The sequence below is a fragment of the Nicotiana sylvestris genome, chromosome 6 (genome assembly GCF_000393655.2).
Source record: "Nicotiana sylvestris chromosome 6, ASM39365v2, whole genome shotgun sequence".
NCBI lineage: Eukaryota > Viridiplantae > Streptophyta > Magnoliopsida > Solanales > Solanaceae > Nicotiana > Nicotiana sylvestris.
Window position 1 is genome coordinate 57,004,010 of NC_091062.1, and position 72,089 is coordinate 57,076,098.

Consider the following 72,089-nt stretch of genomic DNA (forward strand, 5'->3'; position numbering starts at 1 on the left):
TTTGGATCGGGTTGCACGCCGCAACAATATTATATGATTGGGATCGGGTTGCACACCGCAACAAGAAAAAATAAAAGTGAATATTGATTCATTACTGTTTTCCTTGTTCTTGCTGACATGAAATTATGGTGTTCTTTATGCTTCTCTACTGAAATTCTGTTAGTACTTGATATTCCCCACAACATGTTTCCCCTTCCCATCTTTAACTGCTAGTTTATGTTATCATTATTCGCCGTATATGATTTAACTGCACAGGTTTAGGTCGACACTTATCAGCACATGGGGTCGGTTGTGCTGATACTACACTCTGAACTGTGTGCAGATCCTGGTGCTGGAGCATTTGGACCATAGTGAGGTTGCTGCCTTCAGTCTAGCGGAGACCCGAGGTAGTCCTGCAGACGTCCGCAGGCCTTGACGTCCCCTTCTATCCTATTTTCTTTATGTTCCTACTTATTTTAGAGACAAACATGTATTTTCTTTGTTCAGACCTTATTTGTAGTTATCTTAGATAGTCCGTGAGATTGTGACACCAGTTCTGGGTAGATTATTTCTATGGAATCGTATTTGTATTAAGTTAAATTATTAGATTTCGCCTTCCACATTTCTTTCTATTATTATTATTCCGTTGTTGATCATACGTTAATTTGAAATTGTTAAAAGGGTAAGGAAAAAGGGTAACAAAATCTGTAATACTCAGCATGCCTAGCTTTCATGAGTAGGCGCCATCACGACTCCCGATGGTAGGAAATCTGGGTCGTGACAAGTTGGTATCAGAGCTCTAGGTTGCTTAGGTCTCACAATTCACGGACAAGCTTAGTAGAGTCTGAGGGATCGGTACAAAGACGTCTGTGTTTATCCCCCAGAGGCTATAGAGTTAGGAAAACTTCGCATCTATTCTTTCATGTCGTGCGACTTGATTTCTCAATGCTAATTGAACTTCCACTCTGTTCTCTCACAGATGGTGAGAACACGTACCGCTTCATCAGCTAACTAGCAGCCCGAGCCCCCAGTAGCATCTCCTGCGAGGGGCAGAGGTCGAGGCCGTGCTAGGGCCCAAGGTAGAGGCAAAGTTCAGCCCAGAGCTTGAGCAGCAGCACCTGCGGCGGAGCCTCAGCTTGACTTTGACGATGAGGTTCTAGCCCAGTTAGTTCCAGCAAGACCAGCTCAGGTCCCATATGGGTTCATCGCCACTCCGGTACTTCAGGATGCTCTGGTCCGTCTAGTGGGCCTTATGGAGAGTGTCGCCCAGGCAGGCTTACTTCCTATAGCACCAGTCGTCTCTCAAGCTGGGGGAGGAGTACAAACTCCACCTACTCGCACTCCGAAGCAGATGGCTTCCCAGTTTCAGACTCCAGCAGCTCAGCCAGTTGGGATAGTTCAGCCAGGAGTTGTGGCTTAGACCGGTGATGGAGCAGCTATGTCTGCTGATGCTTTGTGGAGGTTGGACAGGTTCACCAAGCTCTTCACTACTACTTTTAGCGGTACATCTTCTGAGGATCCCCAGGATTATTTGGATAGTTGTCATGAGGTTCTACGGAACATGGGGATAGTGGAGACCAATGGGGTCGACTTTGCTGCTTTTTTTCTGTCAGGATCTGCCAAGACTTAGTGGAGGGATTATTGTTTGGCTAAACCAGCTGGGTCACCTGCTTTGACTTGGGATCAATTTTCTTAGCTATTTCTGGAGAAGTTTCTTCCGGTCACTTAGAGGGAGAACTATCGGAGGCAGTTTGAGCATCTCCAGTAGGGTTCTATGACCGTCACTCAGTATGAGACTAGATTCATTGTCTTAGCCCGTCATACTCTTCTGATACTTCTTACCGAGAGAGAGATTAAGGAGGTTCATTGAGGGACTCGTTTAGCCTATTCGATTGCATATGCGGCCAATGTGGCCAGGAGAATCGAGGTGGTTTTATCACAGGGGAGTGGTCAGGGGTCTGACAAGAGGCCCCATCATTCTGGCAGGTTCAGTGGTGCCTCGTCTGAAGACAGGGATTCTTTTGGTAGGGGCCATCCTTCCAGGCTATTTCATTTAGCATTACAGGCATCTCATGAAGCTTCAGGGGCGTGGTTATTATGTACCTCCTTTAGGACAGCCAGCTCCTATCAGAGCACCTCCTCTTCAGAGCTATCATCATGGTCAGCCGGCCCGTCAGAGTTAATCTCAGTTTCCTCAACCGCAGCACTCAGGTGGATGCTTTGAGTGCGGTGAGTATAGTCATATCAGGAGGTCTTGTCCGAGATTAGTGGGTTCTCAGTCGCAGCATCAGGGTTCCCGTGCCATAGTTTAGGCACCGGGTGTTTCACCGCCCGCTCAGCCAGCTAGAGATGGGGGTAGAGGTTCTAGAGATGGAGGTAGAGGTATTAGATGTGGAGGTCAAGCCGCTAGAGGTGGAGGCCAGCCAGCAGGAGGCCATCCCAGAAACGTAGTTCAGAGTAGTGGGACCCAACCTCGATATTATGCTCTTCCAACTAGGCCAGAGGATGAGGCCTCCGATGTAGTTATCACAGGTACGGTTCTGGTTTGTAGTAGAGATGCTTTAGTTCTATTTGATCCAAGGTCTACATACTCCTATGTGTCATCTTATTTTACCCCGCATTTGGTCATGCCTAGTGATTCTTTGAGTGCTCCTGTATATGTGTCTACACCGGTGGGTGATTCTATTGTGGTGGATCGTGTCCATCGTATGTGTATAGTTGTGATTGGGGGTCTTGAGACCCGAGTAGATCTGTTACTTTTGGATATGGTTGATTTTGATGTCATATTGGGGATGGACTGGTTAACACCTTACCACGCTATCTTGGACTGTCATGCCAAGCCTGTGACTTTAGCCATGCCGGGTTTACCTCGTTTAGAGTGAAGAGGGACTCCTGGTCATTCCACCCGCAGGGTTATCTAATATATGAAGGCTCCGTGTATTGTTGAGAAGGGATGTTTGGACTATTTAGCGTATGTTCGTGATTTTAGTGCCGAGGTTCCTTCTATGGATTCTGTGCCTGTTGTTCGTGAGTTTCTAGAGGTATTTCCTTCAGACCTGCCGGGTATACCACCCAATAGGGATATTGACTTTTGCATTGATTTGGCTCTGGGCACCCAGCCCATTTTTGTCCTGCCATATCGTATGGCCTCGCAAGAGTTGAAAAAATTGAAAGAACAGTTGCAAGACCTGCTTGATAAAGGCTTTATTAGACCTAGTATCTCGCCTTCGGGTGCGCTGTGTTGTTTGTTAAGAAAAAGAACGGATCGATGAGGGCGTGTATAGATTATCGGCAGTTGAACAAGGTCACAATCAATAATAAATATCCATTGCCGAGGATTGATGATTTTTTCTATCAGCTTCAGGGTGCCAAAATGTTTTCAAAGATTGATTTGAGATCTGACTACCATCAGTTGAGGATTATGGCATCCGATGTCCCTAAGACAACTTTTCGCACTCGGTACGGGCATGATGAGTTCTTAGTGATGTCATTTGGGTTGACAAATGCCCCAACAACTTTCATGGACTTGATGAACCGAGTGTTCAAGCCTTATTTGGATTCCTTCGAGATAGTCTTCATTGATGATATTTTGATCTATTCCTGCAGCCGAGAGGAGCATGAGAAGCATCTTCGAGTCGTTCTCCAAACCTTGAGGGACAGTCAGTTATATGCTAAGTTTTCAAAATATGAGTTCTGGTTGAGTTCAGTTGCATTCTTGGGTCACGTTGTATCAGCAGAGGGTATCCAGGTGGATCCAAAGAAGATAGAGGCAATCAAGGACTGGCCTAGACCCACATCAGCTACAGAGATCTAGAGTTTCTTGGGTTTGGTGGGCTATTACCATCAGTTTGTGGAGGGGTTTTCATCTATTGCAGCCTCGATGACCAGGTTGACCTAAAAGGGTGCCTAGTTTAGGTGGTCGGACGAGTGTGAGGCAAGCTTTTAGAAGCTCAAGACAGCTTTGACTACGGCGCCGGTGTTGGTATTGCCTACAAGTTCAGGGCCATATACAATATATTGTGATGCATCTCCTATTGGACTTGGTGCGGTAGTTATACAGGATGGCAAGGTCATTGTTTATGTTTCGCGACAGTTGAAGATCCATGAGAAGAATTATCTAGTTCATGATTTGGAGTTAGCAGCTATTGTTCACGCGCTGAAGATTTGGAGGCACTATTTATATGGCGTGTCATGTGAGGTGTTCACGGATCACAAGAGTCTGCATTATTTGTTTAAGCAGAAGGAGCTAAATTTGAGGCAGAGAAGGTGGTTGGAGCTATTGAAAGACTATGATATCACCGTTTTATATCATCTGGGGAAGGCCAATTTAGTGGTCGATGCTTTGAGTAGAAAGTCAGTCAGCAGGGGCGGTCTTGCGTATATTCTGGTCAGTGAGAGACCACTTGCTTTGGATGTTCAGGCTTTAGACAATCAGTTTGTGAGGTTGGATGTTTCTGACCCAGCCGTGTGTTAGCTTGTACAGTCACTCGTTCTTCATTATTTGAGCGTATCAGAGATCTACAGTATGATGACCCTCATTTGTGGGTCCTTAGGGACACAATGTGGCATGGAGGTGCCAAGCAGGTTACAGTTGGAGATGATAGAGTTTTGAGGATACAGGGTCAAGTTTGTGTGCCTAATATGGATGAACTTCATGAGTTGACTCTAGAGGAGGCTAATAGTTCCCGGTATTCTATTCATCCGGGCGCCGCTAAGATGTATCAGGACTTGTGATAGCATTATTGGTAGAGGAGAATGAAGAAGGACATAGTTTCATATGTAGCTCGGTGTTTGAATTGTCAGCAGGTAAAGTATGAGCATCAGAGACCTGGTGTCTGTTTTAGAGGATTGAGATTCCTGAGTGGAAGTGGGAGCGTATCACTATGGACTTTGTTGTTGGACTCCCACGGACTCAGAGGAAGTTTGACGCAGTATGGGTTATTGTGGATAGGCTGACTAAGTCAATGCATTTCATTCCTGTGGCAGTTTCCTATTCTTCTAAGTGGTTGGCTGAGATTTATATCCGGGAGATTTTTCGTCTTCATGGCGTGCCCGTGTCTATTATTTCTGACTGAGGTATGCAGTTTACCTCACATTTTTGGAGAGCGATTCAGCGTGAGTGGGGCATACGGGTCGAGTTGAGCACAACATTTCATCCTTAGACGGACGGACAGTCTTAGCGTACTATTCAGATTTTGGAGGATATGCTTTGAGCATGTGTTATTAACTTTGGAGATTCGTGCGATCAGTTCTTGCCATTAGTAGATTTTGCCTACAACAACAGTTACCAGTCGAGCATCCAGATGGCTCCTTATGAGGCATTATATGTTAGGCGGTGTCGGTCGCCGGTTGGGTGGTTTGAGCCGGGAGAGGCTCGGTTGTTAGGTACGAATCTAGTACATTATGCCTTGGACAAGGTTAAGATCATTCAGGATAGGCTTCGTATAGCTCAGTCCAGTTAAAAGAGTTATGTCGACCGTAAGGTTCGTGATATGGCATTCATGGTCGGAGAGCGGGTGTTGCTTCGGGTGTCACCCATGAAGGGCGTGATGAGATTTGGGAAGAAGGGCAAGCTAAGCCCTAGGGCTTACAGACTTGAGTTGCCACCGAGTTTATCAGCTGTGCACCCAGTGTTTCATGTGTCCATGCTTCGAAAGTATCACGGCGATCCATCCCACGTGTTAGACTTTAGCACTATCCAGTTGGACAAGGACTTGGCCTATGAGGAGGAGCCGGTAGCTATTCTAGACCGGCAGGTTCGTCAGTTGAGATTGAAGTATTTCCCTTCAGTTCGTGTGCAGTGGAGAGGTCAGCCTATTGAGGCAACGACCTGGAAGTCCGAGTTCGATATGTGGAGCCGTTATCCTCACCTTTTTACCGACTCAAGTACTTTTCTTATGTCCGTTCGAGGACGAACGGTTGTTTTAGAGGTGGAGAATATGATGACTCAAAAGGTCATCACTCATTTTGAAAGTAAATTTTGTGTTCCGAGGCCTTGAAAACCTCTTTTTGTCTCATCTCGTTTTACGTGCACAGTCCAGGCGCATTTCCGGAAAGCTTGATGTGAAAATTTGAGGAAAATGTTAATTTTGCCTTTAAAATTGAATTTATGTTGACTTCGGTCAATATTTTTAGGTAAAAGGACCCGGACCCGTGATTTAATAGTCTTGGAGGGTCCGTAGAAAAATATGGGACTTGGGTGTATGCCCGGAATTGAATACCGAAGTCCCAAGCCCGAGAAATGAATTTTTAAAAAAATTGTTTAACTGAAATTATAAGAGTTTTTGGAAATTTAGAGATGTTTGAATTTGATTGTATCGGGCCCGTATTTTGGCTCGGGAGCCCGGTACATGTTTAAAATAATAATTAAGTTGTATCTGTGGAATTTAGTAAGAATCGGAGTTCGTTTGGTATAAATCGGACCTTTAGTTGAGAAAATGAGAATTTCAATGTTCTTGAGTAATTTCATGAATTTGAGGCTTAATTCGTAGTTGTTGATGTTATTTTGATGATTTGATCGCACGAGCAAGTCCATATGATATTTTTAGACTTGCGTGCAAGATTGGTTTGGAGCCCCGAGGGCTCGGGTGAGTTTTGGATAGGCCACGAAGTGAATTTTGACTTAGGAAAATTGCTGGTATGTTGCAGCTATGTAACAGGCCTCTTGCGAGATCAGGCTTCGCAAATGCGAAGATCTCAGCTTGGGAAGTACGTCCCAGGCGTCGCAATTGCGAACCAAGTCTGGGCAGGCCATTCTCGCAAATGCGACATTTTGGTCGCAAATACGACTATTCCTTCGCAAATGCGAAGCTAACAGGATTTCAAAGTTGCGACAACTGAGACCTATTAGGTGGGATTTTGACGGGATTCTTCTCATTTTTCAAACTTTTTCAAACCCTAAAACATCTTGGGCTATTTTCCAAAGAAAGGTTCTTCTCCAAATCATTTGTTAGACATTTCTAACTCATTTCTTTCAATCTAATCCATCTTTTTACATGATTTCATTTCAAAATCAAGGGTTTTTCATCGGAAATTGGGTGATTTTGGGTAAAACTTAGGATCTCTAAATTTTGGGGATTTGGACCTCGATTTGAGGTCCGATTTCAAAACAAATTATATATTTGAGTTCGTGGGTGAGTGGGTGATCGGGTTTTGGTTCGAACTTTGGGTTTTGACTAAGCGGGCCCGGGGTCGATTTTTGACTTTTTGGGGAAAACATTGGAAAACCTATTTTCATGCATTAGAATTAGTTTATTTAGCATTTATTAATGTTATTAAGTAAATTGTGGCTAGATACAAGTGGGTTGGTGGTGGGATCGAGAGGTAAAGCGGGAGTTGAGGCTTGATTGTGTTCGTGGCATTGAGGTAAGTGTTTGGTCTAACCTTAGCTTGAGGGAATAAGAGTTGTGGTCTTATTTTCTATGTACTAAGTGTTGAGCACGACGTATAGGTGTGGTGACGAGTATCTATACGTTGGTGTCAAGCATGCATGTGAGTCTTATACTATGATTGTTGTGACTCCATTATGTTGTGTCCATGCTTAATATGATGATTGTAAATGCTGGGATGATATTGCTTATGATATTGTTTCCCTTGCCGGGATATTGCTCTTATACTATTATTCCCTAACCGGGATTCTTTGTGATTGGTATTGATTTGTATATTGGGATCGGGTTGCACGCCGCAATAATATTATATGGGATCGGGTTGTACGCCGCAACAAGGAGTAATAAGGGTGGACAGGTGGGGTCGGGTTGCATGCCGCAACAGTAATATATGATTTGGATTGGGTTGCATGCCGCAACAGTGATATATGATTTGGATCGGGATGCACGCCGCAACAGTAATATATGATTTGGATCGGGTTGCACGTCGCAACAGTATTATATGATTGAGATGGGGTTGCACGCTGTAACAAGAAAGAATAAAAGTGAATATTGATTCGTTACTTTTTTCCTTGTTCTTGCTGACATGAAATTATGGTGTTCTTTATGCTTCTCTACTGAAATTCTGTTAGTACTTGATATTCCCTGCAACATGTTTCCCCTTCCCATCTTTAACTGCTAGTTTCTGTTATCATTATTTACCGTATATGATTTAACTGCACAGGTTTATTTGGTAGTCTTGTCCTAGCCTCTTCACTACTTCGCCGAGGTTAGGTTCGACACTTACCAGCACATGGGGTCGGTTGTGCTGATACTACATTCTGCACTGTGTGCAGATCCTGGTGCTGGAGCATTTTGACCACAGTGAGGTTGCTGCCTTCAGTCCAATGGAGACCCGAGGTAGTCCTGCAGATGTTCGCAGGTCTTGGTGTCCCCTTCTATCCTATTTTCTTTCTATTCCTACTTATTTCAGAGACAGACATGTATTTTCTTTGTTCAGACCTTATTTGTAGTAATCTTAGATAGTCCGTGAGATTGTGACACCAGTTCTGGGTGGATTATTTCTATGGAATCGTATTTGTATTAAGTTAAATTATTAGATTTCGTCTTTCGCATTTCTTTCTATTATTATTATTATTTCGCTGTTGATCATATGTTAATTTGAAATTGTTAAAAGGGTAAGGAAAAAGGGTAATAAAATATGTAACACTCTATTTGCCTATCTTTCATGAGTAGACTCCATCACGACTCCCGATGGTGAGAAATCTGGGTCGTGACAATCATCCATAATCTTAATGATTTAACTCTGCTCACACTGTCAATCTTGGGGGAAACCTCTTTTTGATAACTCTTAAAGGCTATTCTTCAGTAGTTTGCTCTCTTACTGCCTAGCTGATTATTTTCTTCCACTATCACTATATTCTGGGTTTAACTTAAACTCTTTTGGTTCTAACACGCGTTTGGTGTTTCAAACTTGTATCCACTCACTAGTGTTAACCTAGCTAAGTAAATCAAATTGTACCTCTATTAGCTCTGCTGAAGTTGCTAATTCACTATATATACTCAAAACTTACTTACTATACTGCTAGCATCATGCTTTCTTGTTCTGCTTTAAATAACAAAAGTGAACCATACGGTTATTTCTAACTTCCCTCACCATCTGACCATATTATATGGTTGCATACTATTTTTTTTTTGTACATGGATCACACTTAGGGAAATTTCATTTGTCTTAAACGAAATTGGAAAATCTAACCCCAAATTTTCTATACACTTCAAAATTATATCAGACTATAAACATTCGGGGTAAACACTTAGTCACATAACCTAAGGGGGAAATTATCATATCTTTTAACTCACAATAATAGCTGCTTCTTATAGTAACTTACTAACTTGGTACTTTTTAATTCTGATTTGAATATATTTAACAACTTAAAATCATTCCCTGAAATTCAATTTCGACTGCTCTTGATTCTCATTTCGTACATCATGTCTTCTTAGTCATATGCATGAGTCGTATGAAAAATACATCTCTGGTAATATCACATATTTCTGACTCCTAGGTATTTTTGCCCTTAGGTTATTTTGTGTCCAAAACTATAATGATCAATCTATGCCTGCTACGATTAAATTCTTAACCTGTTAAACCGTGGAGTCTAACATCTGAACTATCATCATCCAACCTGTGGCTCCATTTTCAAGAATTAAAATAAAATTGTTCCGTAAGGTAAAACACATACAGATACACTACCATACATAAACGTGTCTCTCAGAATATACTATTATTTGATAAATCACTTTTTGCACCATTCGGCGAGTCTTGAGTTTTAATCTGGACCTAAAGAAACATGCAAAGATTTTGATATATCTGTTACTTACATTTTCTTTTATCACCCATAGGCATCACTGTATACTCAAAAGTCAAATTTAGATACACTGAAAATTGGAGATCTGGTAATTGAATAACTGAATACTGGCATATTGAATAACCATAAACCTACTAATTGAAAGACTATATAACTGGTAACTGAGGTAAACTGCCATATAACATGATAACTCTTTTTGTTTTACTTTTTGATTAGGTAATACTATAATCTGTACTATTATCCATTGCATCCAATTTTTAACATCCTCTCAAATCTCATTTGTTACCAACCTGTACTCCATAATTATACCCCTAATGGGCAATCATCATCTCTAGGACCTTGGGTTTTTCCTGCCCGTCGCTTGGGCATTTGATACGTCTAGAATTCGATAAGAAGAGAAGGTTACCTATTGCTCTAAGCTTCATGGCACGATCTAGAGTAGAAAGAAATGAGACAATCCTGAATGTCTTGAAGGTTAGCCATTTATATATGTGGCCGGCACACACATATAAAGGAAACTCCACTAGACACGGCTTCATAGACTCCATAGGACACTTGAACCTAATGCTATGATACCAAGCTTTGTTAGGCCCCGAACCTGGGCCTGGACGTAGCACGATACTCGGTGCCTTAATACATGTAACCGAGTGAACCAACTGGCTGGCTGAATCAACATATGATATCATAATATACTGAACGTGCAAGATAAACTAACACATGCTGATATACTGAAAGTTTGAATGATATAAATAAACGTGTTGAAACATTAATACAAGTCTAAAACATCTCTGTAGTCAACATTACTTAACATGAAAAGCATGTGACTTTGTCTAACTGTTACTCTAGTCTATGAAGCCTCTAATGAAGTACTGAAAATACTAACTATCTATAAATATAGAAAGACTGTAAAGTAATGATAATGCCCCGAAAGAACTGGGGGATCACCAATTAGCTGGTACGAGAATCCTAGCGCTTTGAATTGTCAACCTGTAAATCATTACCTGCATCGTGAGATGCAGGCCCCACACAAAAAGGGACGTCAGTACATTTGAATTGCACTGGTATGTAAAATAACTAGAAGAAAGAACTGTAAATGCTGAAAGTAAAACTGAGCTGATAATTGATAACTAATAATTGATAACTGAAATGATAACTTTTGAAATTGAAATTGAAATGATAACTGATAGCTGATAACTGATAACTAATAACTAATAACTAATAACTGAAATGATAACTGATAACTGAAATGAACAAAGGAAGTAAGGATATGAATACTCCCTCTTCCAGATGAACAACCTGTTTATCTGAATAAACTACGGCCTCGGACCAAATATATATGTTCACAAACTACGGCCTTAGGCCCAAGTATACGTATACATAACTACTGCCTCAGGCCCAAAAATACATAATGCATTAACTACGGCCTCAGGCCCAAACATGCATAAAGCATAAACTGCAGCCTCTTGCCCAAGTATGCATAAAACATATAAACTACGGAGTCAGGCCCAAATACATGTGTTCAATATTGAGGGATTTAAATTCAGGACCTGAATATTATACTGCATTATGTGATGCTGAAATACTGAATCATATTGAATTACATGATACTGGAATACTGAATATGACTAGACTGAGACATGTATAAAGTGATTATGAAAATTGAAACTTCAACTATTTATGACATGCTGAGTAATCTAGACTGAGACTCATGGGCATCAAACCTAAGTCTATATTGATTACGCACTGAGCTCACAACGTTCAGAATGAAAGTCATTAACGAGTTACGAAGCTAGAGAATAGAAGTTTTGCAACTTTCAAGGAACTAGGCTTGACTATATTCCTGAGACAATTAGTAACATTTTAAAAGAAACATAGTGTAGGGAGAATCATTAACATTCCCAAACATAGAGAGTTAGCTTCACATACCTTGACTCTAGCCTTTTTAAGCGTATCACATGTTCGTTGCCTCTTTCAACAATAATCTATGTCAATATATATCAAGAGGAACCAATATTAGCACTAAGGCTCATGTTTTAGTCACTTAGGCAGTTTACCAAACACCTTATGGGAGTAAAGCCTCATATCCTTAATTAATGATGCTTTCTTCACCCAATTTTCATTCTACTACCTCTAGGTGATTCTACAATCCCAAATAGATGTAACTAACACCATTTCTCCTCACGCAAATAATTATAACAATCTTAAGTCAACAACTCAAAACTCTAGCATAGTTCATATGGTTCTCTTTATCCAACCCATTTACTATTCTCCCAAAAACTCATCAATTCATAGCTATAATTAGGGACTAGAAGAATTACCTTTTTGAAGTTCAATCCTCTTGAATTCGAGTTCTAAGGTTTCTTTTCTCAACAATGATGTCTCGATCGAATATCTAATGATTTGAAGCATTTACCCATGTTAATGAAGTGTTGGAGAATTGAAATTAACTTAGAATCATCGTTAGAACTTACCTTGGATGATGGAGGGACCTTGGTGAAGTTAGGTTCTTGAGAGCTTCTCTTTCTAGAGCAAATGTACGTGTTTAGAGTTGTAGGGAACAAATGTAGGGTTTAAATAAGTATGCATCCCAAAAATTTAGGAGGAAATAAAATTAGCTCGGATAAACATCATCGGCGCGGGGCATCGTCAGGGGCGCCAAAATAACTGTGCAAAGTGCCATCAGAGGCGCCAAAACTACAGTGCCTTGCACTGTCTTGGGCACTGAGGTTGATGCCCTGGACAGTGCCTTGCACTGTCAGGGGCATTGAAGTTAGTGAGTTTTCAAGGCCTTGCACTGTCTAAGGCTATAAGACGGACCTCCTATAAACTTAATCGATTCTAATGAATTTTGTGCACCTCACTCTCGGTCTTGATTCTAAAACAATTATTTTCACCCATACTCATCCCGATAAGACTTCACATATCTAAAAGGTTACACTAATACTCATTTACTGCATCGACAACTAATCCGAATTTACAGAGTGTTACACTTATCACCTACTTCTTGGAAGTGCAGAACACTTTCCATTTAGATGGCTAAAATGGTGGTATTAATACCAATTTGAAGTTTAAAGTAGTTGAAGGGTAGTAGGTGTCACATGGGTGATCTTCCTAAGACCTAGATTCACTTTGTGCGACAGTCAAGTCCCAACTTAACTCAGCTTTTTCCAATACCTAGCCAAATTTTAGCGTCTTCGGCTTTACCTTAGTTTTAGACATCGTATTTAAAGAACATAAAGTAAATATAAAAAAATTATAATATTTACAATAATATTAAATATACAAAGGAATTCTTGTCTGCTTATGACCACAAGTTGATCATAGCCTGCTCTACTTGGCAAAGAACGCAAGCCGTTCTAGGCCAACATTAAGACTTGCCTAAGCCGAGCCCTAGCTCTTTAGGAACACTCATTAGAAACCCTCACGTTTCTTTCTAGCTCCCCTTTTAGGTCATATTTAAATTATAACGATAGTGCAGGAGCTCACAAGCCATGTAACTAATGATATCTCCCTTTCTTTAGAGTAAGAAACTATTTTAACATAACTTTGCTTTATTAAACATATAACTTAATTTCTCTCACTGTAACTAACTTAACTTAAATTTAATTGTAGCACTTGATGGCACACATATTAAAGCAAGATTACCGCAAGGTCAAGTGATACTATATATTGGACATAAGGGTTATCCAACTCAAAATATCCTTGTTGTTGTAGACTTCAATATGTGTTTTACATTTGCATGAGTTGGGTGAGGGAACAACTCATGATTCTCGTATATTTGGTGAGGCCATTCGTAAATCAGAGCTCAATTTTCCACGTCCATTTGGAAACAAATACTATCTAGTTGATGCATGATATCCGCACATGAAGGGATATATGACTCCATATAAATAGGATAATGTGAGATACCACCTAGCAGAATTTCGCCGCAGTGCAAGACAACAACTGCGAGAACCAAGAGGACGAATTGAAAATTTTAGCTATTTGCATTCTTCTTATATAAAAATTGTGGAGCGCATATTTGGTGTTTGGAAAGCAAAGTGATCTATTATGTAAGGCATGCATTTATATCACATTGACACTCAAAGAGACATCGTACTTGCTACTATAGCCATTCACAACTATATTAGAAAAAATGCAATGTCGATGATGCATTTTGAGCAATGAGAATGACAAATATGTTCAATCTATTGATCCTGATATCGGTACATCTTCAAGAGCTAATAACAATATAAATGTGGGAAATATAGAAGAACAAAGTGATCTCTTTTGGATGGGTCTTCGTGATTTGATTGCTAATAGAATTTGTGAAGTTTGATACTTGTAATTATATGAATATTATATTTGACTGAATTTAGAGATATATTTGAAGTTTTAGCTTTATGTTTTAGTTTAACTAATGGAGGTTGTATTGAAATTGAAAAGGTTGAAATTCATGAGGTTGCATGGAAAAACCTGGACGCCTGCAATGTTAATGCACAAAGAATATTTCCTATTGAAGTACCAATATGAGATGCTTCAGAACAATTAGTTAGAATGCATCATTTTTGTTATTTTTTCTTCTTATTTATGGAGGATAATGAGCTCGATTCATTTGATTTATTGTATCGGAAGGGAAATTTACTCATTGGAAGTTTATAATTAATTTATCTCTATTTATAAGCAAAGGAGATTTAGGATTTGAAGGTTGCGGGTGCCACAATTACCTTTGATTTACACCTATAACTAATATAGAGCTTGTTCAGAACATTTGTTCGATTCATTTTTTAAGTTTATTCGGACAATTTAATAGGCATTTTTTATTTGCAAATATGAAAATTATATCTCTTTCCCAGATCATACTTGTAGGATTTCACTGGGTATGTTACTGTTGTTGTATGAAAATTACATTCCAGACATCAAGAAGTAAATGTAATTTGCATTTTAAAGAAGGATACATATTTATTAATAATAATACAAGTAAAATTAATATTTTCATTGGGGAAGTACATCTTTTTTGTATGCTAAAAATAAATTTGCATAAGTAAAATTACATCTTCAATAAGGGAATTTCACCAATCAAAATAAAAAAATAAAAAAATATCTTCGATAGATAAATTATACCCCATAAGTAAATTCAAAATTAGATAAATTACAAGATCCCAAAAATTAAAAGCATAAATCTCATATTTATTTAGGCAATGCTTGCGAAATATTCATCATAATTTAATAGTAAAAAGATTTAAGATATTTTACAATCATAAAATAGCATAAATTTTTATGTTATAGTAAAAAAATAAATTATAAAAATTAAATTTGATCTCAATCCAAAATTCCTATCAAGCCAAGTTTTTTTATTTTGAAAGAAAAAACTAAAAGATTTGAGATAAAAAGAAATGCTTATTTTATGAAATTTTTAAATTTTGGATACTCTTTTTTGAGTTTTCTTGCTAAAATTCACAGACAAAATAATGGAATTGAGGGGAAAAAATATAAAAAGTAAAAAACGACAAATAAGAAATTGGAAAGTAGACAAAAAGGAAAATGACATGGACAAAAAAATAAAAAGCACAACAAAAAGGGAAAGTCAGAAAAGGTTCAAGATAAATTCGAATTTAAATTTTACACACGAGAAAAGCTTTCAAAAAGGTGTACCAACCATGACATCTTTGTCTAGTTTGCAATTAGGGTGGCGAGATTAAATATTTAACCTAGTTTAAAAAAAGATTTTACATAAATATATAATAATTTTACCAACGTAGCGAGTGTCATACCACCCCACCCTAAAGGGTGGATCCGCCCTTGTTTATAAGTAAACAAATGTGATATTCATCCAATATGTTTCACAGCACGCTTGGAATTTCATAAGAAGTAAAAAGTTTACTTGATTGAAAGTGGTGGAAAATAGTTGTTCAAGAATTATATTAATAAAAATTATCAGCATTTGTTTACCAAACTATTCAATAGTTTTTTTAAGCTTTAGCAGTTTTATCCAGCTAACTGTTTCGTTATAAAATAAGTTTCAACACTTAAAAGTCGCTTTTAAGCACTTTTGTTTAAAAGCTATTTTTTTCGGCTAATCCAAACAGGCTTAGTTAAACTTAAAAAACTAATTCAAGCGGCTATTATTACTGCTCCCTCTTTTTCAATTTATGTGAACTCATTTGATTGGGTACGGAATTTAAGAAAAGAGATAAGACTTTTGAACTTGTGGTGTAAAATGAGTTACATATATTTTGTGTGGTTATAAATCGTTGCATTAAGATAAATTGTTTCTAAATATGGAAATGAGTAATTCTTTTTGGTACGGATTAAAAAAATAGGTTTGCATAGCATCTCGAAATAAGAAATCTTTGATAAAGATATATCTGCTCATGGGGGTAGGGGGGAGCCTGGGAGGGGTGGTTTGGTAAGACGTAAACCAACCATGAAAATGAAAATATTGGAAATGAGAGAGTACTACAATTATGATTTACGTGACTCTTTATATTCTCCACCTCCCTGAAAACCAGAGGTGGCAGGTTTTCCGAATCCAAAAAGGAAGAAAACTGGTGCTTTTCTTCCATACCCATCTCTCTCTCTCTTTTCAATCTGTAAAACCTCAATTGAAATTAAGGAACAGAGGGAGACCCTATAAGGAGTTTCTCTTTGTTCCCAAAATGGCTGAAGTGAGGGGTCACAAGAAGAAGAAAATATCGATCTATCTTTCCGTTTTTGCCCTCACTGATAACAACACTAACTCGCCCAAATCTTCTCCTAACAAGTTTGAAGACCCTAATGGTAATGGTGTTGGGCTTGGAATTGTTGCAGCTATGTCCAATAATAATAATAATAATAAAACTGCAATTCTGGCTATTTCCCCTAGAGTAACTTCAAACCCAATCCCAATTTTGGCTAATAATTTTATTCCTAAGAAGAATAAGGAGGACATGGAGATGTGTGAAGAGTACACTTGTGTGATTTCTCATAAGGCTAACAATTTGTTTAAGAAAAGGGAATACTTTGATGACCAATTCATAGGGAATGGCTATCAGAAAAAATCAACTGCTGCTGCTGCTGCCGCCTCTGCTCCGCATGAAGCTTTTAGGACGGCGGATTTTCTCAATACTTGCTCTTTTTGTCAGAAGCAGCTTCAGGGGTTGGACATTTTCATTTACAGGTTCACTTTGCAACTCTTCATTTTGCTTTTGAGCTTGTATTAATTTTGGTCATACAATTTGTGCTGCTTTTCTTGAATCTATGATTTAAAGGATTTAACTGAAAATTATGTTAAGAAGCTCTATATTCAAGTCAACCTTAGAGCATCTAATAGCTTTTATTTCCTTTTCGATCGTTTCAATTGTAATGGAAATTCATTTGATAATTTTTTTGTCGATGAATATGATAGCTAGACCACGGGGAAGTAGTTTGCATAACCCAACCGGAGTATCCTCAAGTCCTATCGGTAATGATGTTGATCTTATTTGGCTTTTTACCTTATGTGGATAGTATTTCACCTGCTTTCAGAATGTAATTCATATTCTTTTATCCTTTGGTGTCAAATTGCAGTTAAAATAATATCTGAATGATCTTGTATTGGTGTATTGGTGTATTGGTGGTCGAGAATTATGGTCTGAGACTGATCATTCAATTCATATTGCTGAAGCTTAAAACATAACTGTTTCTTTGAATGTGGCCTCTCTACCTTTATATTCGTTGGCTAAGTTCTGGGTTAGAATCATGAATATCCTATGCCATTTACTCTTTTTTTTCAATCTACTTATCATGAAGCATATACTGCAAAGGGGCACGTGAATCTGATTGGATATTTGTGGATGTCCAAATTTTCCATCTGCTCGGTATTGGTTGAGGAAACTGTTATGCCCTTTTGGGTTTAGAGAGTTTGAAACAGAGATGCTCTACATTTGGTTGGAGTACGGGAATAACTAATCCCAGCATAAAAACTCTCATAAGACAGTACATTATTTGGTTGGAGTGTAGGAATAAATAATATCAGTAAAAATCGTCATAAGATAACACGGTGTTTTGTTGGCGTACTAAATAATATCTCCATTAAATTATGTGGGAATCTATTTCTTATTTAATACAGGATAAAATGTGGAATAAAAATACGTGTATTAGCAATGCAGAAATTAGACTATTTAAAGACAAAAATGCCTTTTTAGAATAATTAATTCATCTATAACAATCGCATCATTAGTAATCACAGCGTAACAATACCTTTGCTATCAATCACCGCATAAAAATCTCTCATTGTTAATCACCACATATACAATTGTTGCATTACTAATCCCCGCAGAACTTACTATTGAACCAAATGACCCTAACTTTGTCAGGTAGTATATGCTCTATCTTTATTTTATTGCAAACCTATCGATACTTTTATAGGCTTGAACATTAAGATTGTTCTTATACAAGGGGAGCCTTTGAAGAGCTCAGGTTGTTGTCACAGAATGCTTGGCAAGTTAAAAGTATCTTAAGATCACGCGATTTGACATTTTGCTTACCGTCAATTTGGGAAGACAGTTTCTCCAAACTTGGCGTAATACTCATTTGAATGTAGTGACTCACATTCTAAGGTATATCAAAGCTTCATATGGACAATGTTTATTGTATGAAGATAGAAGACATGCAAGTATTTTTGGGTATCCTGATGTAGACTGGTGAGATCATCTTCAGATGTTCACTTCAAGGCAATTGTGTTCTAATTGGAGGAAATCTAATATCATAGAATAGCAAAAAGCATGGTGTAGTACTTAGACCAACTACAAATACAGTTTACCAAATGATGAGTTTGGCAACACATGAGCTTATATTGGCTAAAGCGAATTATCCAAGAGTTGAGGTGTGGGGAGATGCATAATAAAATTGATTTGTTACAATCAAAGCTACAATACACATTGCTTTGAATCAATGCTTCACGAAAGAATACTCATTTTATTCAACTAAAGACTGAATTGGGGTGCCTTGTGACATCAGTTAGCAGATGTTCTTACAAAATCACTTTGTTACTCTAGAGTTGAGTATATGTCATGACCCCCTCCCCTAGTAGGAATATGATAGGCACTCGGAGGTTCTAAGCCAGCCCGACCGAACCATTCATAAGTCCTCTCACACTTAATTTAAACTTATCATGACTACCTGAATTCTTGGTTTACTAATGTTGGGTTCACATTTTACGTTGTCCAAGTTCTAGATGTCCAGTCCTTTATGTGCTGGCGGTTTAAGTATTCCACCACACTAGTTGAGGGAATGAGATGTTGTCTTCTTATATGGTATTTGGCAATCCCCACCTGGTGACCAAACTTTTTTGGCTTGAGTTGTCCCATGTTCCATTTTCTTTACCTAGAAGATGGCAGGGAAAGATCATATGCATGATATAAACATTTCAACTGAAGATCATAGGCAAGAAAATAATATCAAAACTTGAGGTGATTTTGGAGAACTTGGAAGTTTTAATGGATACACTATAGAACCTTTGTAGGCACGACTTTATATTGTAGGATTATCTTTAAAAATGTTTTATTGCCAATTGCAACTTTAAGGTGATCCAAATATCATCAGCGTGCATGTTGGATGCAAATGAAGATATCTTTCTATTACGGGGATATACTTGGTGCCTACCTGTTTGTCAGAACACCAGTGCTGAAGATCTTAGTTGCTATTACCTATATTTGAACATCTTGCGACAGTTAAGGTTAACAGAGATTTCTGAGCTTCTACTCATAGCTTCTTTTGAGCCTTTCTGTCTATGGTTTATATAATTATCATCATTCTTGGGCCATTGGTATCTTCTTCCAAGTAGAAAATAATTCTGGACATATACTTCTCATATTTTACTAGTTTATACGTGTATATCCAGAAGAAGGGGAATAAATTCTGACTAGATTTAGGTTAAAAAATGTGCTTAATTTACACAGTTATTTCTCTCTGGCTGCCAGTCACTCAGAATCTACCCAAGTAAATTGTTGATGCCGTGCTTGTATCACTTTGTTATATTTATAGCTTAAACTAAGCAAGTGCTTCGGAGCTTTTAGTATAAACATGATTTTATTTTAATTTGCTTTCTTGGAAACATTTGCAGAGTTATTACCTAAGTCTCTGTGGTAAATATTAATTATGTGTTTTGAGACCCATGAAGGTTGTATTCCTTTATTTTAGAACTCATCACTAAATTTCTAAGTTGCTCGGACTCTTCACTTTTGGTACCGCACCCACGTCGACACGACGTGGGTGTGGGACCCGTACCGGATCTAGTCAACCGATTTTGGGTACTTTGACCAAAATCAACGAAGAAATTCGGGACAAATACAATAATTTTTTAAATCAAAACAAAAGCTAGGCACCCAAGGGTGTGGCCTAGTGGTCATTGAAGTGGGTTGAGAATATGAGGTCTCAGGTTCAAATACCAGCGGAGTCGAATACACTGGTGATTTCTTTCCATCTGTCCAATAGACAGAGTTACATGGTATATCTGGTGCTGGTGGGAGGTAGCAGGTATCCGTAGAATTAGTCGAGGTGCGCACAAGCTGCCTCAAGCACCACAAATAAAAAAAAACTAGGGTGAAGTTGACGAAAATGGAAACTTGTATATAAAAATTTCTATGTTAGTCCTTTTCCTTTTATCTCTTTCTCGAATTATCCTCTTGATGTCACGACCCAAATTCCACTAAGGGTCGTGATGGCGCCGGACACCACTGTCAGGCAAGCCAACCACAATTTACTAGCAATTTCTCATTTTAATTATTTTGAAATCATTTCCTTTAAACAAATAAATAATAAATGATAAACTCCGCTGGATAAATGAGGGTGTCTTTACAAAATTTAACTACTGAAAAATCCCGTGATTATCCCAGAACCCGGTGTCACAAGTGCATGAGCATTTACTAGGAATGAAATAAAATACAGTAACTGTCTGAAATACAAGTGGACAGAAATGAAAATACAGTACAATACTCTGAAGGAGACTCTGCTGGCTACGGTCGTCTCGATAAATGCAACTCACCTGAGTCTCCATATCAACCATGCCGTTATGCCACTAGCCACACATAAACCTGTGCAACAAAAATGCACAGCACGTGTAGTATGAGTACGAAACAACGTGTACCCAATGAGTATCCTGTCTAATCTCGAAGAAGTAGAGACGAGAGGTCGACTTCGACATTTACTAGTGGTCCAATAGTAATATATTTTTAATGCGAGTATTCATGGATTTATTAAGAACGACAATAATTTCAAATAAGTCGCGAACAGATAAAAGTTCCTTTTTATTAAAAAGTCTCCGGATTCATAATCCATTAATTAACAATTATCTCAACTCACAAAATCCGACAATCCATTCCGATACGAGTTCAACCATACCAATTTTATCAAATTCCGATAACGAATCGACCTCCAAATCTAGAATTTTCGTTTTTGAAAAGTTTACAAATTTTCTCCAATTTCTTCCATTTGATTCACTAATACTTGATGAAAATAACCATGAAATCATTAAATATAATCACTTTTGGATATAGAACACTTACCCCAATCAATATGGTGAAAATCGCCTAAAAAATCGCTTTAATCCGAGCTCCATAGCTCCAAAAATGAGTAAAAATCTCGGACTGCTCGATTTATACACTGTCCAGAATTTTCGCACCTGCGGTTACTGTTCACGCAGGTGCGGTACTGTTCACGCACCTGCGAAAAACACAGCAGCTGCCCAGAAATTTCAGCAGCTTTTAATTTCACTAAAAATGCTCTAACTCCATCATACGAACTCGGAATTCGACGATTCTTGTTCCTATGAGTCACAAATAATAATACGAACTTATTCCTTCAATCGAAACTCAATTCGGAGCTCATTTACTCAATGCGATACCAATTTCGCTCGTTAAACAATTAACTCATGTTTTGCGCTAAAAACTCAACCGTGACTTGATGAAATTAGACCAAACTTTCCAGATCACTCCTATAATTCATTATCAAAATCCCGGAAGTCTCGAAATCTAGTTTCGATATCTAGAACTAAAAATGGACCTTTGGATCATTACATGCTTATGCTCAAAACGCCAAACTTTTCCAAAAACTCCTCCAAAACCCATCCAAGCCCCATGGGATCCCAACCAAGTATACTAACAAGTCCCATAACATGACTTGAACTTAGTTGATGCCTCAAATTACATGGAACAACACTAAAACATTCCGCACTCCAATTCAAGCTTAATGAACTTTAGAACTTTGAACTTCTTCATTCGATGTCGAAACCTACCAAATCACGTCCGATTGATCTCAAATTTTGCACACAAGTCACATTCGACATTACGGACCTACTCCAACTTCCGGAATTGAATTCCGACCCCGATATCAAAAAGTCCACTTCCGGTCAAACTCCTCAAAAACCTTCAAATTTCTATCTTTAGCCAAATGATTCCAAACACGGACCTCCGAATTCACTTCCGATCGTGCTTCCAATACTAGAATCACCATACAAAGCTATTCTCAGACTCGGAATCCCAAATGGACATCGATAATATTGAAATGCACTTCAACCCAAACTTATGAAATTCTTCCAAAAATGCTAACTCCCACCATAGGTGCCGAAACGTTCCCGGGTCTTCCAAAACCCGATCCGGACATACGCCCAAGTCCGAAATCATCATACGAACCTGTTGGAACCTTCGAATCCCGATTCCGAGGTCGTTTACTCAAAAATCCAATCTTAGTCGATTCTTTCAACTTAAAGCTTCTAAAATGAGAATTCTCTTTCCAAATCGATTCTGAACTTCCCGAAATTCAATTCCGACCCCGCGTACAAGTCATAATACCTGAAGTGAAGCTGCTCATGGCTTCAAACTGTTGAACGACGTGCTAGATCTCAAAACGACCGGTCGAGTCGTTACACTTGATCAATATTTTCTCCTTCTCGGAATACCTTTTAAGTTTTTCACATAATGTCTCATAATGTAGACATATTTTTATAACTCTATTTTTAGATATTTGAATTAATTTTAGCCGAATTTTTGCACCCATATCCATACGTGGATCTATGACTCGTACCCCTATATAGGATCCGACCTCTAGATCAGCATCCTTATTGGACACCTGTACCCGAGCAACTTAGCTGAATTTAGCCTTTGTGTGGCTTGTGGCAGATGTTGATATTGTGTTTGTTATGAGGATGGTGATATTTTTAATTTCTTTTTTGCTTTTTGCATTGTCAATTAATATCTCCTAGTTATGTGCTGTTTAATTCCGAGCATTCTTAGATTCTTTTTATCTTCTTGCTGCGCTATTGAGTTGTCCTAGCTGGAAATAATTCAGGTAGCTTTATTTGTCGATGTAATATTGAAGCTTAAGGGGCTTTAGGTAGGAAAGTACCGCATGTTTTTCACTTGTTCATTAGATTTTGGTTGTCCAGGTACTGCAATATATCTTGTTTGTTTATGCATGGTGGTGTGTATCTTCTATTTGGTGAATATTACATATAGAGTAAGGAAAGAAATATATATTTATCGTTTTTCTTATGTTGTCCCTGTCTTGTCAAGCTTGAGGAATTCTTGCTGAGATCACCTCTTTTCTTATGTAATGCTAATGCAGAGGAGAGAAGGCATTTTGTAGCTCAGAGTGCCGTTGCAAGCAAATCTCAATTGATGAGCAGAAAGACAAGTGTGGTTCTGGAGCCATGAAATCGCCCGAGTACTCAGCCTCCCCTTGTTCTGGTCCAATGCAGTTTTCCACTGGTGTTGCTGTGGCATAAGTCTTGTATGGTACGCAACTCAAACTAATAAATAAGGAAACGATTTTGGAAAGCTAACCCAATAAGATTTGGTCATAAGAAGATTTATGTCCAGTTTTGAGCAAGCAATCTCTCTGAATGGAGTGTTGTTCATCCTGCCCCTATTGAGAGGAAGGAAGAGGGCTTCTTATTTTTCTTAAACCCATAGACAATAGACACCATAACTTTTACATCTAAATATCACACAAACATAAGTTTATGAAGTTGGAATTCTATTTGCATTTAGATACGACTAAATTTCTATGAAGTTTAATAAAGAGTGTTCTGCTAAAGTTCTGTTGCAAAAGGGAAGACTTTGTTGATTTCTTCCCTAGGATTCGTACCTATTACCTTTTGTTCGCTGGGTGTTTTAAGAAAGCGCTATTTGATTTACAAGTGAAGCTGACACACCATCCAACCTGTAAACCAAGAACTGAATTGTATTTTCATTTTTTAAAAACCACAAATAGGCGGTTGATCTTTATTAAATAAATAGATAAGAAAAATTACTGACAGGGGAGTTCACATAACTGGTCTGAAACTGATGAGTAGTTATTGTTATTGTTGTAAAGGAATTCCTCAATGAAAAAATAAAATAAAATTAAAGGGGACGGTATATCCTTAATTCTTTATAGGGGACTGACTACCTACGGGAGACTAGTTTAGACAAGTTCATCTATAAAAATTAATCATTATTCTTTCTTTCCTTGCAAGTCCTAATATCAACCTACTGATGATATGTTCCGTTTCACTGGTCTTCATCTTCTGCATAACTTGATCGTTTTCTTAATTTCAGTGTTTTAATTCTCCAAATCTGAAGTACTTGTAAATATTCATAGTTCATAACTGCAACAACTAGGTCATTCATTTAGTCCACTGACAATTAAACATCCCTTCTGTTGAAGCAAATAGAGAGAACAATGGCTTGTAAAAATTGCATGGGGCGCCTATTTGGTTGCCCCCTTTTAACTTATACCCGTTTTATTTTTCCGTTTGCATCTGTACCCATTTTTTTGTTAAAAATGTTTAAAATAGACGATTTTGCCCTTCAGGACTATTGACAAAACTGTAGACTGCAGGACAATTTAGCAAATTAACTAAATAACTTCAGCATGCATTAGAAAATTACATATTGCAAGACAAAAATTTAAGAATGTTTAGTCTGAAGTTTTAGCAAATGAACTAAAAAATTCAGCTTGTTTAGACTGAAGTTTCGGAGAAAACTCATGACAAAACTGTAGACTGCTGGACAAAACTTCAGCATGTTTTGGTGTGAAGTTTTAACAAATGAACTAAATAATTTCAGCATACATTAGCAAAAACTCATTAGAAAATTACATACGGCAAGACAAAAACTTAAGCATGTTTAGTATGAAGTTTTAGTAAATGAACTAAAAAACTTAAGCATGTTTTATCTGAAGTTTTAGCAAAATGAACTAAAAAACTTAAGCATGTTTAATCTGAAGTTTTAGCAAATGAACTAAAACTTCATCATCACAACCGTTCTTAGTTGGGCTTTGGACTCCAATGAAATTAATTGAAGCTCACGTAAACTTGAATTTGAAATTGGAATTTATTTTGAGCGAGTGTTGTTGGAATAGATTGGGTTAATGCTGCTCGGTGGGCCGGGCCTGAACCGGACCGGACCGGGCCCGCGGTCCTAACGGGCCTGGTGGGCCTGGTGGGCCGGTCCTGGGTGGGCCGGTCTTGGTGGGCCTCTGAGCCCGTCACGGGCTGGTCTCCATGGTTGAGCCCACGAGCCCGGGACCGTTTGGCCCGGGACCGGCAGGCGGGCCTGGGCCTGTCCTGGCGGGCCTGGCGGGCCCAACGGCTATTTTTAAAAAAAAAAAAAAAAAAAAAAAAATCAAACGGCCATATTTAAAATCTAGCCGTTTGGGCTGAAAATATGACCGTTTTTTAAGTTAAAAAAATGGTCATTTGGCCCCAAACTTTATTTTAACCCCAAACTTTATATAATTACACTTTTCCCCATTTCTCAACTATAAATACCCCCTCATTCTTTCATTTTTATTCACCAATTCATCAATATCTCTCAATATCTCTCAATCTCTCTCAATCTCTCTACTACAATTACTTAATTTATTGTTGAAATTTCGTGAAAAATTGTGAAGTTGTTGAATTGAAGTTTTCAAGTGTTCAACGATTTTCAATTTTCAAGAAGTTGTTCGGCAATCCGGTAAACTCGTTTCAACTCTTACGTTTTTAGAATATATTTTTGTGTGGTTTAGTTTGCATAATTATAATTAATATGGCATTTACTTTGAAAAAAATGTTTGGTAAAGGAAAAGATAAAACCGGTGAAAGTAGTGGCCAACCAACTACCCTTCCCCCGGCTCCCCGACCTAGAAAAGATAAGCAAGTTGAAAGTAGTCGCCAACCTAGACGTCCTCCTCCTTCCGTAATTCTTGATAGTGATCACCCTTGTTTTCAATTTACCGATAGTGAATTTTATCATAATGTTGCACCAGGTGATAGATTAGATGATGAAATTATGAATGCTCTTTATCCTAATGAAACCATCTTAGAAAATAATGAGGAAAATGAGGATGATGATGAAACTCAAGCACCGGATTTAGATGATACACCTACTAGTCCTCTTAATAACCCAAGTGATGCACCGGTCGACCCACCTGTAGAAACTCCTACTTTTAATAGAGAACCTGCTAAACGCTTAGAAACATCATTAGTTTGGAATTTTTTTACTCAAGTAAGAGAAAAAAATAAGGCTAAGTGTAAAACTTGTGGGAAATTAATGTCGCATAAATATGTAGGAGACCGTAGCGGCACAGGTAGTTTGACTAGGCACATAAAAACACACCCTAGAGATAAGGCTAGATTTTTTCAAATGAAAGCGCATCTAGAGGGGACAAGTGTAGATTCTGCGATTAACCCTAGTACAGGTTCAAATCTAGTTCAACCAGGAATTAACACTGTCACTGGAGGTATTTTATATTACGATCCAAATAGAGATCGTGAAGAATTAGCAAAGATGATTACTGTTATGTGCTTACCTTATACTTTTGCTTCTAATCCTAATTGGGTTCATTATATTAGAAGAGTGTTTAATCCTACTTATAAAGGTTGGCCTCGCGCAACAGTTAAGAGTGATATTTATAAATTCAAACATGAATATGAACAATATTTGCGTTATTTATTTACTCATATACCTAATCGGATTTCTATTACTACTGATATTGGTAGAAGTGGTAATGATTGTGATTACCTAACTGTTACAAGTCATTGGATAGATGAAGAATGGATAATGCAAAAACGCATAATTGCATATAGAATAATTAATTCGCGTCACACAGGTAAATTTATAGCTAACACTGTTGCAGATATTTGTAGATATTTTTGCTTTAGCGATAAAATAATGGCAATTTCAATGGATAATGCTTCTAGTAACACCAGTGCTATAGGCATGCTTACAACAACACTAAATCCTGCATTTACTAATATTTTCCATGTTAGATGTATTTGTCATATTTATCATTTAATTGTCGGTGATGGTATGCGAATATTAAACATAGAAATTGAAAAGGTTAGAATGGCTCTTAATTGGCTTTTTTATTCAAACCGTAGAAGTAGACTTAGAGAGTATTTTAAAAAATGTGATGAATATGGCCTTAGAGAAAGAAAGGTTCCTAAACCTTGCCCGACTAGATGGAATTGTATGTACGAAAGTTTAGTAGTAGCATATGAATATAGAAACCCAATTAATGCAACGTTTAATTCTCGGGTAGGTGGTGAAGATGATGATGAAATGCTTACCACTCAAGATTGGACTAATGTTAAAATTCTTTTAGATTTTTTAGAACATTTTCAAATTGCAACAAATGCATTTTCTGGGCAATATTATCCTACTATTTCAAACTGTTTAGTTTATATTGCAGCACTATCTGATTTGTTTGTTGAATTTAGTGAGGGTGGGGATATTTATGAACTTGCTATAAATGAAATGAAACAAAAGTTTAAAAAATATTTTTTTCCTATCCCTCCTATTTATGGTCTTGCTGCAATGCTAAATCCTACAATGAAATTGGGAGGTCCTCATTTTTGGTATTCAAATATTTATAAGGCTTTAGATCTTTCAAATGAGGAAATTGCGACACTTGCAGATGCAAAAGCTTCAATTAAGATTAACGCTCAAACAGTTTATAATGCTTATCAACTTGCCTTAGAGCATGCTAGGCCAACTATTCCAACCCCTACTTCGTCTAGCTCACAATCCTCTAAAAGAGTTGCGGGCTTAAAAGCTCTTAAATCTTGGACGGAGTTCAGGGGGTCTCAAGGTGAAAATTATGATGAAACTTCACATCTAAATGAGCTTCAAGTTTATTTGTCTCAGGGACTTGAAAAGGAGAATCCAGACGGCTCTTTTGATCTTTTGGAATGGTGGAAGGCAAGGGAAAAACATTTTCCTGTTCTTGCAAGGATGGCTCGGGATATTTTATCAATTCAAGCTTCAACTGTTGCATCAGAGAGCGCTTTCAGTCAAGCAAGACTGCAAATAGGTGATCATAGAGCGTCTATGAGGGATAGCTTGGAAAAATCAGTATTGTTTAGAGATTGGATCCGCTCGGAAAGAAGAAACTTTGGAATTGCAGAAGCACAACCGGCGATAGATGAAGCTTATGAAGAAATGATAGCGGAACTTGCGGAGGATTCGGCTTCGCCCGGAAGTGGTGATGAACAAGCTTCTTTTCCACCACCACCAACGCAACCTCCTCCGAACCTTGAAGGATTTATGAGATTTGTTAGAGATAATACATAGAATAATATGTAACTTGTATTTTGGCACATCTTCCTTAGTTTTTTTCCTTCTAATGGTGGTATTAGTACCTTGTTGTGCTCATTCCATTGGGGGAAGGATGACTAAGAAAGATATGTCATTTTTTGGTAATAAAATTTATTGCTTCTACCCATGAGCTTCTTTTCGCAATATTTCTTTGTCTATACTTAGAATTATTTATAAGCTACAATATATACATAATATACAATATATATACTACAAGAAAATATATAAGAGAATATATATACATAAGATACAATATAATATACTACAAGAAAATATATTATGCGAAAATATATACATAATATACAATATATATATACTACAAGAAAATATATAAGAGAATATATATACATAAGATACAATATAATATACTACAAGAAAATATATTATGCGAATATATATACATAAGATACAATATATATACATAAGATACAATATATTATGCGAATATATATACATAAGATACAATATATATACTACAAGAAAATATATAAGAGAATATATATACATAAGATACAATATAATATACTAAAAGAAAATATATTATGCTACAATATATACATAATATACAATATATATACTACAAGAAAATATATTATGCGAATATATATACATAAGATACAATATATATACTACAAGAAAATATATAAGAGAATATATATACATAAGATACAATATAATATACTAAAAGAAAATATATTATGCTACAATATATACATAATATACAATATATATACTACAAGAAAATATATTATGCGAATATATATACATAAGATACAATATATATACTATAAGAAAATATATAAGAGAATATATATACATAAGATAAAATATAATATACTTCAAGAAAATATATTATGCTACAATATATACATAATATACAATATATATACTACAAGAAAATATATTATGCGAACATATATACATAAGATACAATATATATACTAAAAGAAAATATATAAGAGAATATATATACATAAGATACAATATATATACTTCAAGAAGTGATATTTATGCATGACAATTTAGTGTTTTACTATTGTTTTGTTATTTTCTTTTTCATCAAGCACTTTAATAATTAGATATACATATATACTACATATATATTTTTAATATAGCCATGATACTACAAGAAATTGTCTAAAAAAAAAAAAAAAAAGCCCGCTAGGCCCGCGAAGCCCACGAGCCCGGCCCGTTAAGCACAGGACCATGTGGGCTTAGGCCCGTCACGGGCCGGTTCCACCCATTAGGCCCACGAAGCCCGGGACCGCCAGGCCCGGGACCGCCAGAGCCCGGGACCACGAAGCCCGGGACCGCGAGGCCCGGCCCGTTAGGCCCACTAAGGCCCAGGCCCGGGACAAAATACAGCATTAGATTGGGTACATCTCAAGGAGTTTGAATCTCAATTTGAGGACGACTTGATAGAGATTTGAGGTGGTTTGAACTGAAATTTGAGTCAACTTTGAGGTAGAAGATGAACATGGAAGAAGATGATATGTATATCTCACTGTGTATCTCCAATGTATTGTTTGTGTATCCGGTGTGTATTAAATGTGTATTGATATATATTTCCTATGTATCCATGTATACCTATGTATGAGATACACGTTAGATACAGTTGTAGAGAAATTTTCAAACTCAATTTTAACTATGAATTAGACTCCAAACCAGTCCAAATCACCTCCAATCTTCCTCAAATTTTATATCATTTATGTATTTTCTAACAAATTTTAACCATTTCCATTGAAAAATAAAATTGCCTAATTTTATAAATGTTGTATATCATTAATAACGAATTTTGACTTCAACCTAGTCCAAATCACCTCCAATTTCAAATTCCTTGTTTGTACGTTTTCAACGAATTCCAACCATACTCATTAAGAAAACCTTTTTTTACCTAAGTTTTTTTTTAATATTATAGATCATCTGTAACTTTTCATGGCTATTTTTGGTAAAATGACTTAATGGCTAACTGTTGAATAAGTAATATCTGTTTGTGGCTATTCCTGTAGTTTCCTCAAGAACCTACGAGGCATTTTTCTTTCAAAATTTGGGACACATATTACAGCTACCTGAGGAGTAAAATCCAAAATCACCAAAGGCATTATTTATTGGGCACAAAAATATCAAACATATTTGGATGATCCATAATCCTTCAAGTTGAAATGAGTATATCTTTGCATTATAATCTCTTGAAAGGTTAATATCGTTAAGGAGCGAGATGGTTAATATGTTGGGACGTCGGGGCACTGAATAAAGTCGTAATTCACGTATTTTGCCACTCTTGTATTTTGGCACCACTAACGATATTAATCTTCAAGATCTCCGAAAAAAGGAATGAAGCTCCACTAAAAAGTACCTTCTGGCACTAAATTGCTACTAAAGTGTATCACTTACAATCTTAATGAGACAGCAAGCTTATAGATTTGCAACATTCAACTAGACAAGGTATCACTAGAAATAAGACACCATTTCTTTGAAAAATAGGAAAATAATAAAAGAACAATCTGTCAGCTAGTCCCATAACAGGGAGAGAAACTACACAGCATTGATATACAGCTAGCTAATGAGAACTTCCAGCTCTGATCTACTTCTAAAATATCTCTTATAGATAGAGAGAATTTGCAAACATTATCCCTCGCCGAAGACTGTCACTTGCTGCACCAAATTTATTCTCTAAATCTGTTTCTCCCACAGCATGTGCAGCAGCTTTCAACTGTAAGTCCCAAGATAAAAAGTCTCAGAATTTGACTTTACAATTTAATAAGCCGGAGTAGCTGTTAGGTATAAGGGAAAGGAAACTCATATTTGTAAAAAATATTACAGATCTACAGGTGCCACTGACATGTTTGTTTACTGTAGCTTATTGAACAAACAAGTATAATCAAAAGAAAATTCATTAATGGTAGTCCTCTCCTGATGCGCTAAGTAGATGGCCATGAACAATGATACGTAATATCTCGTATTATTCATAAACATTACTGATGATCTAATCGGTTACCTGGTTTAAAAATTCATCAAGCCTTCTAGCCAGCCGTATGATGCTACCTTCAAAGATGTCCGTCATTTGTATAACCTCAGCGAAAGATGCACCCTACGAGAAAGTATATGCACATTAACAAAAGTTAGAGCAAGATGAAATCTCCAGTGTTTTCTTTTCTTTTAGGTTTTCATTGGGGCAGGGAAAGAGCCTAGTCAACTGTGGAAGATTCAAAGTAAGCCTTCTTGTTCCTATTAAAGGTATTTCAGGTAATTAGCAACCTCATTCATTTTTCTAGCAAAGGACCTCGGATGCAAAAAAGATGATCCCTTTGAAGATTGAACAGCTGATGTATCCATCACGTACTAAGACTGAAGGTGATTCGATCCATGTAAATTATGATCTTGGACCTTGAGCAAAAAGATGAACAAAACAAGAATACTACAAGAAGTTACAGCATAACCACAACCAACATTGTCCTAATTTAAGTGACATGGTTTCCTTTTTTGTCTGTCCCAAAATGATCAACACCCTTTTCTTTTTGGAAACTATTTAATTTTAGTATCCCCATTTACCCTTAATGATGTGACGTTGGAACCCCCATCATCACTCATTTAAATAAAAAGGAGAACTTTTGGTACTTCATATATCTGGTTTACATGTTAAAAGTCTTCTTAAATTTCTTAAACACCGTGCCCAATAAAACACTGTCACATAAATAAGACCAAGGGTGTACCTATCAACCAGGACGAGCAAACAATAAAGGAAGGAGGGGTGCTAGGGACCTTGTAAGGCAATGGTCAGCAAGATGATGTTCTATTAATGACAAAATTCTTTGAATGGAAGAGAATGCCAAACAGGCTTTAATTTCCAACTGCCTTGAGAGTTTGACTAGCAAGATGATGGTAACAGCATTCAACAAGATAAATCTGATACTCGTGCTGGGAAAAGGGCATGAATCATTTTGGGAAATAAACATGAAACGTGTATCTTTTTTTCTCACCTTTGACCAACAGTAAATAACATCCATTAAGAATGGTCGAACTGCTGCATCCACATATTCATCGACATTTATTTCCAACTTGCATTCGTTTTGTATCTGCAAAGTTTTGGTGTTATCCATCTTCTGACATGGAAATATAGAAGGTGTCATATTCGTCTTTCAACTCACCTCTGCTATTTTTCTTGCACTATCTTGTAGCTGTCGTAATGGTTTTGCAAGTTCATCTCTTAAAAGTATTTGTTCAGTTGATCTGTCGCCTGGGATAAAGCAACTTGCAAGAGCCGCAACTTGATGATGATTAAGATCATTGAATGTACCTGCCCACAAAATCATTCAAAACACCAGATATCAGCGATTAACCACCCACTCTTTGCACCACCAAAGGAATGCCACAAGATATTCCAACGCCTGGCCCCATGTCTCTCTGGAAATTAAACCACATTAAAAGGGCCTGATTACCTAAGGTGAAGTTACAGTGACCAGAGTATTCAAAATTCAGTTAGCAAAAGTATGCAGTTTTTGGGCTATACTATAGGGCTACAAGGAAAAATACAAGAATAAAACCTTTTTTTTTTAACTTCAGCAGATCTGTAAGTTTAAGTTCCAGAACAACCCATCATAATTGTACACAAATCTTCAACATGATCCAAGAAACGAGAGTAAAATATTTTATTTAGCTTCAGCAGTTCTATCAAGTTTAAGCCCCATGCAATAAACCATAAAAAATGCAAATCACTCAGGTTAATTTGATACAGTTTCCATTTTAAGATTCAAAGTTCAAAACAACATAGCCTTCATCTGATCTCATTTTTCAAAATGAAAGCTATTTGTTTCCACCTAAACAAAGAAGCTAGTAATTGCACAAAGAGTCCGAACAACAATTATATTACCATTAAACATCAATTCAGTCACAAGAAGTTCGTCTCCAGTGTCTATCAAGCAGGCTGCCCGTCCCTTCAATTGCACAACACCATCAGCATCAATGTGACCCAGCTTTTTTAGGACTTGGGAGCGGTTCCTAAGTTCATCCCGAAATTTTTGAAGCTGAAAAATTTGCCATATTTTGTTATAACTTCTAAGTAAATAAATTAGAGAAAATTCAGTAAAAAGAGCTATAATTGTTAAGTACTCTAAGGATCACTTACTAGAAAAGTTGAAGACATAGGAAAAATCTCAAAACTAAATATTAATAAAAGATGGATAAGCAAAATAGAGAAGCAATAATAATTAAATACTGTAACAAGAGAAGAATGAAAGCTAATAATTATGTGCCATGAGATAGACAATGTTAGAATTTTAAATGACAAGAACTTAAACCCGGCTAATGGATCAGACTTGACCCAGCCGAATTGAGAAAAAAAAATAAAGGAATAAAGAAAGGAAAAAAATTACTTTAGTGTCGACAAGCAAGCAACATAGGAGATTTACCTGTGAATCACGCATTTTTGACTTGAGCTGTTGAATTTCATGGTTCACTTCAGCCTTCCTCTGGAAACACTTAAGCTGATGTTCATTTTGTGACTGTCTCACATGTATGCAACAGAAAATGGCAAAAGCAGTGACAGTAAGTAAACTGTGATTTATAGATTTAATGTCTCATCACTGAATTAACAGATCATTCAATACCAAATTTCTTGTCATACCTTATGAAGTGGATGAGAAAACAGCTTTTTCTCGAGTTCTTCAATCTGGTTTACCATATCAACAACTTCAGGATCTTCAATGCCCATGTCCTACAAATTTAAGAATTAGGAAAGCACCAAACCCTTGTTTTAATCAGTGCCTCAAAGTTGAAGAATAAACATATAGTAAAAGATATACTAAAATGTTTTGCAAGGATCATTTCATAACCAGCAAACTCCATCATAGTAATGATTAACACAAGAAACAAACTATCACTTCTTGTTTTTCTCTGGGAATGGCAACATATTATATAATTGTAGCACAAAGGCTGTGCTAAGGCCATACATACAGATATCAAAAAGAGAACAAACTATTACTTCTTTTTTTCTTTTTTCTTTTTTCTTTTTATTTTTCTTTTTTTGAGAAGGTAACAGATTTCATTATATTAAAAGATAGTCCTTAGCACAAAGACTGCTAAGGAGTAAAAACAGTGTTACAATACCCAGAAAGTTGCAAAAACAATCTTGTAACAGCTACAAGGAACCAATGAGATCTACTAGAGATCTATATATCTCGTACAACGGTTTCTCTACACCAAAAGTAGAATAAAAATATACAGTTCAGCTTGATCCTTTGTTCAGAGTTAGCCAAATCTTCAAAGCATCTTGAGTTTCTTTCTCTCCAAATTGTCCACCAAATACAAACTACTACTTCTTGTGAAGCTAAACTTATGTGACAACCAAAGTAATATACAAACATAGAATTTTTTACCCATATCACAGAAGAACTGTTACTCAACTACATATTATGGAAGCTCTGTAATATGGAAATTGGCAATGAACTCAGCAACAAGATCAGACAATGATAACAATGGTCCGTTTAGCTTATTAAGATATTACTTTCCCCGCTTTACTCTTTTCTGTAATTTTTCTCTCACCTACATATTACGGAAGCTCTGTAATATGGAAATTGGCAATGAACTCAGCAACAAGATCATACAAAATGATAACAATGGTCCGTTTAGCTTATTAAGATATTACTTCCCCGCTTTACTCTTTTCTGTAATTTTTCTTTCTTTTATCTGTGATCTTTTATTTTCATATTTTGTTTTCTTTTTTGTGCTTTAAGGAGGCATCAGCTGTGAAACTTTTTCCTTTTGGATAAGTTATGAATTTTAGTATCTTACTAAAGAAACAAAAAGAAATGCACCAAAGGTGTATGTAGTTAAGCTGCAGAAGAATACAGGCCTATCTCTCATTTAAGGACTTGAAGAAATCAATTAATATATCTATGTGGTATATATCTCCCATTTTGCACTGAAATGCTATTGATAGGATTTTATTTTAGTGTCTATCCAGCCTAGTCGTAAAAGCATCAACTGAAAGAATTAATTGACAAATGCCTTACAAGTAGGTAGCTTGAACAACAATCACAGGGCGGATCAGTCACCAACATAGGACATCTTTTCACTTTGACTAACTGCTAAAGGCAGCTATATGATATTACCAAACCCTACAAACCAACACAAAGCATATAGAGCCTTCCTTGTTTCTTAAGACACCCCGTGCCATAATTTCTACTGCATTACAGTCAGATACAGTTTCCTATAAGCAATACTCATCTCCAGCTTTTGACTGCAGTTTTTGCTTAAAAATCACTAGCAATGTTCCTGACACACAGCTTTCTGTCAGTAAAATATCCCTATGAGCGACACGTAATTTAGGCTTTTGACCTTCGGTTTTTGAATATACATCACTAGCAATGTTTCTGACCCATAGCTATTATAGTCAGATAAATATCCTGGAACGAGAAAAGAGAGTATGCTCCTCAATGACCTGATCCTTTTTAAAATGACAAATTACAAATCAAGAATGAAACCAGCAACTGAAAATTCATACCTTTACAGGGTTAAGCTTCGGGAGGCCTTCGGGGAAACGTTTTTCAAGCTCCTGTACTGCAAGCAAAATACTTTGCCTCGCTTCCAAAGGCCGAAGATCAGAAGGAACAGATATTCTAAGCTTGCTGAGAGAAGAAATTAAGGGTAACTGAACAGGAACCTACAAATTGGAATGTTGTGTCATGTCCCAGAAACACACCCAAGAATACAACTATTGCTCATGATCCAATTCACTTGTGTGCAATATATGACTTCTAGAAAACTACAACACAGCAGTATTATGTACTCACCACATGCATTTCTCCCTTTTCCCCGGGACGAGGGGGACATGGTTTGGGTCGAGAACCATTTTCACTGGAACCCAGCGAGCAATGAAGTAAGGTATCCACAATATAGCCAGTGCCACGTGAAGCAGAGAGGGCAGCAGGCAAAGAACCCAATGCTGCTGGAGGCTTCTTCACCACATTGACCACAACACCCCAACCCCAATCTTTTCCACCTTCCCGTACCTTAACCTGCCATTAACAATGCAATGCTCAGTGTCCGTGCAAAAGATAAACATGAACTCTCTAATGGAGTTACCAAAAAGTGTATTAGGTGAATGAATTTCAAGTCAATACAAACAGCAATACGAACAAAATACCATAGAAGTCAGTGGCGGAGTGAGAATTTAAACAAAGGGATTCAAAAATGTCACACCCGGGATATGAACCTGTGACCTAAAGCATATCTTTAACCCCTCTTCCACTTACAAGAACTTTCCCTTATGTCAAGGGGATTCAACAGTTCAAATATAACCAAAAAAAAAAATATCTTTTGCCCTTTTGTGAAAAAGAAAATCCGACAAAGGGGATTCAAGTGAAACCGCTCCCCGATAGAAGCAACTTTAGCATGGACGGTTCCTCTTCGTGTGATTCACCATCTTTACTATGTTTGAAATGCACACAGACTAGCAGCAATGACATTTCATCAGGAGAAATGGACTCCTCTGTCTACTTATGCACTTCACTTTCTCAGTATGACTCGGATATAATCAAATATAGAGCATCTTGCAATTCAACATTGACCCATCATTTAAAGCTATAAACTTTTAACCTTACCTACTCAATGTCCCAACTACCATAACAGGTTCTGAACTTCTACTTTACCCTCCTAATATCCCAAATCAGGTTTTGGCAGGTGAAAGAGAGCTGTAATTAGACCAAGAAAAGGAAAATGTGGAAAAAAGAATCAAGAGAACTTCCTACTACTTGATTAATTACCAGCATGCAAGAAGGGTTACAAAGTAATTCTAAAATTAAATACAGAATATCCTAATGTATCACATAAAACATTCTATAATAATTTCCTTATTCAAGTTCAATTAATCCAGAAATGTGAATCTAGCATTCACGAGTAAAGTTTAAGAAGAAAGAATTCTAAGATATGTCAACATTGCAGTTGCAAAAGGCAATACAAGGGGCTTGCAGCTCATATCCCATTGGGGAAGCATACGTCCATGCAAACGGTTCCGGCTACCAATAGTAAGTAGCATTGTTACATATTTCATTTCAAAGTTTACCAGGATATGGCAGTAGATGAAAGGCCATGTACACTAACAAAGGGGAGGCATTAGCAATGTCAAAAAAAATATTTCCAGAGACTAAACACAGTTCAACCCAATGCATGAATTATCCAGAAAAGAAAAGGGAAGACAACCACTCATAGATTGGGTCGGAGAAGGGCCAAGTGACATATGTCCAGGTCAAGTCGGAAGTCAGCAGAATACTAGAGATGCCTACAACCACTTACCAGCCTACCAGGAAGAAGAAAATACAGAACCCTTTCAGGCCTTGTTATTTCAGCCATCAATTTTTTCTCAAATTGGGCAATCTCAAGCTTTAGTTTATGAAACCCTGCAACCTCAGCCTACAAGTTGAACAGAAGCTATTTTAGGATCTACTGCAGAAAAAAAGTCTATATTCTCGAATAAAAGGAAAAACAAACATTATACCTCCCCTGAGGCATCAAGCGTTGCAGCTTCTTCTTCCAACTTGGAAACCTTCTTCCCGATGTCAGGTAAGGCCTAACAAAGAGACAGTGTCACTGTCAATCATAGAATATAAAGTAGTGACATAGAAAATGCTGTTTTTTCTAAAAACGAACCTTTTCATACTGAAACTGGTGAAATGAGTTTTTGATAACATGCTCGGCAGTAAATTGACCTTCACTCCGGCTCATTAGATTCAAAATTGTGTAGTAACTCAGCCTAAAAGTGCTGACCAACGGAGCTGGTTTACCCAAAGCCATGTCCTTGAGGTTATCCATCTCCATCTGAAACCATCACACGATATGTAAGTTATCACTATAGAGCTAACACCATCACATAAGACTGTCCTAGACATAGTTAAGTATGCCTCATGCATAGGTGTACCCAGCAATAAGCAACACAAATTAACTACAGCTGTAGGAAGTGAAAAGAGGAAAGAGGAATTGGCTCCTGCCTTAGATATCCAGATCTGTTTTGCTTTACTAGCAGCAAGCAAGCTATAATACCACAGTATAGACCAAAACAAGGGTACGTTTTGACTTTCAGAAGAACTTTAATGACTAGGAGTGGGAGCCTGAAACGATGACCCAATTGCTGCAGGAGTTACATACTTCCTAGCTTCAGAACTTGGTAGAAAATACTCTATACTGGATAGGGGAAAAGGATGGAGTGTTTTTAGTAAAATCAGCTTACAGATTCCATACTGAAGCAATTTTATTTGACAAATCTTTTTCATCAAGCTGTACCTGAAAAAATCTTAGCAATGGGAAATGATTTGGAAGACTTCTTTTTTTCCCCTGAAAAACCTTGGCGGGATGAGTCATCCACTGAAGCTCCACTATAGTATTTCCATGTTTAGCATACTCTGGATTCTATCTAGAACTCAGGATAGAAGTTATGCAAGCTGGAGAATGAGAAAGATGGATCCCAGAAGGAAAGAAACTTGGAAGACTGCTTCTCACCCTTTCTAGTTTATTTGGAGAGAAAGGAATAGTAGAATGTTTGAGCAGTTGAAAGTTCATTGTGAAGGTCGAGTCAAAAACTCCCTTTTCTTCCTTCTGTATTTTGGTGTAAAAAGGATATTTTTGTTGTACTTATCAAAAAAAGAATATTATTTGTTGTATTTTGTAGAAGTGAGGTGCAATTCCGCCACCAACTTAGTATGAAATCAAAGAAATACTTTTGATTTCTCAAAAAAAGTAGAAGAAGAAAATAGACATAAATTTCAAGAAGACAGTAGCAGGTACCTAAGAAGATGCTTGCTTAGAGGATAATACTATTATTAACTCACCTGCTCATCAATCATGATAATGCAAATACCACGTTCATCTTTGCCACGACGTCCTGCTCTTCCACTCATCTGCATGAAAGAGAGATACATTATAATAATCAAAAGCTGAAAACAAAATATTGCTAATGTTGTGTATATGGAATTCGTGCTCACCTGTATATATTCACCAGATCCAATGTAACGATGGCTATCACCATCAAATTTTTTTACACTGGTAAACACTACTGTTTTTGCAGGCATGTTTAGTCCCATGGCAAACTGTTAAAAAATTTATTAGGAGGGAAAACAAAGGGGAAATAGTATAATCACCATCCTGTAATGATAAATTTAACACAAGCTAATAAGATATGCAAGGAATGGGGTTACCGTCTCTGTGGCAAAAAGAGCCTTTATAAGTCCTTCTTGGAAGAGAAGCTCAACAAGTTCCTTGATAACAGGAAGCAAACCAGAGTGGTGAACAGCAATCCCACGCTGAAGCAGTGGCAACATTAATTCAATTGCTGGCAAGTTTCTGTCTTCCTCACTCAAGCACGCCACTGCACTACGGAATACCTGCTCCACAGCTTCCTTTTCTTCTTCAGTATTAAAATCAAGTTTGGTCATAGACATTGCATGTTGTTCACATTCTCTTCTACTAAAACTGAATATAATCACTGGCTGAAACTTCCGTTCCATGATCATCTGAAACATTGAGAAATTAACCTTTTAGTTTATGTGATACTATTTGCTTATTAGTCCATCCCGAATAGGACACGTTTTCTGTATTTGGAAGCATCTATCTATAAACTGCTTATTTTACCCTCAATGAGAAGCTTTTATAGTCACACAAATATTATAGCGTGTTTAAGATTATAAGTTTCAAAAGCCCCTCTTTCTGTACAGTCAAACTATTATGCATAAATTGAAGCGGAGAGTGTATTATTTTAGCTAATCTTACGAGACTACACTGCACACCTTAACAATTTTGTAGATTTCGGACACACTACCAGAAGCAGAGCCACCTTTTCCAATTCTTCCACTAGCCTTTCCATTGGCGCTCCCCCGCAGTTTCTGCTTCGTAAAAGTATCTTGTAATTTCAAGAAATTGTCTTCCCTAAACTGCTCGTTATCATCAACCACAAGATACAATCCAGAACCACCCATAGGGAACACATAATGCTGCAGAGGTGTAGGCCGAAAATCGGTATACACCACATGACAAGGCTGCTTATGAATATTACAAATCCATTCAGCAAACTCCGTGGCATTCGACATGGTAGCCGAAAGGAACACCATCTTAATTTCTGGTGGCAAGAATATAATACTCTCTTCCCAAACTACCCCTCTCTCGCGATCTTTCATGTAATGTATTTCATCAAATATAACCCAAGCAACTTCTTTCAACACCTCAGAACCCCTATAAAGCATACCCCTTAAAATCTCCGTCGTCATCACCAAACAACTCGCATTCGGCGAGAGAGTGACGTCACCGGTCATTAAACCCACGTCAGAAAACTCGTGACTCAGCTCTCTGTATTTCTGATTGCTCAAGGCTTTTAAAGGTGAAGTGTAAATTACTCTCTGCTTATCCCTAAAAGACATAGCGATTGCATACTCTGCAACTGCAGTTTTGCCAGCGGAAGTGTGTGCTGATACGAGGACTGATTCCTTTCGTTCTAAACATGCTACGGAGATTTCTTGAAATGGGTCCAGCTTAAATGGGTAATTTTTGGCCATTTGACCGTTATAGATGGGGTTTGAGAGGGTACCGTGAAGTGATTCGTCATTGGTTGAAGTGTAATGACTGGGAACTGCTACCTCGTGCACGCAGGTTCTGACCGCGGCCAAATTTCGCCTTTTCGAAGCAGATTCTTGTGACGCTGCTGCTGCTTCGTGCTCCTCCTCTAGTTTCCGTTTCCCCAATGTTGGAGACGACGACTCCATTTCCAACTCTTTTTGGCTTAAACCCTCCTCCCGTCTTAAAATCTTTACCACAAACACACGGTGGTAAAGTTGAGATCCGCAGGGCATCTAGCCGTGCTTTCACATTTTTCACCGAGAAAATAACAACAATCATCCCTTAAGTTTGGGAGTTGGTTAAGTAGTCCCTTAAGTACCCCTATCTACTTTCAAATCATTATGTAGTATATATATATACTACGGAAAGGGGCTAAATATATATCTCTACTTTCAAATATTGTTTACATGTACCATTCGTTATATTATTAGGCTATATATACCTCTACCGTCATACTTTGGAACAAAAATACCCCTATTGTCATACTTTGAAACAAAAATATCCCTATTTTGGATGGAGTGCCACGTGGCAACACCAGATTAAAACGACCAATTTCTTTTTTTACCCAATCCGTTTTTAAAAAACCCACAACCCGACCCCTATTTTCGTTTTTTTCCATTTTTTTTAAAAATTTCAGTTTTTGAAAAACAAAAATATTTTGTTAAAAAAAATCTGTTTTTACAAATTTGTTTTTCTAGTTTTTACAAAACAAAATTCTTTTAAAAAACTGAAAAAAGGAAAAAAAAATCAAAAACGAAAATATTTTGTTGAAAATAATGTTTTCAGTTTTTAGAAAACGAAAATATTTTGTTAAAAAACGAAAATATTTTTTTTCTGTTTTATCTCTTTTTATCTCCATATTTATACACATTAATTTTGCTATATTACCCAAAATAACCCCCCCCCCCCCCCCCACACCCACCACTCTCTTCCTTCTTTTTCGTTTCATATGTTAAATAAAATTTCATATACCTTATAAAAAAAATCCTTTATTATAGAACCAAAGAAGCTAAAACCCTTTACAAAAAAAATTCAGTTTAAAACAAAATATTTTCGTTTTTTAAAAACTGAAAACATTTATTTCAACAAAATATTTTTGTTTTTGAAAAATATTTTTTTTCATTTTTTCAGTTTTTTTAAAAGAATTTTATTTTGTAAAAACAGAATTTTTTTTGTTTTATTTTTTAACAAAATATTTTCGTTTTTTTAAAAACTGAAATTTTTAAAAAAAAAAACTGGAAAAAAATGAAAATAGGGGTCAGGTTGTGGGTTTTTTAAAAAACGGATCGGGTAAAAAAAAGAAATGGGTCGTTTTAATCTGGTGTTGTCACGTGGGACTCCATCCAAAATAGGGGTATTTTTGTTTCAAAGTATGACAATAGGGGTATTTTTATTCCAAAGTATGACGGTAGGAGTATGGATAGCCCGATAGTATAATGAAGGGTACAGGTAAACAATATTTGAAAGTAGAGGAGTATATTTAGCTCTTTGCCGTATATACTATATTAAAAGCACGAAGGCCCTTAACAAAATATTGTTCGTCTTTTTTACCCTTTAAAATTAAATTTTCCAGTAGACAAAATAGTCATTCAATAATTTTGTACTATTTAGGACTTTCAAATCAACTAAAACTATCAATATCAAATCTTTCCTTATTAGAATTATATAGGAAGTCCTAATACTTAGAAATAAATTAGAGTAAGATCATATTTATATAAAAAAATTTCCTCATTTGAATCATGTATAATAAATATAATTTCCTTCTTTAATGAACTAATACGAAGTTAATACTTGGAATTTTCACTTTGAAGTTGGATACGAGGCAAACTAATATTTCCTTTGAAAGGATAATATAATAAGAAGAAATCAAAACAAATAAATGAAAGGAAAGAAGAGATGGCGAGAAAATGAAAGGAATAAAACATACGCGTCAGAAAAATTAAGCTGTTAATAAATAAATAAAAGGACGAATTGAGTAGAAAATATTTGAATTATAATATTTATTTTTGCTTAAAATTTTGAATCCCAATAACAACTTCATTTAAAACAAGAAAAACAATTTTAAAAAAATACTATATTGTTTATCTTAATTTTTATCCATCATACATTATTGTCTTAACTATTTTTAGTATTACGAATATTTCATTTTCGATGTTTGGTTATATGTAAGAGTTGGATCAAAATATTACAATTATTTTAAAATTTTACTGAACTAAACATTTATTCAAAAAATCAAGACTTTGAATTTAACTACAAATTATCACTTTTATTGTTATGAAATTTTCACATCGTTTCTTTATATATGGAGGCTATTTTTTTATGTACTCCAGTCGAAAATTATGAATGAACTCATAGTAATAATAAGTAGTGTAGCACTGAGATTTTGAACTTTGAGTTATCCCAATCAAATTTAAATATTTTAAGCGTTCAACATAAGATATAAAACTATGATAGATTTCGTGTTTGTTATTTATTTTTGAATATATCAAAACGAAAATAAAATTCACCAATTTAAAATTCTTAATATTTTATATAATAAAAAGGAATCATTAAGATTGAGTAGAAATAAAAGAACTTAAACTTTGAGGTTAACTTGTACCGATGATTTGCATTGGCTCACTTTAAAATATTGCTATAGTAAAAATAATACTATACGATAAAACCTGGATTTCAAATGATTCGTTTAGCCAAATACGTTGTTCACCTGAAGTAATGAATGAGTAATGACTAGATACATAATTCAAAAAAAGAATTATTTATATGAGTATTTTTTTTTTCTAATTAGATATTTTCTTCTAGTTTTGTTGATCTTTATTATTTGCAAAACTTTAGGGTATGAAATATTATGGTTCTTTTTTATTTAATATAACTATTTAATTCTAAGTCTTTATATTTTAGTTATTTTTGGTGATATATTGGTCCAAAATTAGTCAATCTTTAGACTATAAAGTGTTACAAATAGTTTTCTGTTATAAATATATTATATTATGGATGTTCATTTAGTACTCCGTTGTAAATAAGCTTCCTGAAGAAGCTTATTCATATGGGACTCCACCGTAAATATGTTTATCTATTTAGTACTCTATTAGAAATAAGCTTCCTGAAGAAGCTTATCACTTCGGTATCCGGTTATGGATAAACATTATCCCCGGTAGAAGATTATCCATACTGGGTATAATAAGCTTATCCTTTCAGTACCCAGTTATGGATAAACATTACCCCGGTAGAAGATTATCCATACAGGGTATAATAAGTTTATCCTTTCAGTACCCAGTTATGGATAAACATTACCCCCGATAGAAGATTATCCATATCGGGTATAATAAGCTTATCCTTTCAGTACTCCGTTATGAATAAACATTGCTCTCGATAGAAGATTATCCATATCTGGTATAGTAACAGCTTACACAGCAACTTCCTTTCTTCTCTAAATAGAAGAGATTTCAGTTCATTATGTACATCAGTTTGAATTCAAATAATATAACAATTTCTCTCTATACATGTCTTTACTTTACGGTCTTTATTTTATAACATTTTCTAACTTTCCCTTGAGTAACAAGTTTTATCATCTTTTAAAAGTTATAAAACAAAATGCAACCTCTTTCGTGCTCTAACTATTCAAAACATTCAATTCCAATCTATTTAATTATATTGTTAATTTATAACTCAAACACAATTTTTAATAATATTTATGTGACTTTTAGAAATAATTTACTCATTGGAGCTAAAGTACACGTGCAACGCACGTACCATATATATATTATAAAAAAATGAATACAATATCGGTTTACAAAAATAACATTATAATATTCAGCATAATAACTCATAATAAAAGGACATAATCAGAATTCTAGATGTAAGCCTTACAATCCTATTAGTTTTAGGACATAATACTACACGTTAGGAATCTTACATAATTACCTTTAGGAATCCTATTAGTATAATTAATTTCAGGATGACTAATTCATATAAAATTGAACAAGTAAATATCTTTAGTCATGTAATCCTATTACTTTAGGATATACTTCTTAAAACTTTTTATTACTAATTTAATTTGAAAATGTATTATATTTTCCAAATTTATTTAGAAAAAAGAGAGCATGTATTATTATAAAAGCATAAATACAATATTAATATACCAAAATAGCCCTAAAATATTAAGCGGAATAACTCATAGGGAAAGGGCATAACTGTAATAACTTATTTTTTGGATTACAATACCTTCTATGCTAATTTTTAATATTTAAAAGCATGAATGCAATGTCGGTTTACAAAAATAACCTTATAATATTAAGCGTAATAACTCATAATAAAAAGACATAATCAGAATTCTAGATGTAAGCCTTACAATCCTATTAGTTTTAGGACATAATACTACACGTTAGGAATCCTACATGATTACTGTCACGGCCCAATTTCCATTATAGGTTGTGATGGCGCCCAACACCGTTGTTAGACAAGCTAACCCTAATCAACTAGTGAGTTCTCATTCTTTTAAATAATCATTCTCGACATTTACTTAACTTAAATTCAAAACAATCGTTAATTAACAAATTATAAGGTGACTGAATTGGGAAAAACTAAAGGGGATCATAACAATATGAATACAACCAAAAATAATAGTCTACTAATGTGTGTCCCAGGAACTAGTGTCACAAGTACGGAGGCAACTAGTAGAATGTACAAAGGAATATAACTATCCTAATGCCTGAAACAGAATAGACAGTAATAACAAAAGGAGAGACTCCGGCATGCTGTTGAACGGCTCAGAAGGGGCAGCTCACCATAGAATCTCGGTCAAGTATCAGGAACGCGCGCCGAACTGGTAGCTAGATGCACTTATCCTGTACATTTAAGTACCGAACCATAGTATGAGTACATAAACAATATGTACCCAGTAAGTATCCAATCTAACCTTGAAGAAGTAGTGACGAGGGGTCAACTTGACAATTACTAGGATCAATAATAATATAATTTAAATGTTACGCTAAACATGGATGTCATGAATAAATATAATTAATAACAAGAAGTGACAGGTTCTTTCATGAATAATATTTCAGTTTCCGACATTTCAGTTAACAATCTATATTTCAAGGCATTTAAAGCAGTTCAAATCACAAAAGATACCAAGCAAATAACATGCGCAAATAATGTCGAGGTCGTACAGTCCGATCCAATATAATAATAAAGTGTGCACTGCCGGAGTGTCGAACAACGCGAACCATAGATGCATCTATTACCTCTCTCGCGAATCATACATGCGACGCAGTCAAATACAAATAAACACATCAAATAGTCAATAAAAATTCATCAGGAAAGCAATTACCCAAAGTAATGTTAACTTCTCTTTAACGGTCAAGAAAATGATATTTATCTTTTTAGAAATTCATTTGCCAAGTTCGATATGATTTACGTAATTTAAATTTACAACAAAGTTACAACTACGGCAAGTAAAACATGCTTTTGGGTCCTAGACTACCCGGGCTTAAGCATAATAGTAGTTATGCACGGACTCTCGTCACCTCGTGCGTACGTAGCCCCCGCAATTAGTGATAAATATTCAATTATTTCTCTTATGGGGATAATTCCCTCCTACAAGGTTAGAAAGGAGACTTACCTTGCCCCAAAGCTTACTTTCAAATTCAAGAATGCGCTCAAACCCTCAAATCGAAGCCAAACGATCCAAAACTATTCAAATAGGGTAAGAACTAGTCAATATATGCTTAAGAGTTCATATTCTTACTAGTAAAGTAATTTCCCAACCCTAAATACAAGGCTCCTAAAATTCATCCCCGGGCCCACATGCCCGGAATCCGGAAATTTTTGAAGAAAGTTGTTACTCATAACCTAAGGATCAAGAATATATGATTTCTACTATATTTCATAACAAATTTCGTGGTTAAATCTTATGTTTGTCAAAACCCTAGGTATTACTCTAAACCCACAATTTTAACTAATTTATATATTGTAATCTACCCATAAACTATGTATTAAACTCACATTAAGTAAAAATAACTTACCTCATAAAGCGAGGTTGAAATTTCCCCATTTGTAGCTCCCAAATCGCCCAACAATGGAGTAAAATGTGTCAAAAATGACAAACTCCCGTTATTTAATGAAGGCCACTACCTTCAGTAGTTTCCGCACATGCGGTCCTGGGCCGCACATGCGCCAACCGCATCTGTGAAAAATGGGCTGCTTCTGCGGTCCTGTGCTGGGCCTACTGGGCCGGTTCTGCAGAAGGTCAACCGCTCCTGTGGTTCCGCTTCTATGGTTAGGGGGCCTCTTCTGCGGTTCCTGGGCTGGCCACCCATGGCTGCATCTGCGATGGCTTAGCCGCTTCTACTATCTCGCACCTGTGGCTGGCCAACCGCAGGTGCAGTTATGACAGAAGCCTGGAGCTTCAACTCCTTCTCACATTTTCAACTTAGCTCAAGCCTCGTCCGATTGACGCTCGGGGTCCCCGGGGCCCCTCCCAAACATATCGACAAGTTCGGAATCATAAAACGGACTCGCTCAAACCCTCGGAACATCCGAAATAACGCTAAAACTAAGAATCATACCCTAAAACCAATTGAATCAAACTTATGAACTTTAAGTTCTTCAATTACTTCCAATGTGACGAAACACACTTATACCACTCGAATTGACACCAAATTTTGCATGCAAGTCTTAAATGACATTATGGAACTATTCCTAGTCTCGGAATTCCCTTCGGAACTTGATATCACAAAAACCCGCTCCAAACCATATTTAAAGGACTTCAAAAATCCTTAAGGAATCAACTTTCACTATTAGGCGCCAAAACGCTCCTGGGTCATCCAAAACCTGATTCGGACATAGGCCCAAGTCCGAAATCATCACACGGACCTGTTAGAACCTTCAAATCCCAATTCCGAGGTCATTTACTCAAAATGTTGACCGAAGTCAAACTTGGCCTTTTAAGCCAGCCTTAAGGAACCAAGTATTACGATATCAACCCAAACTCTTCCAAATCCCGAACCAACCATCCCTGCAAGTCATAAATCAATAAAAGCAAGTACGAGAAGTATTATTTAGGGGAACGGGATATGAGAAAGCAAAACGACTAGTCAGGTCGTTACATTCTCCACCTCTTAAACAAACGTTCGTCCTCGAACGGGTTTAGATTCCTACCTGGAGTGCTAATTAAGTGTGGATATCTGCTCTGCATGTCCTCCTCGGACTCCCAGGTCGCCTCCTTGACTGGTTGGACCCTCCATTGGACCTTTACCACAGAAATCCTCTTGGATCTCAGCTGGCGATCCTATTTATCAACAATGGCAATTGGCTCCTCCTCATAGCCCAAGCTCTCATCTAGCTAAATAGTACTGAAGTCTAACACATGAGACAAGTTGGCGTGATACTTCCGAAGCATAGACACGTGAAAAACTGAATGAACCCCTGATAGGCTGGGAGGTAGAGCAAGCTCATAAGCAACCTCCCCAACTCGCTTCAACACCTCAAATGGGCCTATAAACCTCGGGCTCAACTTGCCTTTCTTCCCGACCATGAATGATACATCCCACGCCTTCTGATCTACATAACTCTTCTGTTTGGATTGTGTTGTGCGAAGTTTTTCTTGGATCAACTTTACCTTTTCCAAGGCATCTTTCACCAAATCTGTACCACATAACTTAGCCTCATCAGGCTCAAACCACCCGATAGGAGATCGACATCGCCGACCATATAAATCCTCAAATGGAGCCATCTCGATGTTGGACTGATAATTGCTGTTGTTAGCAAACTCGTCCAAAGGCAAGAACTGATCCCACTACCCTCCAAAGTCAATCACACATGCTCCAAGCATGTCCTCTAGAATCTGAACTGTCCGCTCTGATTGCCCATCGGTCTACGGGTGAAATGTTGTGCTGAGCTCTATACAGGTCCCCAACTCACTCTGCACGGCTCTCCAGAAATGGGAAGTGAACTGAGGGCCTCTATCTGATATGATGGAAATAGTCACACCGTGCAACCGAACTATCTCCCAAATATAGATTTGAGCCAACCTCTCTGAAGCATAGGTAGTCACAACCGAAATGAAGTGTGCCGACTTGGTCAACCTATCGACAATGACCCAAACTGCATCAAACTTCCGCAAGGTCCGCGACAACCCAACTACGAAGTCTATAGTAATGTGCTCCCATTTCGACTCAAGTATAGGCATCTACTGAAGTAGGCCACCTGGCCTCTAGTGCTCATACTTGACCTGCTAACAATTTAAGCACCTAGCTACATATTCCACTATGTCTTTCTTCATTTGCCGCCACCTATAGTATTGTCTCAGGTCACGATACATCTTCGTAGCACCTGGGTGAATAGAATACTGCAAACTGTATGCCTCCTCAAGAATCTTGTCCCTCAAGCCGTCGACATTAGGGACACATAAGCGACCTTGGAGTCGCAGAACACCATCCTCGCCAATAGAAACCTCCTTGGCACTACCATGTAGTACCATCTCTCTAAGGAATGCTAAATGCATATTATTACATTGTTGGGCCTTGATTTGCCCCAATAATGAAGACTGGGCAATAACACATGCAAAAACCCGACTGGGCTCTGAAATATCCAACCTCACAAGTCTGTTAGCCAATGACTGAATGTCCAAAGCTAGTTGCCTCTCCTCTGTTGATATGAATGCCAAGCTACCCACACTTTCTGCCTTCCTGCTTAAGGCATCCGCGACCACATTTGCCTTGCCCGAATGATAAAGAATGGTGATGTCATAATCCTTCAGTAACTCAATCCATCTACGCTGCCTCAAATTGAGATCCCTTTGCTTGAACAAATGCTGTAAGTTGCGATGATTGGTATAAGCCTCACATGACACTCCATATAGATAATGCCTCCATATCTTAATCGTTGCTAACTCTAGTTCATGCACGAGGTAGTTCTTCTCATGAATCTTTAGCTAACGCAAATCATATGTAATAACTCGCCCCTATGCATCAATACACAACCCAAGCCAACGCATGAAGCGTCACAATATATCGTATACATCTCCGATCCAGAAGGCAATACTAGAATCGGTGTTGTAGTCAAAGCTGTCTTGAGCTTTTGAAAGCTCGCCTCACAATCATCGGACCATCGGAAGGGAGCACCCTTCTGGGTCAATCTAGTCAAAGGTGATGCAATGGATAAAAAAACCTGCACAAATCGGCAGTAATAACCTGCTAAACTCAGGAAACTCCTGACCTCAGTCACTGAAGTAGGACGTGTCCAACTCTGAACTACCTCAATCTTATTCGGATCCATCTTAATACCCTTTCTTGATATAACATGCCCCAAGAATGCTACTGACTCAATCCAAAACACACATTTGGAGAACTTAGCATATAGCTTCTGCTCTCGCAATGTCTGGAGCACTACTCCTAGATGCTGCTCGTGCTCCCCCAGGCTACGTGAGTAGATCAAGATGTCATCAATGAAGACAATAATAAAGGAATCAATATAAGGCCTGAACACCCAGTTCATTAAATCCATAAACATTGCTGGGGCATTAGTCAAGCCGAAGGACATCACTAAAAACTCATAATGACCATATCTAGTACGGAATGGAGTCTTTGGAACATCTGAGTCCCGAATCTTCAATTGGTGGTACCTCGATCTCAAGTCGATCTTAGAAAACACCCTAGCACCCTGCAACTGGTCAAACAAATCATCGATACGAGGTAACAGGTACTTGTTTATTATGGTGACTTTATTCAACTGACGGTAATCAATGCACATCCGCATAGTCCCATCCTTCTTCTTCTTCACAAACAACACTGGTGCACCCCAAGGTGACACACTTGGTCTTAAAAACCCCTTTGCTAACAACTCCTCAATCTTCTCCTTCAACTCTTTCAACTCTTTCGGAGCCATACGGTACGTTGGGATAGATATAGGCTGGGTGTCTGGAGCCAAGTCAATATAGAAATCAATGTCATGATCTGGCGGCATGCCTGGAAGGTTAGAAGGAAACACATCGGTGAACTCCTAGACTACTGGCACTAAATCAATTGTTGGAGACTCTACAGTGGTGTCCCGAACATAGGCCAGATACGCCAAACATCCCTTCTCGACCAGATGTCGAGCCTTCAAAAAAGAGATAACCCGACTAGATGAACTAACAGAGGAACCTTTCCACTCCAATATTGGTAACTCTGGCATCCTAAAATAACAGTCTTGGCATGACAATAAAAAATGGCATGATATGGAGATAACCAATCCATGCCCAAGATGACCTCAAAGTCGATCATGTCAAGTAACAGAAGGTCCTCTAGTCTCGTAACCATAGAATGTAACCACACATGATTGATAGATCTGATTCACAACCACAGAATCGCTCATAGGAGTGGACACATAGATAGGAGTACCCAAGGACTCCCAAGGAATATCCAGGAAATGGGCAAATAGAGATGACACATATGAATAGGTAGACCCTAGATCAAATAGTACTAAAACATCCCTACCGCAGACGGAAATAATATCTGTGATAATGGCATCTGAGGCCAATGTATCTGGTCTGGCCGGAAAAGCATAGAATCTGGTTGGAGTGCCGGTTGGCTGGCCTCCACCTGACTGAATAGTAGCTGGCTGACTTCTCCCTGTCCGGCCTCCACCTCTAGGATGTCCCCTACCAATCTTCCCCCTGCCTCTAGGCGGCTGGACAGCCGGTGATGTAATCATAGGCTATTGACCCTACTACACCGGCTTGCCCCCAAGTCTGGGGTAGGTCCTCTTCATGTGACCCAGATCTCCACACTCGTAACAACCTTTCGGCACCATAGACTGCTGCCTTGAAGTATGGCCTTGATGGCCTGGATACCCACTATAGGAACCCTGAATGGCTGGTGGGCAGTATGAACTCTCCGGAGTTGGAGTTGGAAGAACTCTGAGGACCTGAATACCCACTGGAAGGACCCTGGATAGCTGGCGGCGGTAAGAACTCTCTAGTATGGCGCTGAAATAGGGGCGCGATAGAGTACATCGAGGAGGTGGTGCTGCTGAATATAGGGGCCTGCTGGGCTGACCCCTCCCAAACTGACCTCTGCCCCTAACCGGGGCACCTTTAAACTCTCTAGAGAATCGAGCCCTCTTGTCCTGCTGCATATGCTCTCTACCTCTCAGACGGTAGCCCTTAATCCTCCGAGCAATCTCCACTACCAGCTGATAAGGAGTCCCCATCTCAACCTCTCAGGCCATGTTGGCCCTAATATTAGAATGCAACCCTGCAACAAACCTACACACTCTCTCTGCGTCAGTAGGAAGTATCATCAGTGCATGGCGGGACAATTGAAAAAACCTCGTCTCATAATCGGTTATTGATATCTGACCCTACTCAAGCTTCTCAAACTGATACCGCAACTCTTCCCTCTCAGAGGGTGGAATGTACCTATCCAGGAAAAGTTATGTGAACTGACCCCAAGTAATAGGAGGAGAACCCTCTATCCTGCCAAGAACATAAGACTGCCACCATATGGGCCCTACCCTCCAGCTGGAAAGTACTGAAGTCAACCCCATGAGACTTCAATATCTTCATGTTGTGCAGTATGTCCCTACACCTATCAATGAAATCTTGGGCATCCTCATGACGCTCAACTCTGAAGATAGGAGGGTGTAGCCTAGTCCATCTGTCCAATAACTTCTGTAGATCGTCGTCCGCAGCTGGTCTGAGCTTGGGTACCACTGCGGTAACTAGCTGGGCCCCATCTGCGGGTAATGTGCCCAGAGTCTAATACACTACGACTGCATGCCCAGGAGCCTGAGCAATAGGGGTCTATACTCCCCTTGCCGCCTGAGATATGGCTGGGTCCACTGGAAATAAACCAGCTTGGGTCATAGAATCCATGAAACGCAGCATCCGGCCTATGACCTCCTGGAAGCCCTGTGCTGTTATGAAATTCGCCGGCGTAGGCTTTGCTGCGGGCACCTCGCCCTGCTCCTCAATAATAGGATCCCCCACAGGATCCATCGGTGGTGCAACTGGGGCAACTTTGAGATGCCCTCGTCCCCTACCTCGGGCCGGTGCCCTTCCCTAGCCTCTGCCTCGTCCTCTAGCAATGGGGGAAGCAGCTCTTCCCGAGTCTGGAACGTCTGTCGTGCGCGTTCTCACCATCTATGAGAGAATAGAAGAATTAAATTTAGTATACCATCAACTGCACTATAGAAAATGAATAAAGATTAGTTTCCTAACACCCTATAGCTTCTCGAAGAAAAGTACAGACATCTCCGTACAGATCCGCAAGACTCTATTAGGTTTGCCCATGACTTGTGAGACCTACGTGAACCTAGTGCTCTGATACCATATTGTCACGACCCATCTTCCATTATAGGTCGTGATGGCGCCCAATACTGTTGTTGGGCAAGCCAACCCTAATCAACTAGCGAGTTCTCATTCTTTTAAATAATCATTCTCGACATTTACTTAACTTAAATTCAAAACAATCGTTAATTAACAAATTATAAGGTGACTGAATCGAGAAAAACTAAAGGGGATCATAACAATATGAATACAATCCCAAAAATAATAGTCTGCTAATGTGTATGCTAGGAACTAGTGTCACAAGTACGAGAGCAACTAGTAGAATGTACAAAAGAATATAACTATCCTACTCCTAAAATAAAATAGATAGTAATAACAAAAAAAGAGACTTCGACATGCTGTTGAACGGCTCAGAAGGGGCAGCTCAATGTAGAATCTCGGTCAAGTATTAGGAACGCGTGCCGACTGGTAGCTAGATGCACCTGCCTTAGATCCTGTACATTTAAATACAGAAGCGTAGTATGAGTAAATAAACAATATGTACCCAGTAAGTATCCAATCTAACCTCGAAGAAGTAGTGACGAGGGGTCAACTTGACACTTACTAGGGTCAATAATAATATAATTTAAATGTTACGCTAAACATGGATGTCATGAATAAATACAGTTAATAACAAGAAGTGACAGGTTCTTTCATGAATAATATTTCAGTTTCCGACAGTTCAGTTAACAATCTATATTTCAAGGCATTTAAAGTAGTTCAAATCACAGAAGGTACCAAACAAATAGCATGCACAAATAATATTGAGGTTGTATGGCCCGATCCAACATAATAATAAAGTGTGCACTGTCGAAAGGTCGAACGGCGCGGACCATAGATGCATCTATTACCCCGTTCGCGAATCATACATGCGATGCGGTCAAATACAAATAAACACTGCAAACAGTCAATCAAAATTCATCAGGAAATCAATTACCCAAAGTAATGTTAACTTCTTTTTAACGGTCAAGAAAATGATGTTTAACTTTTGAGAAATTCATTTGCCAAGTTCAATATGATTTACACAATTTAAATTGACAACAAAGTTACAAGTACGACAAGTAAAGCATGCTTTTGGGTCCTAGACTACCCGGACTTAAGTATAATAGTAGTTACTCACGGACTCTCGTCACCTCGTGCGTACGTAGCCTCTGCAATTAGTGGCAAATATTCAATTATTTTTCCTATGGGGATAATTTCCCCTTACAAGGTTAGAAAGGAGAATTGCCTTGCTCCAAAGCTTACTTCCAAATTCAAGAATGCGCTCAAACTCTCAAATTAGAGCCGAACGATCCAAAACTATTCAAAATGGGGTAAGAACTAGTTAATATATGCTTAAGAGTTCATATTCTTGCTATTAAAGTAATTTCCCAACCTTAAATGCAAGGCTTATAAAATTCATCCCCAGGCCCACGTGCCCGGATTCCGAAATTTTTTGAAGTAAGTTGTTACTCATAACCTAAGGATCAAGAATATATGATTTCTACTATATTTCATAACAAATTTTGTGGTTAAATCTCATTTTTGTCAAAACCCTAGGTTTTACTCTTAACCCACAATTTTTACTAATTTACATATTGTAATCTACCCATAAACTATGTATTAAACTCACATTAAGTAAAAATAATTTACCTCGCAAAGCTAGGTTGAAATCTCCCCTTTTGAAGCTCCCATATTGCCCAAGAATGGAGTAAAATGTGTCAAAAATGACAAACTCCCATTATTTAATGAAGGCCACTACCTTCAACAATTTCCGTACATGCGGTCATGGGCCTCACCTGCGCCAACCGCATCTGCAAAAAATGGGCCACTTCTGCGGTCCTGGGTTGGGCCTGCTGGGCCGTTTCTGCAAAAGGCCAACTGCTCCCGCGGTTCCGCTTCTGCGGTTAGTGGGCCGCTTCTGTGGTTCTTGGGCTGGCCACCCATGGCTGCATATGCGATGGCTTAGCCACTTCTGTGGTCTCGCACCTGCGGCTGGCCAACCGCAGGTGCGGTTATGACAGAAGCCTGGAGCTTCAGCTCCTTCTCACATTTTCAACTTAGCTCGAGCCTCGTTCAATTGACGCTCGGGGCCCCTAGGGCCCCCCTCGAACATACCGACAAGTTCGGAATCATAAAACGGACTCGCTCGAACCCTCAGAATGTTCGAAACAAAGCTAAAACTATGAATCACACCCTAAAACCAATTGAATTAAACTTATGAACTTCAAGTTCTTCAATCTACTTCCAATGTGACGAAACACACTTATACTACTCGGATTGATATCAAATTTTGCATGCAAGTCTTAAATGACATTATGGAACTATTCTCAATCTCGGAATTCCATTCGAAACTTGATATCACAAAAACCCGCTCCAAACCAAATTTAAAGGACTTCAAAAATCCTTAAGGAATCAACTTTCACTATTAGGCGCCAAAACGCTCCCGAGTCATCCAAAACTCAATCTGGACATACGCCAAAGTCCGAAATCATCATATAGACCTGTTGGAACCTTCAAATCCCGATTCCGAGGTCGTTTACTCAAAATATTGACCGAAGTCAAACTTGGCCTTTTAAGCAAGCCTTAAGGAATCAAGTATTTCGATTTTAGCCCAAACTCTTCCAAATCCCGAACCGACCATCCCCGCAAGTCATAAATCAGTAAAAGCAAGTACGAGAAGTCTTATTTAGGGGAACAAGGTTCTAAAAAGCAAAATGACCAGTCGAGTCGTTATAATTACCTTTAGGAATCCTATTAGTATAATTAATTTCGGGATGACTAATTCATATAAAATTGAACGAGTAAATATCTTTGGTCATGTAATCCTATTACTTTTAGGGTATACTTCTTAAAAATTCCTATTACTAATTTAATTTAAAAATGTATTATAATGTCCTATTACTAATTTAATTTGAGAATGTATTATATTGTCCAAATTTATTTAGAAAAAGAGAGCATTTATTATTATAAAAGCATAAATATAATATTAATATACCAAAATATCCCTAAACTATTAAGCGAAATAACTCATAGGGAAAGGGCATAACAGTAATAACATATTTTTTTTTACTACAATTCCTTCTATGCTAATTTTTAATATTTACAATTAATAAAATTTTGTCTATTAAATTCTTATTAAAATTATATAGGAAGGTTTAATAAAATTAATTTCATAAAATTCTTCGTATTGGAAATACATTACCACTTCATAATGTCCAATACTAAGAAAAATAAAAGTAAAATTAAATGGACTGCATAAAGAGTTGAAATTGAAAAAAAGATACCCCCACGTTAATATATTTTATATTATATTTGAACTATTTTCCTACTCAATAATATTTTCTTAATTAATTTTTTGGGTAATATTGAAAAATACCCAATTATTAAACAACAACAAAGAAAATATTTAAGAATATAAATGTGTGAGAAAGAGAAAAAAAATGGTTGGTAAGAGTTAATACAGCTAATAATTCTACAAACATAACGATCTAAAAGTGAAATGTCATATTAATCTTTTATTCTTTGAAAATAAATTTTATGGTGGATAAAATTATTATTAAAATTAAATATTCAAAACAAGAGATGAACTAATATTAAGATCTGAATCAACATAAAAAAATTATTTTGTATGTTAAAACCAAATAATTAAATTTTCTAATTAATTATTTAGCAAGAGAATCTAATTCAATTATTTTTTAAATTCATCATATGAGTAAAATTCTTATTTAATTTTAAAAAAAGTCTTAGGGTACATAAATTATTGCATAAAAAGAGCGTTAGAACACAAAGTAAAAAGGTTAGTATATTATTAAGAATGAAAATGCTACACAAGCGTTTGGGGAGCACAATCAAAACTAAATCCTAATCAAGAACGAGTTTCCAAGACTATATTATAAAGAGTCGACTATGGTATAACGAGATTATTCTTTGTAGATGCTTCCGGCGGAATCGAAATAATATTTCTATGTCATGCATTACTTGCAAATCTATATATCTATCTATATATATTATTAAAAGGAAGGAAGTTTGGCATAGGATTGTGACAAGTGGCGGAATAAGAAAATGACACATGTTAGTTTTTAGGACAAAAAGTAGTTGTTATGAGTAATAATTAGTTATAGTTATTAGTTAAAGCTAAATTTTTTATTAAAATTAAAATTTAAAATAATAAAACAACTTTTTTTAAGTAACAATCGTAGGATAGAAAGAAAAATTTAACAGTTTGCAAGTAGTGGTGCCTTAACCGCTTGCAAAATAAAAACCACATTTTTTTGGCAAGTGGTTGTACTGTTTCCCAATAATAAAACTGAACAATTAGTTTTTAATAATTAGTTTCTTGCGTATTGTGGCGGAGATATCGAAAAAATGGTAAAAACAAAACTATACAAAACCGGTGGAGCCGTCAAGAAGTTGAACATGGACTCAATATAGGATTTCAAAGTATAACGGAATTTGCTATTTGTGGAGCACTTCATTTCCTATCTAAATTCTCAAAGTAGTCTGCTTTACATGCCAAATTTGAACTTCTTCGATTGGTAATTTCTAAATTCAATTGAAGTGGACTATACACCTAAGATGTTTGATGATATACAAAACTTGAACTTCTTCTGTTGCTAATTTCTTGGGTGTTAGTTTTTGATTGTTTTGAATAATTTCTTTAGTGATCGTACCTAATTGCAAGGTATCAAAATTGTTGCTATAAGATTAGGTCTCTTAATTTTTCGACGCTGCCACAACATATGCTTCTCTATGAAGAAGTAAACTAAAGGTAACTGTCTTTTCCCTTTTTTTGTTAGTGATATTTTGGTAGATTACTAGCACTTTTTAATGGAAGACTTTTGTAGGTTTAATTTTAGTATCTTAGAGCTCAAGCATCCGGAACTATATTTAGTAAAGTGGATTTATACAAACGTTCTTTTTGCTATTAGTTTTATACTAAATTGCTTACAAAAACTTATTCTTAAAATCTCTGTTTCTTTTTCAAGGAGCACAAAGTTATTTGACCCTGCTGATATAGCATTCTGTTGGAGCTGCATGTGAACTTTTATGGCATTCTGATCATATTATAGTTCAGCTTTGGGGAGCTTTTTTTTTTTTTTTCCTGAATGTTCGCTTGATTTATAAGTATCATCTTTTGAGCTACTTGTGGGAATTACTAAGGCTAACGATTGTAGAAAATATAAAATATCGACGCTACGAGATTTGAATATGTTGGTCACCAAACTCAAAGGTTATCAACACGAAATCGAGAGAATGAGGAACGATGCGTTTCACTTTGGACTTCATGGTGTTAAAAGCGATAATGTTGGATCTCATCCTCTTGAAGGTAAGGAGGGATGAAGCCAAACCATAGGTGTTTGCAACTATTTTCCTCTTCGTTACCAAAAAACAATATCTTTCTCTTCATCTCCTTTTATCTCTTCATATTGAAATTATACAGTACTTTATTCAAGGTTTGTTCCTGCAACTTAGAATACATCACTTGTTGTTGCAGTGTTGTGGCTAATTTTTGAAATTTTATATGCTTAATGCAGGACTATTGCTTACAAAGATCAATTGAAGCCTAATCAATTGAAAGAATATCACTATGCCCTGGTAAATATTTTATCCATTTTCTTTTAATTTATACATTGAGTCCATACTTCAACAACGAACAACATTTGATCAGCCAGCAACTGAAGAGATGTAAGGTTGATTATATATTAAAGATCAACCGGTAAAAAGTAAAGATCAACCATTGCATATTTTAAGATATAAATTTAAAAATAATTTTGTAATCCAGTCCCGTTCACGAATTATTCAGTCTTAGGGGTTTGTTTCACTTCATTGAATCATTAAATTGTCAGATACTTCATTCTATAGAATACTACAAATTACAAAGGTCTAGGAGACTAGGACCACTGCTGTTTGTTTGCATAAGTTTTAGTAGATTTTATACTTGATTATGGAAGCAAAATTTGATTGTTTTGCAATTTGCTAATTAGCCCGTGCTTCAGTAGTGACTTAATTACCTAAACCTTTGTTGATATCTAAAATTTAAATTTAATAAGTTTAATTTTTAAGATTTTTAACATTAAATTCAATATAATGTTGCTAAAGTTATGTGTGCATAAACACGCATCAGTATTTGTCATTACAACAAAGTCCTTAAAGTACAAACTTATCTGAAGTGATAGCCTTTGAGATCCTTTAGTCTCAAATATCCATTTTTCTTATATTATTTGGATTCCTTGGTTTTGCATAAAGTAATCAATACATCGATCCATTATCTATCGGTTGTGCAGTTATTTTGCAGTTGTAACATTTCTAGAACTTTTTATATAATTCTAACCATTCTACCAACATATCTTTCTATTAGTACAACAACAACCCAGTATAATCCCACACATGGGGTTTGGGGAGGGTAATATGTACGCAGACCTTACCCCTACCCCGAAGGGTAGAGAGGCTGTTTCCAGGAGACCCTCGACTCAAAAAGCAACAGAAGCCGATATATTAGTACCATAAAAATGCATAATAAAATAACAACAATACAATAATAGCAATACAATAGATATGAAATACAGAATACGACATACGGAAAAGATGACTGGTATAGTAAGACTAGCAGGTAAAGCCCTGCATCAATAGATGACCAATGACATTCTTAGTCTAACTCCTAACTGGCTAGTCTCACTCTATTGTGATGTAGAAATATTTACAACTCTCCCCTAACCTACAACTTTAATACTCGACCTCCATAATTCCCTGTTAAGGGCAATGCATAATGATTTGCTTCTAGAGCAATGCATAATGATTTGCACTGAAATTTTTTTGGTCCAGGAACATATGACATGAGCATGCCTGTTTATATTTTTTGGTAGTCAATGTGTAGAGTCGTATTATATTACTTTTTCATTTTGAGATAGAATTGGATCTTACTTCATACGACCCTAAACTGCAAAATTTTAGTAGGTATTAGAGTATCTGGTAATCTTACGAGGTATAGAATAAGAAGAGTGGTAGTGTTCATGATATTTTGAAGATTAATTGTTCACAACAATGCTAAAGAAGCAAGTGATTTGGAGTAAAGAATTGGATACTTATAAGTGTAAAATAATACTGCTATTGTTTCATTTTTCAAGTTTTGTTTTTTCCTTCTGTTCTTTATTTTAGATCTCTTTATATGCTTATTATCATATTTGTTATCCTTAAAGGATACTTTGTTATTATAATCAAAATACACATGTTATTTCTTCAGATTTACACTTAAAGAGGAGAAGTACTTCTTTGGAAGACATGTAGTCTCAGTTGTTTCATCCAATTCAGAAATTTTTTATCTCTTAAGGGGATAATATTAATTCTTTTAGTACCCACCGAAGCTACTTTGGTCCTAAATATGGCATATATTACAAACTGTTGAATAGTGACAAAGACGACATAATAACATATAGTCATCAGAAAGAGTTAATAGGCACTAGGCAGTATATGGATTAATTTTAATATGAGCATGCAGAACATACGATTCAACAATTACCAAATGGTTCTAAATGCATGTCATATTTGTATCTTATTTCCTAGATTAAGAGGTTGTGTAATTCATTCAAAAAAATCCTGGGAGTTCAGAATTAGTTATCTACTTCTATTCCATATTGCTAATCTACTTTATATCTCAATAATATGCAGAAATTGCGATTAGCAAGATGGATATGCAATCAACAATATTTGTTGCTGAATAGGTTTACACACATGTTCATCTTAAACTTGATAAATTCATGACTCATAGTGATATACTATCTGTTCTTCCTTCATTATAACTTCTTTTGGCATCTGCTCTAAGCCTATGGTAATAAATATTCATCATGTATGGTTAAACTTACAGACGTCGGCAATCTTTTAACTTATTTATAATGCTACTTTAAAAAATTGCTGAAATTTTCTTTTTTAATTAATTGATTAACTTCCTTTCTAGATTTTGCATTTCTCAATATGCCAATCCATTCACTGGTCTGATCCATTTACCTAGCTAATGTAATGCTTTCCTTGTGAAAGTCAGGAATGGTGATTTAGTTGTTCCATACTTGAGATATAGCAGAAGATGAGTTATTTTTCTTCTTATATAATAATACATAATATGAGGTAATTTTTGACATGTTGAAGCCGTTTCAGGTACGTTTGATAAGATATTATGCTGAAGGATCTTTGTTTTAAGTATACAAATACGCTGAAAATGTGAAATTCTTCTAAGATTCGTTGGTCGATTTTGCTACATATTTTACTCCAAAAATGCAGAGAGACCTGCCTGGTTAGTTGGTCCGAAAAGTCAGAATTACCGGTAGAAGATAATGTAGCTTGGATTGAAGGGGAACGTTATCTACCTTAGTTGCTTAGTTAATCTAACATAGGGAGTCATTTCTACTAGAAGTTGAACATTATCCACCACTATTCGATAATGGTGCATATAAAAGAAAGGTTATGGATTTTTAGATTTGGGTTCGTTTTGTTAATTGAACCGAAACTGGTGGTTAGTCTCTGCTGGAGACCAAGGACAATCCAAAATCATTTTTTTGAAGTAGGGTATTAGAGGTCCTAACTAGAGCTCTTATCCCTTTCATTTTCAAATACAAACTATTTTATTTGTATTATTATTATTATTATTCTTCATTTTATGTTTTGCTTTAAGACTCCTTTTAATTATACTTCCGGAACATTTGGAAGGCTTCGACACTATAATTTTTTGCTGTGGTGCAGAAAGAGTTCAAAAATATAAAGTTAGAACTTGAGTAGGTTTCATATTCGGTCAGTTTCTTTTTATATGATATGCTTCACTTTAGTTGGATGTTAAGTTTTAATGATATTAACTGAAGTTAAAAGAATTCTATTACTATTTTGACTTTGTGGAAATCGGTAAATATGACTTCTATTTGTTTATGAAATTTCGTATGTATAGTGTTACCAAACATATATAAAATTAAAAGCTTTTTGACATAATGTGAGATCATTAATTTTTATTAATGTCAATATCAGGGATATGATAAGAACTTTTTTGTTTTCATATAAAACAAGTAATTAAGATCGTGATATTGATATTAAGTGTCAATTAAAATTATCAGCATAAATTTCTATTGAAGTATACATGATTTTAAATATGTCGATGCGATATGACAATTTTTTTATATCAAACAAATAAGTTTCTACTTTTTTACTAAAAAATTTCTTTGATATCGACCGCGCATCGCGCAAGTACGAATACTAGTATCATATTAAGAGGCATGATACTATTAACAATACTAACAAGTGGTGTACTAAGAACGATTTTATTGTGAGGCCACCCACTTTAGATTTGATATACCTCTTCAAACAACTTAAATAACCATCACAAAGATATCAAAGCAGAGCAATGATGCTAAATTTATAATGAAAGCAAAATTGATAATATGGGATGAATCACTTATGACTAAGTGTCAAACGATCGAAATAATTGCCCGGAGTTCTAGAGATATATTAGACATTAATGAACCGCTTTGTGGAAAATTAATGATTTGGGAGGTGATTTCTGCCAAGTACTACTAGTAGTTCAAAAATCGATAAAAGCAGAGACTGTAAAAACTAGCTTGCCAAAGTTATATTTCTGGCCTCAAGTGAAAAAGATTCAACTGACAAGAAATATAAAGTAAGAACAGATCCAGTATTCAGTCTTTTTGCTTCGTGTCAGAAACGAAGAAGAGCATCCAATAAAAGATGATTTGGTTCTTCTTGAATACTTGGTTATCAATCCCAATGGTAATGGTAGTGCATTTAATAAGAGAAATATTTCTATCATTAGATTAAAATGCAATTTGTGAAAATCGCACGATAAATTAAAAAGATATCTTAGCTAGTAGAAATGAATATATTGTTCAACTAAATAAAAGATTGATTGCAAAATTTTATAGTAAAAACAAAATGTTTTTCAGTTTTTGACTCGACAGAAAATGATACTAATAATTACTACCAAGAAGAATACTTAAATACTTTAATACCAAATAACCTTCTACCATACATGTTTGTTGTCAAGTTTATTATTTCTTAGGTATGTTAGTATCGCCGTATATATAATAGACTAAGTTAAAATTGATCTTCCATTGTACATAGGTTAATTATGAAGAAAAATATGTCATCATGCTACTGAAAAACTTAGATACGCCGAATAGCTTATGTAATAGCACACATATGGTATATAGAAGTTTTGACAATAATATCATACATGCAAAAATTATGATACTGGTCAATGTGCTTCTAAGTATATTCTTATCCATGAATTCAACTTTCATCTTCCGAAACTAAGGAATATCCTTTTAAATTTGTGTGAATTTTTTTAGTATGTTTATGTTTTTGCAAATATAATAAATAAAGCACGAGGACAAACATCCTAAATATTGGACTATATTTACCTGTAATGACTCGATCGGCCGTTTTGAGCAGTTGCACTTTGCTCGCCAGATCTTGGGCATGACTAGTCCCGTATGATGTATTATGACTTATGTAAATCATCGGTTTTGGTTCTTAGGTTAATCGGAACAGATATGGAAGAATGATTCTCAGCTTGAAGCTTTAAATTTGAAAGGTTTGACCAAGTTTTGACTTTTAGTATTCGATCTCAGATTTGGATTTTTATGATTTGGTTAGCTCCATTAGGTGATTTTGGACTTGGGAGAGTGTCCGAAATGTGATTGGAGGTCCGTGGTAGAATTAGGCTTAAATTGGCGAAATTGAAAATTTGACGTTTACCGGTTAGCAGTGGAAAATTTTGATATCGGGGTCGGAATGGAATTCCGAAAATTGAAGTAGGTCCGTCGTGTCATTTGTGACGTTTGTGCAAAATTTCAGGTTATTCGGACGAGGTTTGATAGGTTTTGGCATCGGTTGTGGAATTTGAAAGTTTGAAAATCCTTAGGCTTGAATCCGAGGGTGATTTGATATTTTGATGTTATTTTGAGTGTTACGAAGGTTGGAATAAGTTTGAATAGTGATATGTGACTTGTTGGCAAGTTTGATTGAGGTCCCGAGGGCCTCGGGATGGATTTGAGTGGTTTACGGGAAAGTTTGGCTTTAAGTGTATTTGCAGATTTTGATGCTTCTATCATTTCAGCACTTACGGATTGAGGACCGCAGATGCGGTAAGGAGATCGCAGGTGCGTGTTCTAGCCATCAGGAGAAGAATCGCAGATGCAGTTATTTTGACGCATCTGCGGCAACACAGGTGCGGTTTATGGGCGCAGATGCGGTCCGGGTTCTTTAAGTGATTTTCGCAGATGCGTACCTGGGACCGCAGGTGTGAGTCCGCAGTTGCGAGGTAATGTCCGCAAGTGTGGAATCCCTGGGGCAAAAGTATATAAGTTCCCCTTCGTGAAATTTAGCCCATTCCACCATTTTTGAAGTCGGGATTGAAGCTCTTGGAGGGTTTTGAAGAGAGAATCAAGGGGAACTTGTTGAGGCAAGATTTCTGAACTTAATACTCGATTCTATGATGATTTTCAGTAGATTAAGCTTGGAATTTGTGGGATTTAAGGGTGAAAATTGGAGAATTAGGGGTTGGAACTTGAGAGTTAAAATTGGGGATTTGAGAGGCCATTTGAGGTCCGATTTTGATGATTTTGGTATGTACAGACTCGGGAGTGATAGGAGTTTCTAGTTTTGTAATTTTTATTGGATTCCGAGACGGGGGGGGGGGGGGGGGAGGACAGGTTTGAGCAAATTCGGGATTTTTGGGTCTAATTTGATAATTTTCGTGTGGGTTTTGTTCCTTTGGCATGTATTGATGATGTGATACTTATTTTGATTAGATTCAGAGCATTTAGAGGCCGAGTCGAGAGGCAAGGGCATCACGAGTTAGAGCTTTGGCCGGTTTGAGGTAAGTAACGGCTGTAAATCTTATCCTAAAGGTATGAAACCCCGGATTTCACATCGTTTCACTACTTTAAGGTTACGCAAATGCTAGATGACGAGCGTGGGGGCGTGCACCGTTTGTGATTGTGACTTGGTCCATCCCGTACGACTATTAAGTCGCGTATTTGATTGAAAACTATTTGATACTATTGTGTTTTGGAAAGTATTACTATATTTTGGGCTAATGCCATATTTGGGCCTCGTGCCAACTGTTTGGACCCTTAGGGGATTTTAAATATTTTTCTTCACTGTTTTGATTTAATATCTGTACTCAATCATGCTGTGTTTACTGAATTCATAACTTAGATATTTACTCAGTTTTGATACTATAAATGATATTTTGGGCTGAACGCCCTGTTTTATTGTTAGCCCGAGTGGCTTGAGAGGTTTCTGACTGAGTAAGGCCGAGGGCCTGTGTTGTGAGGATATTATGGGATCAGGCTACACGCCGCAGAAAGTTGTCACTGATTCATGATATTGTGAGGCCGAGGGCCTGATAGATTTATGCCACGAGGTGGCTTGTTGTTATGTGAGGCCGAGGGCCTGATTGATTATTCTACGAGATGGCTTGTTATAACGCTTGGGCTGTAGGAGCCTCTTCGGAGTTTGAACACCCCCAGTGAGCGTGGGTACCTAGAATAAGTGATATGATATTGCTCGAGGGACTGTTCTTGATTCATGTTGAGCTCGAGGGGCTGTTTACGAGTGATTCTGAGGTATGCCCCAGGGGCTGTATATGAGTGACAGTAATGATTGCCGAGGGGCTGTTTATGACTTATGTTGCTCGAGGGGCTGTTTGTGATTCATGTTGCCCGATGGGTTGTATACGAGTGAGTTTTACCCGAGGGGCCGACTATATTTTTATGCTTTTTTTTACTCACTGTTTCATTACTTGTTTGAAAATTGCTGAAAGATGTTTTAAATGGATTTTTCACATCTTCAAATGATTTCTACCGAAGACTAGATTTTTTAACGAAATGATTTGGTTTACATACTGTTCGGAAACACACTATACTTACTGTGGTGTTATGACGTGGATTATATTTTTTCTTACTGCTCAGTTTTTATTTACTCTTATTACTTACTGAGTTGGTGTACTCACATTACTCCCTACACTTTGTGTGCAGTTTTAGGAGTTGCAGACCGTGATAGTGAGTGCTAAGGCTGTTATGTGGTCCAGGCCCGGGCCAAAATGGGCTAAACGGGCCGGGCCAAACGGTCTTGGGCTCTGGCGGGCCGGGCCCAAGCGGTCCCCGGCCGAACGATCCTGGGCTTAACGGTCCTGGAGGGTGGAACCGGCCCATTGTAGGCCTAAGCCCACATGGGCCCGGGCTAAGTGGGCCGGGCCCACGGGCCTAAGTGTTCCGTACTATTTTAAAAAAAAATATTTTTATCTAAGGCAATTTCTTGTAAATTATATTATATAATTGTGACTTAAATCTTCTAATTCAAATTTTAAACACAAAAAAATTGTAAAGAAATATTCAAGGGAATGCCTTATAATTTTTATTATTACGACATTAACAAAAAATGACAATATCTTTTTTAGTCTTCCTTCCCTCAATGGAATGAGCACAACAAGGTGCTAATACCACCATTAAAAGGAAAAAAAAACTAATGAAGATGTGCCAAAATACAAGTTACATATTAGTCTACATATTATCTCTAACAAATTTCATAAATCCTTCAAGATTCAGAGGAATTTCCATTGGTGGTGGCAGAAAAGAAGCTTGTTCATCACCGCTTCCGGGCGAAGCAGCATCCTCCGCAAGTTCGGCTAGCATTTCTTCATAAGTTTCGTCTATCTCCAGTTGTGATTTAGCAAGTCCAAAATTTCTTCTTTCCGAACGGATCCAATCTCTAAAGAGTACTGATTTTTCCAAGCTCTCCCTCATAGATGCTCTATGATCACCGATTTGAAGTCTTGCTTGACTGAAAGCGCTCTTCGATGCCACTGTTGAAGCTTGAATACTTAAAATATCTCGAGCCATCCTTGAAAGAACCGAATAGTATTTTTTTTGTCTTTCCACCATTCCAAAACATTAAAGGAGCCGTCGGGATTCTCTGATTCAAGTCCCTGCGACAAATAAACTTGAAGCTCATTTAGTTGTGAACTATCACCAATATGAGAACCTCGTCCAAGAACTAAGTGCTTTTAGGCCCACAATTCTTTTAGATGATTGCGAACTAGACGAAGTAGGAGTTGGAACATTTGGTCTAGCATGATCTAAGGCAAGTTGATAAGCATTATAAATTATTTGAGCATTTATTTTAATTGAGGCTTTTGCATGTGCAAGTGTAACAAATTCCTCATCTGAAAGTAATAAAGCCTTATAAATATTTGTATACCAAAAGTGAGAACCTCCTAATTTCATGGTAGGATTTAACATGGCAGCAACACCATAAATAGGGGGATAGGGAAAAAATATTTTTTAAACTTATCTTTCATAGAATCAATAGCAAGTTGATAAATTACCCCACCCTCTGAAAATTGAGTAAACAAATTTGCAAGTTCTGCCATATAAACTAAACAGTTAGAAATAGTAGGAAATATTGCCCAAATAATTCATTTACAGCAACATGAAATTGTTCTAAAAATTCTACAAGAATTTTAGCATTAGTCCAATCCTGATTTGTAAGGTGCTCATCATCATCATCATCATCATCAGCATCATCATCATCATCATCATCACCACCACCAACATGAGCACTAAACGTTGCATTTATTTGTCACGACCCCGGTTCGCCCTCCTTGAACCATCGTGACGGCACCTAATCTCTATGACTAGGTAACCCTACCAATGCGGAAAATAAACCAATTTGCGGAAGAAATAATAAAACGAAATAGTGAAATAAAACAGTGTCTAAAAGTGCCGCTCGGCATACACAATATCAACTCTCGAAATCTAAATACTTTTCCCAAAACCCGGAATCTCATGATCACAAGCCTTTGAATGTCTACAAGTATCTAACTCCAAAATATCTAACAAAGAAAAAGAAAAATACAGAAGGGCTAATACTTAAAAGGGGAGTAGAAATGGACTCTTCGGTCTACGGAAGATATACCTCGGGGTCTTTACAAGCGCCTCGTCTCAAGCGTGATAAGTCTGAGTGGAGGTACCTGGATCTATACATGAATAACATGCACAGAAAGGGCATGAGTACACCATAACGGTACTTAGCAAGTGCCAAGCCTAACCTCGGTTGGGTAGTGATGAGGAAGGTTAAGGCCCTAATGAGATTAAATGAAAAATAAGGTGCGACAGTATAAGATAAAGCAGTACAGTTGAAAGATAACAGTAAGAATTTATACAGGATAATAAGGATAACTACAACTGAAACAGAGGCAAAAACAATCACCAGGAATACCACCCTTCACAAAGATAATAGCCGGGGATCTCTCAGTATCCTGAGGATCTCCTAGTGCCCTCAATACATGTCAGGGATCTCTTGGTATCCCGAGGATCTCTTGGTATCCTCAATATATGTGCTAGGGATCTCTCGGTATCCCGCACCTCAGCTCAAATCATAAATACGTACAGGGGATCTCCCGGGATGCGGTCCCGTAGTCCCAAAGTAAACACACATCAACGATATAAGGAATACTCAATAAAGCAATTAAGTCAAGTTAACATGTTTTTTTAAAGCTAACAACAGATTTAAACTTCAAGTAGAGTAAGCAGGAAAGGAAAACATCATTAAAGCTACTTAAGTGAAAACATGTTTGTCAACAGGTTTTTCAACAATTAGCACAAGTACGCACTCGTCACCTCACGTACAAGGCATTTCAATTAACACAATACCAAATCCTAAGGAGAATGTCCCCCACACAAGGTTAGGCAAGATACTTACCTCGAACCAGCTCAAAATCAACCCGAAACCATGCTCTTGCCACGAGTACTCGATTCCAAATGACCCAAATCTATTCAATTCAATTGTGTAATGTAAATAATACTTCAAGTAATTGATTCCACAAAGAAATCTAAGCTAATATGCGAAATTAGGTAAAATGACCATAACGCCCCTCGGACCCACGTCTCGGAATCGGGTGAAATCTACATTTTCAAAATTCTCACACTCTCATGAGTCTATACATATCAAGAAAACTGAAATCGGAGTTCAATTGACCCCTCAAATACCCATTTTAAGGTCTCTTAATCTCAAGCCCTAATTACCCATTTTGGATTGATTTTTCCCTAATTTTTCACCACTAATTAGACCTTTAATCATATATAAACAAGTTATAAAGTCAAAAATGTTACCTCCAAGCGATTCCCCTTTGGTTTCCTCAAAAATCTCCCTCAAAAGCTTCAATCCCGTTAACAAATGGTGGAAAAATAAAGAAGGGTCGCGAATTGGCCATTTAAATACTGCCCAAGTCTTCCTTCTTCGCGAACGCGGAATGACCCTCACGTTCACGAAACACAACTTCGCTTGGGTCCAGATTCCTTCATCGCGAACGCGATGACCTGGTCGTGAACTTGATGCATGATCTTCTCCCTCTTTCACGAATGCGGGAAAGACTTCGCGAACGCGAAGCATTAATCTCCCCCAGCCCCAGCTCCTCTTCGCGAACGCGAAGAAGGAAACCAGAATTGGGTTGCTGCAATTTTTCTGCAATTTCTCAAAGCTCCAAAATGTCCCGTTGAGCATCCGAAACACACCCGAGGCCCCCGGTACCTCTACCAAACATGCTAACCAATCCTAAAACATCATTCAAACTTGTTCCAATCTTCGGAACACTCAAAGCAACATCAAAACACCAATTTAGCATCAGATTTAAGCCTAAGAACTTCATAACTCTCAAAATACGCCTTTGATAAAAAAGTCTATCAAACCTCGTCCGAATGACCTGAAATTTTGCACACACGACACATTCAACACTACGGAGCTACTCCAACTTCCGGAATTCCATTCCGACCCTTAGATCAAAATCTAACTATCGAACCGGAAACTTCAAAAATTCATCTTTCGGCATTTCAAGCCTAAATTAGCTACGGACCTCCAAAACACAATCCGAACACACTCCTATACGCGAAATCACCCAATGGAGATAACTGAACCATCAGAATTCCATTCCGAGGTCGTCTTTACACTATTCTTACTACGGTCAAATTTCCAAAACTTAAGCTCTCATTTAGGGACTAAGTGTCCCAAAACTCTCCGAAACTCCAAAGAATTCCCCTCGGCAACTCACAATGGCAGAAACAAACACGAGGAAAGCAGTTAATAGGGCATCGGGGCGTTAATTCTTAAAACGACCGGCCGGGTCGTTACATCCTCCCACACTTAACCATTCGTTCGTCCTCGAACGAGCATAGAGACATACCTGAAGTAGTGAAAAGATGAGAGTAACGGCTGCGCATATCCTGCTCGGTCTCCTAGGTCTCCTTCTCGACCAGATGGCCCTGCCACTGAAACTTCACTGATGCAATGTTCTTTGACCTCAGCTTTCTCATCTGTCTATCCAATATTGCCACTAGCTTCTCAACATAAGATAGATCCTTGTCCAACTGTACTGAACTGAAATCCAACACGTGCGACGGATCCCTATGATACCTCCGGAGCATATAAACATGAAATATCGGATGAACTCTTGCCTAGCTGGGAGGTAAGACAAGCTCATTAACAACATCCCCAACATGCCTCAATATCTCAAAAGGGCCAATAAACCTTGGACTCAACTTCCCCTTCTTCCCAAATCTCATAACGCCCTTCATAGGCGAAACCCAAAGCAGAACCCGCTCTCCAACTATATAGGAAACATCACGAACCTTCTAGTCCGCGTAACTCTTCTGTCAGGACTGGGCTGTACGGAGTCTATCCTGAATCACCTTAACCCTCTCCAAAGCATCCTAAACCAAGTCTGTGACTAATAATCTGGCCTTGCCCGGCTTAAACCAACCCACCGGGGATCTACACCGCCTACCATATAAAGCCTCATACGGTGCCATCTGAATGCTGGATTGATAGCTGTTGTTGTAGGCAAACTCCGCCAATGGAAAGAACTGATCTCATGACCCTCCAAACTCAATCACACACGCACGGAGCATATCCTAAAGAATCTGAATAGTGCGCTCGGACTATCCGTCCGTCTGAGGGTGAAATGCTATACTCAACTCCACCCGAGTACCCAACTCATGCTGAACGACCCTCCAAAATTGTGATGTGAACTAAGTACCTCTATCTAAAATGATGGAAACTTGAATACCATGCAGATGGACAATCTCCCGGATATAAATCTCTGCCAACTGCTCCGAAGAATAAGTAGTGCACATAGGAATGAAGTGTGCGGACTTGGTCAGCCAATCCACAATCACCCAAATGGCATCGAACTTCCTCAAAGTCTGTGGGAGCCTAACTACAAAGTCCATGGTGATCCGCTCCCACTTCCACTCCGGAATATCTATCTGCTGAAGCAACCCTCCCGGTCTCTGGTGCTCATACTTCACCTGCTGACAATTGAGGCACCGAGCTACAAATCCAACTATATCTTTCTTCATTTACCTCCACCAATAGTGCTGTCTCAAATCCTGATACATCTTCACGGCACCCGGATGAATGGAATACCACAAACTATGGGCCTCCTCTAGAATCAACTCCCGAAGCCCATCAACATTGGGTACAAAAATCTGACCCCTGCATCCTCAATACCCTATCATCACCAATGGTCACATCTCTAGCATCACCATGCGGAACCTTGTCCTTGAGGACAAGCAAATGAGGGTCATCATACTGATGCTCCCTGATACGATCAAATAAGGAAGATCGAGAAACCACGCAAGCTAGAACCCGACTGGGCCTTGAAAGATCCAATCTCACAAACTGGCTGGCTAAGGCCTAAACATCCATTGCCACAAGCCTCTACGATGCTGGTAAATAAGCCAAACTCCCCAAACTCTCTGCCCGACGACTCAAGGCATCGGCCACCACATTGGCCTTGCCCGGATGATACAAAATAATGATATCATAGTCCTTCAGCAACTCTAACCATCTCTGTTGGCGCAAATTT

The 72,089-nt window shown here is 37.3% G+C and overlaps 2 protein-coding genes across 3 annotated transcripts; one reads left to right on the forward strand and one right to left on the reverse strand.

Moving 5' to 3' along the window:
- The first annotated feature begins 16,173 nt into the window (after positions 1-16,173).
- Positions 16,174-28,414, forward strand: LOC104219767 (FCS-Like Zinc finger 14-like). Of its 2 annotated transcripts, XM_070150354.1 has the most exons (3): positions 16,180-16,868; positions 23,291-23,460; positions 27,838-28,414. In XM_070150354.1, the coding sequence occupies exons 1-2, from the start codon at positions 16,369-16,371 to the stop codon at positions 23,448-23,450; spliced, it is 660 nt and encodes a 219-aa protein (XP_070006455.1). In that variant the 5' UTR covers positions 16,180-16,368; the 3' UTR covers positions 23,451-23,460; positions 27,838-28,414. The 2 variants fall into 2 exon arrangements, with proteins under 2 accessions (XP_009768798.2, XP_070006455.1); XM_009770496.2 differs by lacking the exon at positions 27,838-28,414 and having other exon boundaries at positions 16,174-16,868; positions 23,291-23,761.
- A 2,214-nt stretch (positions 28,415-30,628) lies between these two features.
- On the reverse strand, positions 30,629-41,169 carry LOC104219768 (DExH-box ATP-dependent RNA helicase DExH10-like). The gene is made up of 16 exons (XM_009770497.2): positions 40,062-41,169; positions 39,474-39,788; positions 39,261-39,365; positions 39,108-39,176; positions 37,933-38,100; positions 37,781-37,852; positions 37,579-37,695; positions 36,078-36,302; positions 35,789-35,947; positions 33,911-34,000; positions 33,696-33,788; positions 33,158-33,311; positions 32,436-32,584; positions 32,268-32,363; positions 31,286-31,378; positions 30,629-31,000 (listed from the first exon to the last, which is right to left on the reverse strand). Exons 1-16 carry the CDS (start codon positions 41,115-41,117, stop codon positions 30,890-30,892), a joined length of 3,072 nt encoding a protein of 1,023 aa, XP_009768799.1. The 5' UTR covers positions 41,118-41,169; the 3' UTR covers positions 30,629-30,889.
- Between the last annotated feature and the right edge of the window lie 30,920 nt (positions 41,170-72,089).

Bases quoted from the DNA above. Each gene is read 5' to 3' on its own strand.
- LOC104219767 (XM_009770496.2), top strand. From the start codon at position 16,177: ATGATTTACGTGACTCTTTATATTCTCCACCTCCCTGAAAACCAGAGG. The intron at 16,869-23,290 runs GTTCACTTTGCA...ATGCTAATGCAG, and splicing joins TTGGACATTTTCATTTACAG to AGGAGAGAAGGCATTTTGTA.
- LOC104219768 (XM_009770497.2), bottom strand. From the start codon at position 41,117: ATGCCCTGCGGATCTCAACTTTACCACCGTGTGTTTGTGGTAAAGATT. The intron at 39,789-40,061 runs GTGTGCAGTGTA...TCAATGTTTCAG, and splicing joins AAATCTACAAAATTGTTAAG to ATGATCATGGAACGGAAGTT. The intron at 39,177-39,260 runs GTGAGCACGAAT...TCTTTCATGCAG, and splicing joins GATCTGGTGAATATATACAG to ATGAGTGGAAGAGCAGGACG.